We start from the raw sequence: 72,089 nt of genomic DNA, 5'->3' as shown, positions 1-72,089 counted from the left end.
GAGCCATGCACAGAACTGAATAGTGATGCTTTTTGATCCTGTATAACGTGACTCATCTGCTCACCCTAGCAGTCATCTTGTGAACTAGTTCACTTGCAAAATTAATAATAACATTGTTGTCATGCCAGCAGTACTTCCGTACCTGAGGCAAAGGGTGTGGCAAGACTCTTGTTGTGTCAGCTTTCGTGGAAGACGGAGAAACATGGTATTAGAGAACAAGCACGGACAAGAATTGCAACAATGACTACCAACGTTCGACGTGCGCGGGAAGGCTAGAAAACGTCACTGTTCATTGCAAACAAAGTGGGGACAAAGGTATCATGAGGAGAGCAGCATGTGGTATGTCCCCACTGTTCAAGAACAAGATAGAGAACTGAATCGTCTTGTTCTTTTGTCCTGTTCTTTTGTAAAAAAGTATGTGCTCCTCTAGAATTTACTATGTGAAGCAAAATTAATTGCAGAATTATTAAGAACTTTGTCGTCATGCCAGTGCTACTCTCTTCCTGAAGTCAAGGGTGTGGCATGCTGTGTGGAAGACAAAAAAACATACTAGTGGTGGTCATCCACAGACAAGAATTGCAATGATAATAACCAATGTCCCACCTACACGGGCAGGCTAGGCAAAACGTCATTGCTAACAGCAAACAAACTGAGGTCATAAATCCCATAAAAGACCTCTCCAGCCTGAAGTGCTATCGGATTGAGAGATCCCCTCAGTCCAAAAGTACCGCTCAGGCTGAGAGGAGCTTTCTGGCTAAGAGGACCCTTCATATTGACAGGACCTCTCAGGACATCTGAAAAGCTGATGCACTGATGCAACATTGGAACATCATTGTCCAGCATCATCTTCTACACCACACCTGTTGTCGGAGTGGTAGAACCGTACTTTGGACTTATACACCAGAGATAGAAACAGACATCTGCATGTCACAAAACTCCATATATATGTGACATATGAAAGAAGAGGAGGCACTGGGCTTGCGCGCGCATGGACACTAATTGGAAGCAACTCCATCGGGAACGGACGTTGTCTGTTCGTCGTCACACTAGTCGACAGGATAGTTACCTATTATGCCTCCAAAAGCTCAGCCACCTCTGCCGCATTTGGCTATGATCAAGTATACTGGAGCACATGAAGACGTTCCAGTCGGAAAATGGCTGCGACTTTTCGAAACTAAGGCTGGTGCCTTGGACTGGACGGACAAGCTGAAGTCCCTCTGCGATTATCTGGCAGGGGAAGCTTTCCGCTGGTACCTCAGTGAGATATTCGAAGTTTGTGAAACATGGGAGGAAGTCAAGCAGTCTATGACTATTCATTTCGGCATTGCTGTCTTGGACCCGTTCCGGTCATTTATCCACTGCAGACAGAGGCGGGAGCAATCTGTCAGGGAATATTACGAGGAAAAGAGACGATTCGGAGAGTCAGCCGGGTTAAAAACTCCTCACATGATCGCCGGCCTCACTGACGGTTTGCTCCCCGAACTCGAGCGTCGTCTCATTGGGACGGAGCCTAAGTCACCGTTGGAATGGTTGGATAACGTCCAGAAACTTGAACGTGCTTCAACAAGGCCGTCGCCTCCGACGTTTAGTGGATCTCGGGACGGTAATCGCGGTAATGGTCGCCCACAAGCCCACCCCATCGCTGGCGATGCGCTTCCTAACCGAGCGGCGACTTCGCGACGCGTTCTTCCCAGGGCCGGCTGCCGACACTGTGTGAACATCGGTCTGAATGGGCAGCTCCATTGGCAAAATGTGTGCCCATACCGACCCAATGTTTCCACCATTACTGGGGACCAGGGAAACGAGGAAGGCGACCTAAGGTCATTTACTTCGACGCATTCGTAAATGACCATCGAGTACGTGCGTTTCTTGATACGGGGGCAACGATCACCTGCATCAACGAACCGCATATGTTTAAAATGAACGCTTTCAATCAACCTCCTTCGGTACTTGCGCCATCGGATCACCCTGACTATTCTGATTTGACATTTAACTCAGCACAAGGCTCTGGAGCAGCTCATTGGAAAACATTTGCCAATGTTTTCCCAGTCACAAACGGACATAGGCACCATTACCATTGAGCAGCACAGTGTCTCGCTGTCTAACCATCTGCCGATCCGTAGGACCCCATATAGGACATCACAAGCGGATAAAGCGGAGATTGAAAAGCAAGTCGAGTCGCTACTGCGGCACGGCCTTATCAGACCGTCATTCTCACCCTATGCATCCCCAGTTATAATGGCTGAGAAGAAGGGCGAAGGGAGAACGAGGATGTGTAAAGATTATAGAAAGCTCAACGCCGTCCCAGTGCCCGATTATCAACCCATTCCCCACATCGACGATGTCCTGGATTCCTTGGGTACTTCACTACACTTGACATCACTTCAGGCTATTGGCACGTGCCGATGAACCCTGCTGACATCCCCAAAACTGCGTTTGTCACCCATGACGGCCATTATGAATGGTTGGTAGTACCGTTTGGTCTTAAAAACGCGCCAGCCACTTTTCAGAGAGCCATCAAGTCCATAATTGACAAGCATAACCTCCACAACGTCGTTAACTACTTCAATGATATCGTGGTCCATACCGCGACCTTTGAAGAACATCTTCAGCGTCTTCACGCCTTGTTAACTGCATTGGCCACGGAAAATGTCAAGCTTAAACTGAAGAAGTGTCGATTTGCTCGCACCACTATTGACTATCTCGGTCACACGATTTCACACCGGAAGATGTCCCCCAAAGAAGGCAACATGGAAGCTATCAAAAATTTTCCAGTTCCCCAAACTGCGAAGGATTTACAGCACTTCCTTAGGACAATCAATGTCTACCGGCAGTACGTCCCACACTTCAGCAACATCTCCGCACCTCTCACTGCCCTTCTGCAAGAGGACGTCAAGTGGGAATGGTCCGAAGAGTGTGAGCAAGCTTTCACTACACTTAAAGGCTGTCTGCTTAGTGCTCCCGTCCTTCAGATATTTAACCCAGACCGCACATGTATAGTTTACTGTGATGCTTCTTCCACTGGTCTTGGCGCGGTTCTTAAGCAACCAGACGACAACGGCACAGAAAACCCAGTCGCATACCACTCACGTAAACTCCTCAAACATGAATGGAATGATGCAGTCACCGAATTAGAATGCCTAGCCGTTGTCGATGCCGTAGACAAATGGCACTGTTACCTCCACGGGCATCCTTTTACGGTCGTAACAGACCATTCCGCGCTTCAATGGCTCAAGACCATAAAAAACCCAACTGGGCGACTTTTCCGCTGGTCGGTTAAATTATTGATGTATGACGTCACCTTCAGGTACCAAAAAGGCACTGCCAACGTCGAGGCTGATGCCCTATCGCGGATACCGACTGTGCAGTTGTTGACTCTCGAGGAGCTGCAGGCTCCAACGGAGGATACGACGGATAGGCCTCGTGGACCATACACGCTGCTCAATGGTGTCCCCATGGTAAGGAAACGAGGCATTTGCAAGATCTACGTTGCAGCCTCTCTCCGTAGCAAGATCCTACAGAACATTCACCAACATTTCGGGCATGTCCGCGTCAACAAGACGGTATCTCTAATCTCCCCACACTATTACTGGCCGAACTTACTATCCGACGTAGTTAACCATGTGAAGCATTGTGATACTTGTCAGAGATGCAAGAAATCGAAAGCGAAGAAATTTGGTTGCCTAGAATCATTACCACCAGCGGATCAGCCGTTTGACGTCCTCGCCATGGACACAACCCAGACAAAAATCTGGACTGGTTCCAGAATGGTTCCATTTGAACCTGGACTGGTTCCATTTGAATGTGGATGGTTCCGGAATGGCTCCAGTTGAATCTTGGTGGTCCCAGCTGGATTCGCAAGTGGGGTGGCTGGTTTCACATTGGTGAAATCAGTGGTACCACTCTGGCCTCAAATGGTTCCAGAACTTACAGTGGGAGGTACCATTTTATTCCCACAATGGTCAATTGAACCACTTTAGATTCCAAACTGGGCAGCTTCCCCCTTTGAGATCCGTTAGGGGAAGAAGAGTCCGCTCTTGCCATATAGTCTTCTGTTTTTTTTGTTTTTTTTAGCCATTATTTTGATGTATTTTAGCACACGTATGATCTATATTTCTGGGGGTTTTATCCGTTTACATCTTCGATAAAATATATGCTGTAACTTCAATTCGTGCTCGTATTCTCATCTAAAGGCAATTTATGTCATAAAATGTACCAGCAAAATGCCAAAAGACACAATCCAAAGATGATACACTCCGCCAAATAATTAGAAGAACTAAATACAAAGAGGTAATTGCACGGGCTGACCCAAAGCAGATGCAATAATTATGAGGGCGCTCCGGTGCGGCGGGACGCTTTCAATCAAATTCTAACGGCGGTCCGCGAGCGCCGCGAGAGGGAGCAGAGAGAGCGCGTCAGTTGGAACTTGACGCGTCGTTGCGAGGTCGTTTTTTCTCTTCGGTTGCCGTGGCAGATATCGGGCATCTCCTGTGCACTATTTACGTGGTGTTAGTGCGTTTTCTAAGACAACGTGATGACAATGAGTCATGTGAAACATATTGGCGATATCTCGGAGAAATTTCGACGCTAGGAAGACACAGCGTCCGCAGAAGAACCGGACGATGAAACGCCAAACGGACTGCACAGAATACTTCTTCCGATTTTAAGAGGTATAAGTGCTTACCGTGGTGCTTCGATTACTACTGATTATGTGTTTTATTTCAGGAGCTAGAAGAACCTGAGAAACATGGTTAAGACGAGTATAAAGATTAGGATCGTTTGGTGAAGAGGAAAATGGCACATGCCGCGACCTACATGGACGGATGTCATCTCCTCTGAGAAAATACAGGTGTGAGGTGGTCAACAAAACGCCATGTTCCCTGTTGTCCGTGAGTGCATCGCAAATTCAACACAAGCACATGCCTCCCCAGGCAAAAATCTGGAGAGGGACCACTTCGAAGTGGATTATCGGACAGGGACCACTTGGAATGTGGAACCATTCAATGGCTGGGACCAGTTAAAAGTGGAACCAGTTTCACGGTGGTACCACTTGTAGTGGAACCAATGGAAATTATCCAGTGGTCCCCTCTGCTAAGTGGTCTCGGATCCGACCACTTAGCAGATGGGACCACTAAATGCATGACCGAAAGTAATGCGTAGAAAAGCACATACTGTTGAAGTAAATATTGTTTATTCTGCTATGAGCATACACTAAGGATAAAGAAATAATCGATACATCTCTCACGTACTAAGTCGCACACGGGTAATCACTCACTGCGTTCAGACGAGGCATGTGCTTGCGTTGAATTTGCGATGCACTCACGGACAACAGGGAACATGGCGTTTTGTTGACCACCTCACACCTGTATTTTCCCAGAGAAGATGACACCTCCGTCCATGTAGGTCGCGGCATATACCATTTTCCTCTTCACCAAACGATCCTAATCTTTATACTCGTCTTAACCATGTTTCTCAGGTTCCTCTAGCTCCTGAAATAAAACATATAATCAGTAGTAATCGAAGCACCACGGTAAGCACTTATACCTCATAAAATCGGAAGAAGCATTCTGTGCAGTCCGTTTGGCGTTTCATCGTCCGGTTCTTCTGCGGACGCTGTGTCTTCCTTGCGTCGAAACTTCTCCGAGATATCGCCAATATGTTTCACATGACTCATTGTCATCACGTTGTCTTAGAAAACGCACTAAAACCACGTAAATAGTGCACAGGAGATGCCCGATATCTGCCACGGCAACCGAAGAGAATTAAAGACCTCGCAACGACGCGTCAAGTTCCAACTGACGCGCTCTCTCTGCTCCCTCTCGCGGCCCACCGTTAGAATTTGAATTGAAAGCTTGAAAGCCTCCCGCCGCACCGGAGCGCCCTCATAATTATTGCATCCGCTTTGGGTCAGCCCGTGCAATTACCTCTTTGTTTTTAGTTCTTCTAATTATTTGGCGGAGTGTGTCATCTTTGGATTGTGTCTTTTGGCATTTTGCTGGTACATTTTATGACATTTGCCTTTAGATGAGAATATGAGCACGAATTGAAGTTACAGCATATATTTTATCGAAGACGTAAACGGATAAAAAACCCAGAAATATAGATCATACGTGTGCTAAAATACATCAAAATAATGGCTAAAAAGCAAAGAAACAAAAAAACAAAAGGGTATATGGCAAGAGTGGACTCTTCTTCCCCTAACGGATCTCAAAGGGGGAAGCTGCCCAGCTTGGAATCTACAGTGGTTCAATTGACCATTGTGGGAACAAAATGGTACCTGTGAGGCTCCCACTGTAAATTCTGGAACCATTTGAGGCCAGAGTGGTACCACTGACTTCACCAATGTGGAACCAGCCACCCCACTTGCGAATCCAGCTGGGACCACCAAGATTCAACTGGAACCATTCCGGAACCATCCACATTCAAATGGAACCAGTCCAGATTCAAATGGAACCATTCTGGAACCAGTCCAGATTTTTGCCTGGGTCGTCTGAACGCAGTGAGTGATTACCCGTGTGCGACTTAGTACGTGAGAGATGTATCGATTATTTATTTATCCTTAGTGTATGCTCATAGCAGAATAAACAATATTTACTTCAACAGTATGTGCTTTTCTACGCATTACTTTCGGTCATGCATTTAGTGGTCCCATCTGCTAAGTGGTCGGATCCGACACCACTTAGCAGAGGGGACCACTGGATAATTTCCATTGGTTCCACTACAAGTGGTACCACCGTGAAACTGGTTCCACTTTTAACTGGTCCCAGCCATTGAATGGTTCCACATTCCAAGTCAAGTGGTTCCTGTCCGATAATCCACTTCGAAGTGGTCCCACTCCAGATTTTTGCCTGGGAATAGGAGGGCTTGCTGGTTATGGTTCTCCCAAAAGATTTATTCACTTACTGGTCGAACACGCCACACGGTATGCGTGGGCATTTCCGCACAAACACGAAAATGCCGACACCTACATTTCGTGCCTACGAGAGACGTTCACAGTTGGCAAACCTCGGAAGTTCCTTTCGGACCGTGGAACGGGGTTCACTGCCAATAAGATCAAGCGTTTCCTGAAGAACAACGGCATACATCAGCTCATCGTCGCAGCACCCACAATGCAATGGGCTCAATGAACGTGCCAATCAAACAGTCATCATGCGTCTCAAGTGCAAAATCAATGAGAGATCGCGAACGCCATGGCCGGAATTGTTGACGGAGGTCATCGACGAGTACAACCGCACTCCACACGAGGTCACCGGGTTCGCCCCCAGCTATCTGCTTTTTGGATTTCCTTCATACCAGCCGCCTCTTTCTCAGCCATTGGTGCCGTTAGAAGAGGCACGACGGAAAGCCGTCTCGAATTCCTTGGCCTACCACAACAAAAACAAGGTGCTGTATGACAAGAGGTTCATTCCCACTGAGTTCAGCCCTGGTGATCATGTTCTCTACGAGGCGCCTTGGCAGGCCAACAGAGGGAGACTTGCACCAATCATGGAGGGTCCATACACAATCATACGCAAGGTTTCACCGGTGAACTACGAAATCAACCGTCCTGTGCAGCCCCTCGGAAGAGCTACGGACATTGTGAAGATTTGTAAACTGCGCCGCTACCATCCACCCATGTGTGCTAACCTTGGAGGGGGGTAGTGTGACAAATGAACGAAGAGGCACTGGGCGGGCGCGCGCATGCACACTAATTGGAAGCAACTCCATCAGGAACGGACGTTCTCTATTCGTCGTCACATATATATATATAAATACATACAGGGTACCCCAGCTAAATGCAAATATATTTTTAAATATATATATATATTACCTTTTCCTAGATGAAATCAGTTGCGATATAGCATACGCTGAAGTGCACTCCTAAGGACAGCATTAGCAAACTCCTAAGTCAGTGTAATAATTAACTTTCAATAATTAACTTTTAATTATAAAAGCTACGAAGTTCCAATGAAAACATCTGACCTCTTCAGTCACCTGATACCGGAGCTGTTTTCAGAACCAAAATCTCTTCGATAGATCGTCCACAAAAAATTTGTGAAGGAACACCATTTTAGCTTTATTTTGTTCATTGTGCATCCCTAGGAATCGTCTTTCCTTCACCCTCAGTGTGAGATGGTGAAGACGCACAGTGCCGCCTCATGCATCGAAGATTAGCTTTAACTTGCGGAAACAAAACAAAGACAAATGTATCGGTGACTCTATCGGAACTGCCCTGGGTTGCCATTTTCTGTTTTCTTTTAATCTTCTCCCAGGTTGCAAGAGGCGATAGTGTGTTCTTTCACCCTCTCATATTGGGGGTGTCGCAAAGAGGTGAAAAATGGTGTTCCTTCAGGAATATTTTGCGGACGATCTATAGGACGGGTTTTTGTTCTGAAAATACCTCCGGTATCAGGTGAGCGAAGAGATTAGATGTTCTCATTGGGGCAAGTTTGTAGCTTTTATCATTAAAAACTTAGTTAAGACATTGTCTTAGGAGTTTGCTAATGCCCTCCTAAGGAGTGCCCTTCAGCATATGTAATATTGCAATTGAATTATTCTCGGAAAAGGCTATATAAATATTTTAAAAATATGTTCGCATTTAGCTCGGACACCCTGTATATATATGTATATATATACAGAAGAAATAAGTTCGCACAGAGCACCACCAAAGGAATATTTTCAGATGACTTCATTTAATTCATTTTGAAATTACACAGACACGACGTTTCGAACGGTGGACCGTTCTTTTTCAAGTGAAAAGATATAATGAGTTGGTCAAACAGAAAACACTCACTTTCGTGTGCTTCGACAGTGGTGGGGGAAGGGAAATCATAAATTCTGTGTGCGGGGTCCTGTCGAGTGTGTTTCGCACGTGGGTGGGGGTTTTGGGGGGGGGGGGTCTTTCCCTAAGACGCATTTGTGTGGAAAGGACTCGTTTGCGTCGCGTAAACGGGTGTAGCTTCTTGTTGTGTTGTAGGCGTTATTATTTCTTCATGTTTTTCACAGTGGACAGCGATCCCGGGTGTTCGTTTAGTGCCGGATTGAATTTATGTATTAAAAATGATTCCTTCATTTCACGATCCCTATCGCTCTTGAATCCGGATTGTAATGTGGCAATAGAGAGTTTCTCAATCGCATGTTCTGGAAGGGCCATATGCCTAGACAGCGGGAGTTCCGGTTTTGTTTTGGTGTGGGACTTGTGGTTGTTGAAGCGAATTCTGAATGATGTGCAGGTTTGTCCAATGTATTGAGCTTGGCATATGGTGCAATGTAGAAGGTATATTACGTTTTGAGTCCCACAGTCAAAAGTGCCATTGATATGGAATTTGAAGTTTGTGGTGGTGCTGGTAACATCCCGTGCTGACACCATGAGGGGACAAATTTTGCAGCGGGGTTTTTTGCAAGGCCTGCAGCCAGGGAATTCTTTTTGTTCCCTCGTGACTTTTGAGTTCACCAGTACGTCCCGTAAGTTTCGCGGTCGTCTATAAACAATCTTTGGAGCCTCTGGGAAGACTTCCCGAAGATGTTCAGATTGGTGCAGAATATTGAGATGGCGTTTCAGAATGGATCCGATGCCAGCTACATTTTGATTGTAGGTTAAAGTTAAGCTCGGCGCGCAGTACTCATCGGTTTTTGAGGAAGCTGTGGGCTGGTTGGGACCTAAACGCCGAGCTTTTTCAATTGCGTCATTAACGACATCGGGAGGATAGTTGCGATCGGTGAATGCGTGCCGTAGATCACCTAGGTTTTGTTCGAGGTCGCTGTCCTCTGTGCAGATACGCCGGTATCTGCATGCTTGACTATAAGGTAGAGAGAGTTTGCAGTGACGGGGGTGTGAGCTATTAAAGTGTAAGTATTGCTGACTGTCAGTTGGTTTTCGGTACACCTTAGTTTCCAGTCATTGGTCCCTGACTGTTACTGTGACGTCCAGAAAGTTCGTAGTTGTGGTCGAATAGTTGTGGGTGAAATTGATGCTGGGGTGCGCGTTGTTGAAGTCCCGAATGAATTCCAGTAGTGAACTCTCAGTGTTGTCCCAGATTATGAATATGCCATCGATATACCTCTTATAGAGAAATGGTCTGATGTGGCACCGCGACAGAAAACATTTTTCCAATTTACCCATGAAGATGTTCGCGTAGTTTGGGGCCATTTTTGTGCCCATAGCTGTGCCATTTATCTGGACGTAGTGTTGGCCATTAAATTCGAAGTTGTTCAGCGTTAGTATAATTTCCAATAGTACCTTCAGTGTGGCGCTGTCCACGTGGTAGGGACTGTCCGACGGTGATTTCGTGTAGGCTTCCACAACCGCCTCGATGCCGTCAGAGTGGGGAATATTAGTGTAGAGGGACGCTACATCAAGGGTGACATATAATGAAAAAAAATAGCATAGGCTCTTTGGCTGCACGTTGAACATTTGTTTATATGTCCCAAACGTCGCCACACCAGCATTGGACAGCTGTTTCGGTCTTATTGGGCCTTCATCAGCAATGCGTAGGTGGGCGACGTTTGAGCGAGTGCCGTCAGAAGGTCACGTGGAACGTGATGTCCTCCCGTCAGGGTGAGAAACTCACCTCCGAAAGCCCAGTGCGAAGCCAGTAAAGTATTAAGTGAAAAAAAAATAGCATAGGCTCTTTGGCTGCACGTTGAACATATGCTTATATGTCCCAAACGTCGCCACACCAGCATTGGACAGCTGTTTCAGTCTTATTGGGCCTTCATCAGCAATGCGTAGGTGGGCGACGTTTGAGCGAGTGCCGTCGGAAGGTCACGTGGAACGTTATGTCCTCCCGTCAGGGTGAGAAACTTACCTCCGAAAGCCCAGTGCGAAGCCAGTAAAGTATTAAGTGGAAAAAAAATAGCATAGGCTCTTCGGCTGCACGTTGAACATATGTTTATATGTCCCAAACGTCGCCACACCAGCATTGGACAGCTGTTTCGGTCTTATTGGGCCTTCATCAGCAATGCGTCGGTCGGCGACGTTTGAGCGAGTGCCGTCAGAAGGTCACGTGGAACGTGATGTCCTCCCGTCAGGGTGAGAAACTCACCTCCGAAAGCCCAGTACGAAGCCAGTAAAGTATTAAGTGAAAAAAAATAGCATAGGCTCTTTGGCTGCGCGTAGAACATATGTTTATATGTCCCAAACGTCGCCACACCAGCACTGGACAGCTGTTTCGGTCTTATTGGGCCTTCATCAGCAATGCGTAGGTGGGCGACGTTGTTGTTGAACTGTTGTTTCTAATGTCTTGCAGAATTGTGAAAATATATTATGAGTTTAAGGATCGCCCACAAAGAGTACATGAAACAGTAAATAGCAGCAACAGAAAGTAGATTTAGTACTGACATATACAGGGTGTTTCAGAAACGTGTCATTCGGACTTTGTAAAAAAACTGAATTTTAATTAAAGGAAATTGAATTTGTTTAATTGAACTCCAAAATTTCTCAAGTCAACCTAACGTTTTTTTACAGAATTAGAGAGCCCGTAGCGAACTTAGTTAGATCCACCAAGAAATTGGCTCGGGTATTCAACGGCGCACAAAATCAGTCGCGAAGACGCGCGGAGAGCAGGACATGCTCCTGCTCCCAGGAAGCTAGAACAGTTTATCGCCGAACCGGCGTGCAGCACAAGACGTGCCGATAACAAGGGGGTTGACATTCCACCATACATTGATAAGCGGCAAACAAAAATGATTCCACCTCTTTTTTCCCGCCTTCTTTTTTTTCGACCTTCTATCTTTCATGGGGGCAGGAGCATGTGCTGGTCTCTGCGAACCTTTGCGTCTGATTTGGTGCGCCGTTGATTACCCGAAACTTTGAAGCCTCAATTTCGGGAATTGTTTTGGCAGTTCCATTTGCAATATCGAGCGGATTTCTTGATGGATCTGACTAAGTTCGCTACGGGCTCTCAAATTCTGTAAAAAAAAATGTTGGCTTGGGAAATTTTGGAGTTCAATTAAAGAAATTCAATTTATTTTAATTAAAATCAAATGAAAATATTTTGCAAGATGGCAAATTTAGTTGCCACACAAATGCCGTTTACCCCGTATTTTTCCGTCGCCCCGTTTTTTTATCAAGTCCGAATGACACGTTTTTTGAAACACCCTGTATATGAAAGTGTACACTAATCATTAACACATAGAATCGTATCCCACAAAGTGTAAACTCATGGTAAACTTATTTGCAGTGTCCGAACAACGAACAGCAATGAACGCTTGGTTGCAAGCGGGTGGCCAATCAAAGGTGCGTGTCTTGTTGAGCAACTGGTAGAGGGGATCAGCTAATTCCGCGAAGTGCGGAACAAAACGACGATAATAGGAGCAGAAACCCAGAAACGTTCTGAGGGCAGGCTTGTCTGTTGGCACAGGCCAGGACTGGATGCACTCAACTTTTGCTGCGTCAGCTTGCACTCCAGCTGGTGAAACACGGTGTCCCAGGTAGACGACGGAAGGCTTGAGAAACTTGCACTTTTTAGGATTGAGCTTCAAATGAGCCGTACGTAGTCTGTGAAAGACCCGCCGCAAGCGATCTATGTGCTCAGTCAATGTCCTGCTGTGTACGATGATGTCGTCAATATATACCAAGCAGACCTCAGGAGGTAGCCCAGACAAGACAGTTTCCATAAGTCGTTGGAACGTCGCAGGCGCATTGCATAAGCCGAATGGCATAACTTTAAATTGCCACAGTCCTCGGCCTGTGGTGAACGCCGTCTTCTCCTTGTCCTCCGGGGCTACTTGAACCTGCCAATAACCGCTGCGTAAGTCCAGGGTGGAGAAGCACGTCGCACCTGCCAACGTATGTAAAGTGTCGTCAATGCGGGGCAATGGATAAGAGTCCTTCTTCGTAACTTCATTTAGGCGCCGGTAGTCCACACAAAATCGTGTGGAACCGTCCTTCTTTTTGACGAGCACTATGGGCGATGCCCAGGGACTACAAGAGGGCTCGATCACGTCTTGACTCCTCATGTCTTGGATGAGCTGGTCGACTTCCCCGAGGCTACTCAGTGGTAGTCGTCGGGGCACCTGCTTGATGGGACTTGCGGTACCAGTGTCGATACGGTGCGAAGCGGCGGTGGTCTTGCCAAGGTCAGCGGCAGCAAACGAGAAAACATCGTGAAACTCTAGAAAGAGGGAGCGTATCTTCTGTTTGTGGCTCTGTGAAAGCACCGGCTCCGTACTGTTGACAAGCTCGTCGATATAGCTAGCTAGACATGAATCACCACAGGCGGAGGGATCTGCGGCACTGTCTTCTCCGGTAGCGGGGTGTATCTCCACGACCTGACTACACCTCGCTAGGCGTTGTCCTCGCTGAAGCACAATGGGTGAGGGAGTGACGTTGAGGATACGGATTGGTACCAATGGATGCGCGTGACGAACCAGGCTGCGAGCAACGATGATGCCAGCGGTTGGAGGCCCTTCCAAGCACTGCTCGACAATGGAGACCTTGCATTGTTGCTTGGACGGCGCCGTTCCAGGAACAATCACTTCGGCATACGGTGGCACCATGACAGTCCGACGACACAGGACATAGGGGTTGGGGTCAGGTGCAGTAGTGGTGCACGAAGAAAGGACTAGCTGCCGGGTCCCCAAGTGTAGAATACCTTCTCGGAGGTCAAGAATACATTGGTGGTCTTTCATAAAGTCAAATCCTAGTATGCACTGATCCACGATATCGGCGACGTAGAGGGCATGTCGAAACTCTTGTCCCGCTATAGTCAAAGAGACTGCGGCGACGCCTTCCACCGGTATAACGTCGCCGGCTACAGTTCGCAGTTCTTGCACACTGGCTGTGTAGAGCATGAGGTCGGCGTTCGGCAACGTCTCAACAAACGACGAGCTAATGAGGCTTATTGAAGCTCCCGTGTCCAGCAACATTCGGCATGACTTGCCGTTGACCCCCCCGTCGATGTAAAATCCAGAAGTTGAGGGCGCTTGACGAGAGACCCCTACAGCTGGACGACGCCCCCTGCGCCCAGCTAATACGCGTTTCCCGACCGCGGGCCACGTCTCCTGCGAAATCCCGAGTTTCCCGTAGTGTTAGGTGACCGGAAAGGTGGACTTGGGCAAGAGCGTCGTAGGTGGCCCCGACCGCCGCAGTTCCAGCACGTGAGTGGCTGCACAGCATTTACCTCGCATGTCGGCGAGTCATCGTCCGAAACTGGAGCGAGAGCTCTTGCTTCACCTAGGACAGGACGGGAGAGGCCCTGCGTTGTTCTGGCCGCACGCTTGGCCGTATCCACTTCTAGTGCTCGTGTTAGGGCGGCCCGCAGACCAGTGGGCCCCGATAACCGAACGGCTTGCTGCACATCCACATCGGCTATGGCGTCGATGAAGTAGCCTACGGCCACCGTGTCTACGACATCCTGGGCACAGTCGGCGAAAACGACTCGAACTTTCCTGTCAATGTCGAAAGCGAGCTCACTCAATGACTCCATTGGGAGCTGGACTCGGCTTCTCAGTTGCGCATGGAAGAGGCCTCGCTGGTGACGATCTCCGAAACGTTGCTCGAGGGCCGCCGTCAAGTGCGTGAAGCTCCGCCTCTCGGGGTCGGGCAGAGCCTGGAGCACCGAGAGTGCAGATCCTCGCAGAGATGAGACAAGGTGGCATGCCTTCTGGTCGTCTGACCACTCATTAGCACCTGCCACTACCTCGAACTGCGCCAAATAGCTGCTCCACGGGATATCACCATTGAATTTATCCGGCTTTGCGGTGACAGCAGACCTCGTTGGAAGACGACCCAGGCCCAGGGTTCCAGGAGTTTCTCCAACGCGTGTACTCGCACTGCCCAACGGAAACGACGGCGGTAGATGAATCTCATCACGGGCAGGCTCTTCAGGCTGACGTGCCGTGTCAGAGAACTCCGTCCGCATTCGCTCTATCAGGCTGCGCGTGTTCTCCTGAAGTAGAGTCCGTAATTGATCCAGCGTGACGAATCCCGAGTCACCGGACGAACACTCCGCTGGAGCAACGTCAGGAGGAGCCTGCCTACGTCGACGTGGAGGCATTGCGGAATTAAATCGCTGGGCGCTTCTGACTTCTAATCCCACTTCTGACACCAATTGTTACAAGCTCGCAGGGAGGGTTCGAAGTCCGTTCTGGCCAAACCCGTCAGACACAATTCTCCTTGCACCAGCGCACGTGTCCATGCCCGGCCCAATAGCCTCCTCTTTATCCACCGCAACAGTATTTTGCAACTTGCTCTGGGAGGTATTGCACGACCCATCAAAGCTACCTGAAAGCTCATCTCAAACAACTCTAGCGTGCCTGAATTGTCCTACAACGGTAAATAAAATCGCAAAAACAGTTCTAAAGACAAATAAGGACAACACCAGACAGACACACTGCAGTTTCAACAAAGGTTTAAGAAGCGACACCCAAAGCAGCTTACACAGCACACCAGTGCCACTTCACGCCAATTCATCAACATATTTTTGAGGCCGGGTTTTCAAGGAATTCATGCATCTTATCAGAGCAGAAGACCGAGCACAAACAATTATGTGCAAACAACCTGATCTGCCTTGCTTCTTGAAACAATAACGCACGCCTACCATTACATTTCCTTAAAACCTCATTTTTTTCAAGCGCAGCTGCACAATTGTTACAGGTTTTTAAATGTCATACTAAAGAACTGCTTTTTACATGTTTGCCTTCTTGTGGTCAAGCAGTCCTGTGTTGACACATCTGGCAGCCTGCCCCATGTATACTTTTCTAGAAGGTCAGAGGAATTTTGTGCACAACACTTTCTTTACAATCTGTGAACTTTTCCTTATGCCTTATGTTACATCAATTTTTTGTGTAGTTCAACCTCTTTGTAAGTGAGACTAAGCAATTGCTTTTGTGGAGCACTACCTTAACTCCAATTTTTTTCTGCATGTTATGTGATGTTATCCACACCTTATTTGTTTTAGCAGTGTTTTAGCAATTTTATTATTTGTGAACAACATGCCCAAACAGGTACTTTATCCTACAACACCTTTCATATTTTCTCTAATAGTCCTATCAGACTCTCCAGGGGTACTGAAAGGTCCTAGCAGACTTTGAAAAAAATTTAATTCAATTGGAAAATTATTAACCACCCTGCAATACTGTCGTCCGACCAATAATGTGGCAGCACCATCATTATGATGGTGACAGGTCAAGACAAGAATTATACTGCTTCAACAAGGAATGTAGATAATATTGCTGAACAAAAAAAAAAGAAACACACAGAGCCACTGCTCACGTGGCTGCTAGACGTGTCAACGAAGGAACACATGCACAGAGAAAGTACCGGTCACCAGAAGAAGCCTAAAGGAAATATGCTCTAATAAAGTGGAAAAGATACTTATGAGCATAAAAGTATCCCTCCACACAGTAGTTAGTCGAAAACGCTCCTCATCATAAACACATTCATCACAAAATCTCTCCAAGGTCACCATCCACACCACAACCGCCACGTGCTAGGAGCATGGCAGTAACATGTCTTTACCAGGCGAGAGGAGAGCAGATTCTCAGTGCCCTCTCTCTGGCCATGACATCATCCCAATTTATAAGTCTACACCTTTTCTCCAGCTAACGGTCCATGTACCACAGTTCCAATAAGTAAATAGTTCCATACAGAACCGCTTCACAAAGCTCCGTCTTTTATTCGTTCAATGCATTAACATATTTATGACATCAATCGTTATGGACAGGAAATTAAGCATTAAATCAAAATCCACAGGGGAGTGCGCTCCCAGACAACGACGAAATGTAGAATCAAAGTTGAAATTGCATTGAAAATCCGCAATAGCATTATAGAATCTGTGAGAGGATGCATGGCAGAATCTAGATAAAAATATCTGCTCAAAAACGCGTACAATCAACAAAAGTTTTTAAGCGCTATTTCTACGTTGAGGTGTGTTTTCTCTACGTTGATATAACGTGTTGTGAAATACTCTTTATTCTACAAGGGGTGTCCAAGTCAAACCGGGACTTTTAATTTTTCGCAAAAGTACACTGAACTTACAGGCGAGAAATTTGTTTTATTTTTCAACGTAATCTCCAGCTGCACTAATGCATTTGTCCCAGCGTTTCACGAGGGCTTGGATGCCAGCAGCGTAGAAATCCTTACTGGTGCGTAGCAGCCATCATCGGACCGCATTCTTGACCTCGTCGTCTCAGCTGGAGTGGCGGCCCCCAAGGAACACCTTCAGTGGCCTGAAGAGATACAAATCGCTGGGGGCGAGGTCTGGACTGTAAGGGGGATGTAGCAGCAAGTCCAAGTCAAGTTCCCGTAAGGTGCGTGTTGTGCGATGCGCGGTATGCGGGCGTGCATTGTCCAGTAGGAGGAGGACTCCTTTGGTGATGAGACCTGGCCGCTTTTGTTTCGGTGCCTTATGCACATCCCTGAGAACCTGGCAGTAATATGCACTATTGATGGTGGTACCACTGGGCAGAAAATCTACATGAACAGCGCCAGCCTTGTCCCAGAAAACAATGGCCTGAGACTGGCCATCCATTGGCCACCAACATAGGGCCAACCTTTCTGGCCAACCTGGCCAACGCTGACCCATATATGGCCTTATCACGGCCCAGAGAGAAATTTTGCATGAGAATGCTACCTCCGAGCGGCGAAAGCAATATTGGCGAAACACTGGCCGACGTCTGCTTCCAACCTAAAAGTTGTCTGGCCAAGCTTGCAAAAAAAAAGCTTAGGAGAAGGTTGGGGATTCACAATGGCCCCACTCGGGCCGACTTAGCTGGCACAAGCTCGGGCCAATGCAGAGGGCCGACCTGACAGATGTAGGGCCGATGTCTGGCCAATAAGGAAAGCAGCTTGGGTACTGACTGGGTAAAAGTGGGCCCAAGAATGGCCCATGGAACAACACCTGTGCATGAGCCAACCACGGCCCGTTCCAAAAAAATGCATGCACTCAATTGTGTCGCGGCGTAGGGTAACGGCGTAGGTGGAGAATCGTAAAAGCTCGCAATATGCCCGAGATCACTAGAATCAAACAGGTCAGTATAAAGAAAAGAAATTGCATTTCTTTTCTGAGGAAGAACAGCAGATACTGTACGTAGGTTTGTCTCGCGAGCTTCCACAAATTCGAGAGTCGCGTTCGCGTATGAGTCAAGATGAAGGGTGAGGTGTCTAAGTTTAATTCTACGCGTACGCAAACAACACTGGAATGAAGAATTGCTTGTCATATTAGGTCACCATGAACGTAACATCTTTGTTTCTTACTGCTTTTGGTTTGAGACAATCACTTGGCCAATCAAAAGTTGACTTATGCAGTGCTACACCATTCCGCGTTTCCCTCTCCCTGAGGCAACATACTGAGATTGAACCAAGCTTGGCAAGAGCTTGGCTGGCCAACCCAGCCGTGCTCGGCAAGTGCTTGGCAAACAAGCTCGGTACACGGCTTTCTTGCTGCAGATCTGTCCTGGCCGACGGCTTGCCAAACCTCGCTCTGCCTATAACAATGCAACATATAGAGGACGTTAGAGGACACTTTATCTTTTTTCATATGGCGTATATGACTCTACTGTGACATTTTCAAAGACTACAACAGAGTCTACGTAACTGTCTCAATCTTAGGTAATATGTGCACTCCCAAGAACTGATTGAAATCGTCATAAAGAGACCTCATTGGCCACTTACCTTGGTACTACGTGAAGATGAGTTCGGTAACCGACTGACAGCAAGCTACGGTGGCGTCCCGCGTACTAACCTTCCGAAACTGGAGGTGTTCATGAATGATAGTGTTCAACGTTCCCACAGAAAGGTCCGTCTTTCGAGCCAGTTCGAGACATGTTATCCGTCGGTCCTTGAGGATCAGGCGCTACACAAGTTGGATGTTCTCAGGAACTCTGACACTGGGCTCTGAGCCACCCTAGCCGGGATCGTCCTGCACTGATGTACGGCTGTCTCGGAACCATTTCGACCACTCAAACGCTGTGCTGCGGCTAAGTGTATTGTGGCCATACTGAGCCTGAAGTCTTCTGTGAATTTCAGATGATTTTATATCTTTATTCACGAGAAACTTCATGATAATTCGCTGTTCGATCCCAGCGGGAAAAACAACGTCGGCAAAATGCCGCGCCGACGTCTACTTCCAACCTAAAAGTTGTAGGGCCAAGCTTGCAGAAAAAGCTTGGGCCAAGGTTGGGGATTGACAATGGCCTCACTCGGGCCGACTTAGCCAGCACAAGCTCGGGCCAATGTAGAGGGACGACCTGACCGATGTAGAGCTGATGTCGGGCCAATAAGAAGCCAAGCTTGGGTAGTGGTTGGGTAAACGTGGGCCCTTCAATGGCCCATGGAACAACACCTATGCATGGGCCAACCACGGCCCGTTGCAAAAAAACATGCATGCCCAACTATTAAGCAGCGCACCGCACCATGCAGCTTTGGCTGCCCCCCAAGGAGAAAAACGTCAGCAAAATACCGAGCCGACGCGTGCTTCCGACCTAAAAGTCGTTGGGCCATCCTTTCAAAAAAACGTTGGGCTAAATTTGGCAATAACTAGGGTGGCCTACTCGGTCTTGGGTGGTGCATCGGCCAACAAGCTTGTTTTTTGATAGGGATCTGTACCCTGCATTGTGCCAAGTGAGGCGAAAGCAGTCCTGTGGCGTCGCTCGTATTCGTACTCAATTGTCTCGCTGCGTAGGGTAACGGCGTAGAGGTAGAATCATAAAAGCTGTCTGAGAAAAATCAATAATGCCCGAGATCACTAGAATCAAACAGGTCAGTATAAAGAAAAGAAATTGCATTTCTTTCCTGAGGAAGAACAGCAGATACTATACATAGGTTTGTCTGGCGAGCTTCCACAAATTCGAGAGTCCTGCTCGCGTGTGAGTCAAAATGAAGGGTGAGGTGTCTAAGTTCAGTTTGACGCCTACACAAACAACGCTGAAATGAGGAATTGCTTGTCATATTAGCTCACAATGAAGATATCTCTGTTTTTTACTGCTTTTGGTTTGGCCAATCGAAACTCGAACTTATGCAATGCTACACCATTCCGCGTTTACCTCTCCCCAAGGCAACATACTGAGATTGAACCAACCTTGGCAAGAGCTTGGCTGGCCAACCGAGCTATCCATGGCAAGCGCTTGGTCAATGAGCTCGTTTCTTGGTACAGATCTGCCCCCTAGCCGGAGGCTTGCCAAACTTCGCTCTGCCTATCACTATGGTACATTGCGCCAACGTTGGCTGACCGAAAGAATCGTTGGCCAACTCTCATCTGACTTTTTGTGAACCGTCAAAGTGTCTTTTCTTTCTTTTTGTTTCAAGTAGTAGCTGTATTGTTTTGGGGTTTGTCTGCCAGCGTAGGGCCGACATTAGCCTGTCTTTATTGTGCCGAACTCTCAAAAGCACGCGCGCAACACGTCGCACAACGTTCTTGGCCCAACGTCGTTCACCAACCACCACAGTGAGCGACATTAGACCTAGGTTGGTCCAAGGTGCAGTGGCCGACTTAGTCGCCTGCCGACCAAAAACCGACCACTGGCCGATGGTTGGCAGTCGGCAATTTCCACTTGGGATGTGCGTGCTCAACTCGTTGTCGGCTGTCTTATCCAGCATGTGTCTTCTGTTTTGCACAAACTTTGGACCACCACGTGGTGAACACGGAGGTCTGCCGCATGTGAAAATGACCAAAAAGAAGTAGCGCGAGCCATTTGTGCACTCAGGATACAGAAAGTCCCGGTTTGACTTGAACACCCCTCGTACATTGTCTATTGCTACCTTTCCTACTATGTTACTTCATACTCTGTTCCACCACTGCTGGCACAATAGCGTAGGTATCCTGAAACCTGAATGTGTCAAAATACAACACTACAGATGTGTAATAGTGAATATTCGAGCAGACAATGAGGACCATGTCCTTTTATGTGCACGTTTAATAGAGTCTTAAATCAATTAGTGAAACAGGCACAAAATGATAGTCCCTGATAGTAGCCCTAATAATCATATCACATGATTGCTACCCTCTTCGGAACGGCTATCCCTGAAAGATAACCAATAACATCCCCAAGAACAGTTGTGATCCTGAGGATGTTCTGAAAGTGTCATCGCGCCCATATCCGTGATGGGATGTTCGGAAGAGATTGAGAAAGTGTCATCATGGGACCTTCTAATTATGGTCTTTTGCGTATGTCCTGCGGTCGTTCACCGGAGGACATCTATTGGAGAGGGAAATTAGTTTAAAGGGACCATGAAGTGATTTTCATAAATTCCAAGTACCCTGCCGCAAACGGTTCTCATGAGCCATCACTACCATACACACATCAACTTTTAACGGGCACAAACCCTGCGGGACCATGTAGGTGCACGGTTTCATTTGGACAACAACGACGTCATGTATCTGCCGGCAAAAGCAGTAAAAATATGGCGAAACACAAATTTTCAGTGATGGAGGAAGAGATTATGTGAAGCACAAAATTTCTAAGAATCGTTCCGTAAGCAGCAGCTCCTAAAAGGTCACCGACTGAGACATTTTCTAATGAGAAAGAACCTCAGAGAGGAAAACGTGCTCCGGCAACCTTGCTGACAATCAATGGCTGCATTTCACTTCTGGTAGGATTCTGTGTCAACTATTAGATACGATGTTAGCTCCAGGTTCAATTAAAACATATTTCATGGTGAAGTTTGCAGCTGGCTTGGAAATTTGGCAATTTGCTTGCGAAAGACTGTCGGCGAATCGGTAACATCTCCTGTGATTGATGTCATGGGCATTTCACCTCGGACGCGGGTCGTAGCAGACGGCATTCACGGTCGTGGTCGATATCAAATATTTCCGCTACTTGAATGATTTTGAACTTCATATTTCACAGGATTAATGCTTTAATACAGAGGACCAAATCTTCAAAATGATAATGAGCTTGTCAAATATCTTTTCATGGTCCTTTTAATACTGTGTTCTTCATTTTAATGCCTGCACCCATCAGTTAGGATTCCGAATTGTTTGTCATAACCAAATTCAACCAAATCAGCAGATATCATCTATGGATTACAAAAATACTACAAACAGAAAATACAAATAAACACAAGGGTACAAATACCGATGGAATGATATCAATGGATGCTTCATGCACTGGGTTCAATGTGTGATAAAATATAGCTTGATAGATTCGTCATTGTGATCTTGTTGCCATGAGCATCTAAGGAAGGTGCCGTCAGGCACCTTTCTTACCCTTCGCACACGCGGAAGTTCGCAAGCTAATCTATATATTATGGTAACGCTTCCTGCACTAGAAGCCAGGTGTTTGTCGATCCCATCAAGTATCTGGGGCAGCCCTTCGTGTAATTCAACGTTACTCGCCGCAATTAACTGGTGTATTCTGTATCCCACAATCACTTTCTGCCAAGAGGGGGGTTAGGACAGATTGGATTGGATTTTGTTCTATTATACGTTTTTCATACATAGTACTGAGATAGGACCGCTAGGCAACCTTGTATTGCGGTCCAATTTTGCATTGAAAGTATACGAAAGAAAACTGACACAAAACTTCATGTAGATAGGTAGCACAATAATAACAAAAGTAAGACAAAACAAAAAAGTATAGCATACGTTTAAACATGTTAAGGCTACCTGCCCCCCTAAGTTCTAAACACAGCGAGTTCCAATTCTTTGCTGCGAAATATAGAAAGCAATAAAGACCGTAATTAGTGCGCGGCTGTGGTAATGTAACACAGAGGTCATTATTCCTGAGATATATACATATACATTCCAGTGGAAAAATTTACAGATAACAACGAAGAATGAGCCATATTATGCAAGATTTTATACACGAGATTAAGGCACATGTACCGAACAAGCGTGAAAATATGTTTGATACCAAGAGCTGAGAAAGCAAAGGTGACCGATTCAGAAGGTGAAAGACCCACAATTATCCGTAGCGTCTTTTTTGCAACATATATATCTACAAGTAGGTTGCAGATTTCACCTGTATGTGATCCCATACGCTTCCAACCAATAGGAAATGTGGCTGCGAATTAGTGCAAAATAAACATGCAGTAACACACTTGTGGGGATGAGGTGCTTTAATCTTGATAAAGCAAATAAACATTGAGAGGGTGTCTTTCTTACATGTATAACATGAGATTGATAGCCTAGACAAGAATCTAGATGCATACCCAAAGAGTTTGCTTCAACAACATGTTTGAACTTAGCACCACAACAAACAAGGTCGAGATTTTGATGAGCAATTGTCTTCTGCCATAGTTGAAAAAACATATAACAATATTTCGCTAAATTTATTAACTTATTAACTTATTTACCATGATCCACTCAGAAAGCCTTTCAAGCATATAGTTTGCCTTCCCAAATATTTCATTTATACAAGTACCATCAACGAAAACATTGATGTCATCGGCGTAGAGCACCCAAGTGGCACCTAAGAACTCGGGAATATCATTAACATACAGCAGGAACAGAACTGGGCCAAGTAAAGCGCCAATATTGCTTGGTATTGTAAGTCCGCAAATTAAACTAAACCTGTTCCGTGTGGTTTAACCGGCAGTGGATTTGTGGTCATAGGGTACTTACGACAGGGTGCAAGGCAGGGCTGGCTTTACACTCACTTGGAATTGAGGGGAAGATTGCCGCGATGCAGTAATATGCTGCAGACAGTAAGTATGATGCCCGTGGGAGCCTTGATTCAGCGTTCAACCACAGTTGATTTTGGGTTCTACGGAGCTTCAAGATACATGATCAAATAGAATATGAATGATTTCAGTCACATTCCCCATTTAGTGTTAACTATCATAGAAGTCCCCTATAGTCGTATCCTGTTTGCTACGGGTGCAGTCAGGCTACGAGACCTGAACGGGTCGTTATGGAAGCGTCATTTATCATTGAAACAATGCAATGACACTTACTTATTTTTCCGACGGAGCACATTCTCATCTGTTCAGCTTCAATCCAATACGGATAGAGTGCTGGTAGCACCACCAGCAACAAACGTACTCTCCTTTCTAGCATAGCGCGTTTGATAAGATCCCTTCCTTCTCAGCTGTGATCCAAATAACGCAACACGTGTACGTCCTAAAAGCGATCGTGCGTGCGTTTATAGGTCTGTTAGCTCAGGCGCTAGTTCAAGGCGACGCTGGGTACCATTAGTCAAACAGTCCCCATGGAAGACAACATGTTTTCCGTTAGTGAAAAATGAGCAGAGTGCCAGCAAGCGGGTTTGCGTTCGACATCGTTTCCTCGTGGTGGAAGTAAATTGGGGTTATCGCAATGTCGCGCAGTTAACAATTCACATGCTCAAAATCCATGACATTGCCACAGTTTAAATATTTAATAGGCGCAGTTTCGTGGTGGCACTGCTGACAACATGTGGTGGAACTACGGTGACGAAACTTGGACTAATCCCCAGCGCGTCCTCTCTGCCAACCTAACCGTCGCCTAACCGTCGATAAAACGTGTATTTCATTCGCTAAAACTACTTCGATGTACATCGAAAACGCTCTAAGCTGGCACATTGCCCTGTGAGATCCTACCTCCAAACGCAGTCATTGTAAGACCTCGCAGATATGAGCTTTGTTTTCGCAGATCGTAATTTTGTTATTTTGGAATATGAGATCTGGGATTTCTTATACTGGAATATCCTCGAGTCGGCATTCCTGCGCGTGGTAACGCATAGGTGAACGAGTACCCTAACCTCCTGCGAACGATGAGTTGTCTTTCTTTTTCTTTCTCTGTACAATCGTGAAGCGACTGTGGCCATGAGTGGAGGAATCGGTACAGCGTGGGACAAAAGTTCACGGAACACGGCACTGGCCCAACTCTTCATCCCCCCTTGCTAGGTATCAGGAAGAGATCGAATAAGAAACAGGTGACCGACTGTTCTATCCATCTCAGCATGTGTGTCCAATGGAGAAATGCGACACACCCGTGTTCCGCAAACTTTTGACCCAAGCTCTAGCTATCATCGCCCTGTAGTTGTGTCTGAGACTTCTCCTCGGTTTGTGACCTGAGACTTCTCCTGGCTTTTCCTCTGATGATGAGCACGAGATACGCAGTGCACACCAATGTTCCGAACCTTCATAGCAGTAGTTGTGTCGCGATGCTAATACGGAAATAAAAGGAGAGTAGTGGGCTGCACTGTTGCTATCTGCGCTGGTTATCCGACATCAGCCCCGTTTTCCTCATTTGTCCACAGGGAATTAATATAGAACTCTATCTGTCTTAGCATGCCCTCATCGTCTGTCCTTAGCATGGAGTGTATGAGTAGGAGTGACATAGAATACTACAATATTGCAGCATACCAACAATGGAGCTGGTACGGTGGATCCGTACCGTGGATGCTTAACTACGAGAGTGGGCATTTTACACGTATGTCTCCGAAATTACATAGGCGTGTACAACGTTTGAAGCGCTGTGTTGTTTACTGATACAAAAATACACGGAGAAAAAGTAGCAGCCACAATGCCGTACATCGGTTCGACACGAATGTAATTTGAGATGTACTGATTACTTCTCATGATTTATACTCCCTTAGTCTACAAGTAGATTAAACATTCCCTCAGGACACCCTTTTTAAGGCGTCAGTCTCTCAATTGCACATACTCGTATCATATGATATAATTGGTATCCCATTGTTGGAACTCAACGAGAGACAAAGAGAACCGGCTGGTTTGAACTGATTTATTTTCCGCGGCCACGCGGGCGCGAGGTGATGAACGAGGATGATGATGGCAGCGCTGGGGCTGCTACATGGCTCCTCCCTCAGCGTTGATGGGATGAAGTAGCGGAGAGGCACAGCGGACATATCGTTGAGGGGTGTGGCGGGAGAAGTACTGGGGAGGATTGGGGAATCAACAGTCTGTGGTAGAGGCAGGGGCGCGTCGACTTTGTCGTCCAGGAAAGCCGGTTTGAGCCGGTCATGCGAGACCGTTTCCGTGCGGTTGGCTATCTGGACGGTGAAGGGCTTGGGGCCACGGGACATGACCAGAAAGGGTCCGTCGTATGGGGCCTGGAGGGGCTTGAGCACCCCGTCGTGCCTGACAAAGACGTGGGTAGCCGTCTGCAGGAGAGGGTGCTGGTAAGACGGACGGGTTCTAGATCGGGGGTGGACGGGGCTGGAGGTCGGCAAGGCAGGGCCGTAGTCGCTCGATATAGGAAGTTATGTCGACTGGAGTGGTCGGGGCAGAAGGAGGGACGAAGGCGCCGGGAATACGGAGCGTGGTCCGTAGACAAGTTCAGCAGGGGTACATTGGAGGTCCTGCTTGACGGTTGTGCGTAGCGACAGCAGTATGAGAGGTAGTGCTTCTGTCCAAGGGCATGTGGTAGTGGCCTTGAGGGAAGTCTTAAGGCTTCGGTGGAGGCGCTCTACCATTCCGTTAGCTTGGGGGTGGTATGCCGTGGTACGGGTTTTGTGTCCGCCCAGCAGGGCGGCGAGCTCGGCAAAAAGACGAGATTCGAACTGCCTGCTTCGATCCGTTGTAATGGTAGCAGGCGCGCCGAATCGGGCGACCCATGTCTGGACGAAGGCAGCTGCTACCGTAGTAGCGGAGATGTCAACAATAGGCGTGGCTTCCGGCCATCGAGAGAACCTGTCGATGATCGTGAGGACATAGCGGAATCCGTTTGATGGAGGCTGAGGCCGACGAGGTCGAGATGTATGTGCGCGAAACGGATGTCCGGTTCAACGAATCGACCAGGGTTCGAAGTCGTGTGCCGGGTCACTTTGGACTTCTGGAAAGCCTGACAGGAGCGAACCCAGCACTTGACGTCGCAGCGCATACCAGGCCAGACGTAACGTAAGGAATTACCTGTTGCGTGGCACGGATACCGGGGTGCGCCACAGAATGGAGGTGATCAAACACCGAGCGGCGGGTTGGCGGGTTGCGGAAAATCTATGATCGCTCGGATTTTGGATGGTAGAGGAGAAATGCCAGCCGAGGAAATGTGATGGCCCAGGAAGTCCAATTCGGGAACGCCGAACTCGCTCTTGTTAGCGTTGATTATTATGCCGAAATCGGTGAGGCAGGAAAATAGCTGGCGCAGGTCGGCGTCGTGCTGTTCGAGTGTTGGACTGGCCACAAGAATGTCGTCGATGAAGGCATGGACATTCGGCAGGCCACGGATGACACGATCGATGAACCGTTGGAACGATTGAGCTGCATTACGAAGGCCAAATGGCATCCGTGGAAATTCGAAGAGCCCGAAAGGGGTCGTTATGGCAGTTTTTGGGATATCTGCCTCGGCAAAGGGGATCTGATGGTATGCCCGTATGAGGTCCAGCTTCGAGAATATAGAAGCGCCATGTAAGGATGCTGTGAAGTCATGGACGTACGGGATAGGGTACTGGTCGGGGATGGTAACGCGATTTAAGGCTCTGTTGTCCCCGCCAGTGGCGTAGCTACGAGGGGGCTTAGGGGGCTAGGGACGATCGCGAAAGTTCTTACAGTTCATGGCGTCTATCTAAGCGGCACACTTGAATGGTTTCCAAAGTATAAGCTTTTCAAAATCCTTCCAATCTCGTGACACCACCTCATTGGACATCACAGTATAATCGTATTGTGAATGTCAAAATCAATTATTTTCGTGTTTTTTTTTCAACCGCATGCTGCGGTGTGCACAAGTATTGTGTGTTGTCGCAACCAGGATCAGCGGGGGGAGGGAGTGGGGCGGGTTTTCGTATAGAGCCCCCCCCCCCCCTGCCTTGGAGGTCTGGCTACGCCACTGGTCCCCGCAGGGGCGCCAGTCGCCGGTCTTCTTAGGCACCATGTGCAGCGCCGACGCCCAGCTGCTGTAGGATGGGCTGATGATTCCCTTTTCCAGCATGAGGTCGAACTCCGCGCGTGCAATGGCCATCTTCTCCGGCGGAAGACGGCGGGGACGAGTGAAGACCGGGGACCTGTGGTCTCGATATGATGAACCACGCTGTGCTTCACGGGCCGGGTCCAGTCAGGAGGTCCAGTCGAGTTAGCTGCGGGAAGTCCCTCAAGATGACGATGAAGGGGTTGCTTGAGTCCTGGTAGAAGGCAATTCGAAGCGATTGCAAGGACGAACAGCCGCCACATGCCCGACACAGTGAGGCTGGTGGAGGAGTCTATGAGTTTGCGAGGGCGCATGTCGACAAGGAGATGGTGGTGGGTAAGGAAATCGGCTCCGATAATGGGTTGGGTTACGTCGGCCTCGAGAAAAATCCACCGAAAGGTGCGTCGGAGGCCGAGGTTTAGGGTGAGCGACTGCTGGGCATAGACCGGGATTCGGGAACCGTTCACTGCAGTAAGGGAATACAAGGATTGCTGTCGATGGTCTGTACTGCTTGCGGGGATTACGCTGACTTCGGCCCCAGTGTCAATGAGGTAACGTCGGGCAGAAGCTTGCTCGCGGACGTAGAAGAGGCGACTGGAGGAAGAGCCTGGGCCATTGGTCGCCATCAATGGTCCGCCGACTGGTTTCCCTGTTGTTGCCATGAGCAAGGTAGGAAACAGTGGTGTACGTCAGCACCGAAGCGGCGGTGGTACCAGCACACAGCAGGGCTGCGGTGTCGGCTGGCGGAACGGTTCGTGGAAGGGGACCGTCTTGTCCTGCGGCCACTTCGGTCGCGCCTTTGCCGTCGGAGATGGGTGTCTGGTCTTGACGCGTGGGGAGCGGCTATGAACGCGGCCAGAGAGCGGAACTCGCGACAAAGGTCGTCAATGGTGGACTGCGGGGGCTGGCGCGGTTGAAGTCGGGCAGGTTCCGAAGGGAGCAATGCCGGGAACACAGCAGCTACAGCTGGATTGGCCACCTCCATAACCGCGTCAGCAAGAGTGGCCAGCTGGTCGAGAGTCATGTCAGCCGCTGTGGCCAGGACCATTTGTACATTCTGCGGGAGTCGCCGAAGAAAGAGCTCACGCAGAAGGTCATCGTCCACGGAAGCTGATTGCTCGCCGAGCAGCTGTCGCATGCGCCGGAGTAATTGAGAGGGCCTGCGATCACCGAGCTCTTCTGTCGAGGACTTGCCAGTATGTCGTAGACTTCATCCGCAGCAGAGGGAGTAAGGGCTGAAATGACTTGGTAAAACTTGGTCTGTTGTGCGGTTATGCAAGCCAAGTTAAATTGCGCCTCAGAATTGCGCCTCAGGTCGAAATACGGGGGCAGCTTCATAGCGACGGCAGCCAGTGAAGACGTTGGGGATGGAGCAGAGCTGGCTTGCGGGTCGCCGAGAGGCATGGCGGAGCACGGGCCAAGGTTCTAGAATGTTCGGTCACGGAACGTTCGGTTCACCAGTTGTTGGAACTCAAGGAGAGACAAAGAGAATCGGCTGGTGTGACGACGAGAGCCCAACTGATTTATTTTCTGCGGCTACGCGGGCGCGAGATGATGAACGAGGGTGATGATGGCACCACTGGGGCTGCTACACCATTAAACACGTCAAAGAATTGAAATGGAAAAGTACGCTGTGTAAGGAAATGCGGCCAATGATTTTTACTCTTCAAACGCTATCGCCTCCTCATGAAGTGATGAGTCTCTTTTCTTTTAAGGTTTATCTTAATCGTTCGTTTGAAATCAGTTCCGTTATTCGGGTAATTAAGACCGCTTTTTTATGCCACCAAATATAATCCCGTGACCACTTCATTCCCTTTCGTCATAAGGCAGGTTGGTTAGCTCAGCCCAGTCAAATATAGTAGGACGGAGCGGTATAAAAAAAACACAAGATGATTACGATAGTCAGCAGAGCTACGTTCCCAAATACGGCATTTTGAGGCGCGAGAGCGTGACAATTCCACGCTTCTCGCTCACGCTCCTCGCTCGACTATTCCCAAACCAGCGAGCCACCTAGCGCGAGTGTGAAAAATCGGCAAAGCTAGCGTGAATTCACCATCTCGCTGATATCTGCGGCATCCCGATATTTCCCTCTCGCTTTCAAGATGGCGGACATTATTAAACAAACGAAAACGAAACAGACGACCATGCTGGCACATGGAAATGTAATAAATCTAGTAACTACGATAGTTCTTACCGCGCAATATCAAGCACAAAAATTACAGCTATTTTGGATGCTTCGGGCTTTTTCAACAATTGTGTGTAAATAAATTCGCTTGAGAGACCGCTAGGGGACTCAATGTCGCAGCACATAATCACGAAGCTGACCTATGCGGAACCGGTGGTAAAATACTAGGAAATTTAGACAACCTTAAAAAAAACGTCAGATGCGGTTATGAAGGCGCGCGTGGTGTGCCAGGGCCAGTGCAAAAGACGCAAAGGATATCAAACTGTCATTGCAGAGCACAGAAATCAGTGCATAAATTTGTGCGCTTCGTACAAACGCTGAAGAAAGGATCATCCACAATCATGTTTGCGCCTGTCTCTAATTGTGCACAAAGTTTAAAATATCTCGAATGGCATTATATGAGATTACTTTGTGGAACTACGCGCATTTTGGACGACATGATGAACACGGCCTTCTGTTCCAGCGTTTTTCGTGAATACCTTTAGCAACAGAGAATCTGGACGCGGTGTCGCTAAGCGATAGCCTGTGGTAGTGAGTCCTCGACCTCGCCTCGCTTTCCAGCTCTCGCTGTAAAACTCGCTCGTTTGCGAACATAGCTTTATGCAGAATGTGAGCGCAGCTGTTGAGCTTGAATGATATACAACTCTTTTTTCTCTTCCAAACATAGTACATTCCTCAGGTAGCAGTCCTATCCCAGTTCGCGAAGTCGTTGTCCACGTTGGTAAGGTACAGCCTGGGTATGTGTCTACAGCGACTCAGTGCCACGTATACGAACTTTTGCGGATGAGTCTTGGCACAAGAATATACACAACTGATTGATACGTGCCTCCATGCGATTTCTCAATGGCGATGGCACTCGCACACAACCTGGTGGCTGCACAACGGGTCCCTGGGATCTCCTCACCGATACCTTCGTATTCTTGTCGGTATCGCAGGTGAATGCGCGCCTTTCGATAGGTATCTATCTGGCAGACATCTTATGGCAGCATTCTCTCTTCAGTAGGATGTCCGCCGGGCAGTGTAACTCAACTGCAAGAACCACGCACACACAAAATTACGGTGATGAGATGGTGCTGATACCGGCCACCAGGCTGGGCGCTGCCCCAATGCCAATTATAGAGATTAAAGGATGATGATTGAGATAGCTAATCAGAGCATCAAAGCGCCGTGGAGAGGCCGGTTGATGATAGAAACTCCCAAAAGTGACAGAGACCTTAGTGCACATGAGCGGGGCTGAATCAGGGACCCAGTACCCGAGGGTAAAAGGATGGCGGTCGACTGCGTGCATCCTGTACTGCAAGATCCCGCGTTAGCACTGACAGGTGAGGCAAGTGCATAAGTAGGTTATGTAAGCCAGCGCGCGCATTACATGTGACACAAAGGCGCGACGACGCACGGCCGAGGAGCTGCCTTATAGCTGGGGTGAACGCCACGATCAGCCGCATATGTTGAAGAAGTGATACATAGCGTCGCAGAAGGCCATGAGGAAGCGACAGCGAGACACACAGATTACGGCGTGTCGTGTAGCCACTGAGTTTCATCTCCTCTGCAGGGCTATCGCGGGGAAGGCCCCGACGGTCACTCTTGTGCAATATGGTGGAGTGAGCTGGTGTAATCTGATACCACGTAAAGCAGGCTGGTCTGCCTCTTCGTTACCGGGTATGCCCAGATGACAACATACCACTGTAACAGTACGCAGTGGCCAATGCCTTCTTGTAAGATTCCAGCGCGTCACCAACAATGGACACTAGAGCATCGCGGATGCTCATTGTTGCCAGACACTGGAGGGTAGCCTTAGAGTCTGTCGAAAACCCATGGTCGAACATAACATTGCTCAATCGTCTACACCGCAAAATGGAAAGCATGCAGCTCAGCCATTGTAGACATCGGATGCGAGAGACGGGAACTTTTGTCTTCGGAGGGTATGACAGAGGCGCATGCGGAGCTGGTTTTGGTGGATAAGCCTTCCGTAAAAGCACGAGTGAAGCCCACGTACAGATCGCTCATCGTGCCCAAAGTGGGCGCTTTGGACACATTTGTAGCAACGTTGTACTTTTCCTGGAGCCGGGCACGAAAGCGAAATGGATTGTAAGGGTCGTCCAAGGTGGAGTTAAAAGTTCTTGTGGCTCAACCTGAAAGGTTGGAAGGTGGGCCTTCAGTTATTCAGCGCGGAACCCGAACTTGTTATTCTTATGGCGGGAAAGCTCCAGCAACAAGTGGTGGAGCCGACGATGGGCCAAGAAACGGGGATGGTGACATCGGAGAACATGGGATATAAAGGATAGGGACCGTTCTCATTAGTTGAGTTTACTCAAGTAGTCCGATGATTCGAAATCGTCTTATACTCGGCAAAGTCCTGGCCGTTCTCACTTTATTTAAGGGAACATCGCATCTTTTGACGACGATTACAAAACAATTGTGGCATTCTATACTTCGAAGACAACTGACAGCGGTACCGTGTGTCGCACGCGTAATAGTAGTTCGACGTTATTCGATCGACATCAGACTCGCAGTTTAACCATGTTTTCGACCGGACTGTCACTTTAAGGGAGCGACGGTGTTCAATAAGCTTACTTCTCGCGCAACGCGTGGCAGAAGAGTAGTCTTGCGCAACAGCGTAGGTGGTATTGCCGAAAGTTGCGCTATTAGCAAGAATCTTGTCTTTAGTTTTTGAAGATATAAACTTAACAATGATGGGGCGATTTTTACCCTGTACAAATTTACCAAGACGATAGGCCCGCTCAATCTCTCCGGGGCAATTTTTATTTTGAGATAAGATTCACAAGCAGATAGAATCATCCTTTCAGACTCAGCCCATGTCTCGGTATGGGAATCATTGCAACCGAAGAACGCAAGATTATTCCGTTGCAAGCGGTTAGGTTTAGGTTAGGTTTAGGATCAGGTTAGGGTTACGGATTGGGCTCGGGCTGTGCTGGGTTGGGTTCGGTTAGTTTAGGTTGTGTTTCTTTTGTGTTGTCTAAAAAGTAAGTTCGCAACCAGCTTGCTGTTCTAGTCCTCAGGATGTGTTAGTTCAGGTTGGGTTGGGTTGGGTTAGGTTAGCTTAAGTGTTGTTTTGGGGTATCTATAATGCGCGTCTGAGTAACATGCTTAATCAAGCCAATCAGCTAGGTTGTGTTCCTGCTTAATAAATCATGCACGTAGTCCCATACCCACATAGCACATACAGAAGTGATAGTCACAAAAACGTCAGTTCATAGCCATGAACAAGGAAATAGTCATAACAGGTCATAAATCATGCAGGTAGTCCCATCCCAGAGTAGTGCACTGAGCACTGACAGTTACAAAAAGTAAATTTATGGCCTTAAGCGAGGAAATAGTCAAAAGAGGTCATAAATCATGCAGGTAGTTCCATACCATCTTATAGTATCACATAAAGTAGGCATAACCATAAACAAGGAAAGGCATATCAGGTTATAAATCATGCATGTAGTTCCATGCTATCCCATAGCAGTGCCTTAAGCAGTGATAGTTACAAAAAGTCAATATATAGCCATAAACAAGAAAACAGTCATATCAGGTCATAAATCATGCAGGTAGTTCCATGCCTTCCCGCAGTAGTGCATTCAGCAGTAATTTCATTTCATTTCATTTCATTTTAATACCCTAAAGGGCCCTAAGGCATTACATAAGGGGGAGACAATATATACAAACACTATATACCTCAAAATAGGTACAACTCAATGCACAACCTTTCAAAAGCACTTACATTGATTGGCAATAGAAAATCAGGTGGCAAAGAGTTCCAGTCGCGCAAAGATAATATCAAAGGAGAATTTCTATAATACTCACTACGGCAGATGGGAAGAGCTAACCTGTAATGGTGGTGTATGCGGTCAGAGAAGAAGGGGGCAGGGGTGACAAAGGAAGACGATGCGTTATAAAGCTTATACATTGTTATTAGTCTGTGGACCTTGCGCCTATTTTCTAAAAGTGGAATTTCTTTGTCTCTCTTGAACTGTGTCATGCTGGTTTCCCTATCATAAAGGTTAAAAATAAAACGAGTGGCTTTCGTTTGGACGGACTCTAGTTTTTGAATTAGGTATTTTTGCCACGGGTTCCAAATGATAGACGCATACTCCAGTTTGGGCCGGATCAAGGAATAATACGCGATTAGCTTGACATCAGGTGAAGCGAGACAAAGTGTGCGACGCAAGAAACCCAGTGTCCTTAGTGAGTTACTACAGACGTACTCGATATGTGCCCTCCAAGAAAGGTCACAGGAAATCAGAACTCCAAGATACCTAAACATGGTCACTTTGTCAAGAATTTCATCATTAAGAGTATAATCGCTGGGTATGTTAATATTTCGTCTGGAAAAACTCATACATTTTGTCTTAGAGACATTAATTTCCATTAACCATTGATTGCGCCATTCAGAAAGGGAGACCAAGTCGTTCTGTAAAGCAACGCAGTCCTCTACACCACTGATTTCTCTGTACACAACAACATCATCAGCATAAAGGCGTACAGAACAATCTACACGTAAGTGAAGATCATTTGTGTAGATAAGGAAGAGAAGTGGACCGATCACAGACCCTTGAGGCACGCCTGACACTACCTGTGAATAAGAAGACAGTGCACTACCCCACCTAACACACTGTGTTCTCGCAGACAAGAAAGCACGTATCCAGTTTACTATGTTATTTTTAATGCGTAATGATTCGAGCTTACAAAGAAGGCGTGCGGCAATTTGTCGAAGGCTTTCCGAAAGTCGATAAAAACTGCATCGACTTGCCTACCAGAATTCATGCTTTCATAGACGTCAGAAACAAATTCAAAAAGTTGCGTCTCACATGAATACTTTTTTCGGAAACCATGTTGGTTCTTAAAAAGCATGTTGTTATTATCCAAAAAGTTCATAATATGGGAATAAATAATATGTTCCATAACCTTACAACAGATACAAGTTAAGTATATCGGCCTGAAGTCAGAAGGAGCGGAAGGTTTTTCGGTTTTAGGAATTGGTGTAACTATTGCATGCTTCCAATCGGAAGGCAACTGGGAGCAGTTCAAAGACTGTTGAAAAATTATTTGTAGGACTTTACATGAGTACTCTTTTGTTATCAGCAGAAGCTTCGCAGAAATAAGGTCACAACCTGGGGACGACGATAAAGACAAAGATTCAATAATTTTGAGGATCCCCTCACAAGTGATAGAAAGTTCGTTGCATTCATATTGAACGTTTAGGTTAGGAACGTCACAAGCTTGCACCGAGAGATCAGTGTCAGCTTCATCAGAAAATACTGAAGAAAAATAATTATTAAGGGCTTTAGAACACTCGTCATCTGACATAGCATCGCCATCTACACGGAGAAGGTTCTTATTCGTGGCAGCCCCGAACTGGCCGCCAATGACCCTCCAAAACCTCTTAGGATTTGTTTTTAAGATCGTAGATAGATAATCATCGTAAAACTTCTGTTTGGCATCCACAAGCGCCTTCTTATATTCCGACGCAATAACAAAGTAACTTTCCCAAAGCTGTGGGCTGTTGTTAGTATGTGCTCGGCGATACAACCTTTTTTTTTCTCCGTAACAAGCGCTTTAGGTCGCAAGTATACCAAGGGCTGCTCTCACGAGTTTTAATTTGGATTCGAGGAATATACGTGTTCATACAGTACAAAACGGCGTTCTTAAATTGAAGCCAGTTATAGTTCACCGGACGGTTATACCAGGTTGCCAGAAAACTGGACATGAAGTTCTGCATGTACGACTGAATACCAGCAACATCCGCGTTTTTGTAGTCAAAAATGTATTTTTTTAGTACCCTCTTTTGTTCGAAGTACAGGTTCAGTGTAACAGAGACTGCTCTGTGATCGCTAATCTCGTCTAAATATTGGACGTCTGTCACGTGGTCAGGCTGGTTCGAGAAAAACAAGTCCAAGGTGGGAAGGAGTTGCCTCAGGACAGAAGCCGCCGATATTTCAAACAGAGACTGTTCTTCTTCTGGGCACCGTCCTCATCATTGGCATGGTATTTAAAGGGTTAGGTGTGACGTGTTTAAAGGTTCATGCGAATTGTGGGTCAACTGCCCGGAGGGAAGAAAGGTTCCGTACGGGGTTTTACGGCCGGAGTGAATGGCTGCTTTGTTAGAGTGTGGTAGCTGTTAGCTGTTAGAGTGTGATAGCTGTTACAAGTACATACACGAACACATCCCACACGGAGAACATGGACCTCACATACACTTTTCAAGCGGCGCAAGAATACGAGACATCATGACACATGTAACCGCCGCCCCACCGAACATCACGCACTTCATACTCCACGTAGGGACCAACGACATCGCACGGTCGACAGCACAACATGTCATCCAGGAATTCGAAGCACTAGTTTCCTTCATCACAAACAACAGACCAGGCGCTGAAATAGTACTGACAACGATACTTCCCCGAAGACAAAACAAACACCGAGCATACATATACCAGGACACATGGCTACACGAGTTCGACAGGAAGGCGCACGCTGTCAACAACCACCTCATCCACATGCGTCAGGTACACACCAACGTTATGGTTATCACACACGCAGCTTTCGAATACCACGCTGAAGCACATCTCGCTCGGGACGGCATCCACCCAAACCACGCAGGCGTACGAGCTATGGCACACAACATCAAACACCTAATGGTCCATAGATGCCGTCCTGCACTGACAAACGCTCAAACACAACATCCTCAACCAGCTTACACTTTAAGTGCCAGCACCGCAAACACGCCAGAACACACGATGGCATCAAAGGGGACCACAACGACCACTGCACCCACGCATACACACGCGGCAAACGACAACACTCCGACCGCAACCCGCACACACACAAAGTTCACGCAAACTGTGACACGGAAAACCACAAGCACGCAAACACAGACAGATGACATCAAGGAACACAGCGAGTCTCCACAGCCACTGACCCCACAGCCACCGACCCCACAGACACGACGCACGCGCACATCACGCAGAAAACGCCGTTGACTATCTAATCACCAGCCTACCATGCAGTCAACGAACTTTCTACGAATGCGAAAACTCATGGAGAAACGTAGCCGATACCTACATCATCTACGGATCTACACCCACCACCTGGCTCACAACACAGTACCTAAAGGCCTCACCCCTAAAACAGTTCCTGCATTAGGAAAACTGACACCTGAACTAGAGCTAGAGTGGGCATCAGCCTTTAACAACACAGCCCGTACGTTTCTAGAAATATTAAAGAAACAGTGCCACGCGCAACTCGCTACGATCCAGGCCCATATGAACAATATCAGTCTCACCGACGCGGAGACAAACACTCTCGAATTACACATTCAACAACTCAACCGCGAGCTAGCTAACAAGGAACACTCAAAACTCGGAAAACCTAATTCCAACAACGACACGGATACCGGACCCACTAACACGACACACGCAGCAGCCGAACAAATAATTTCCAGCACCACAACCACAACTCCCCGTAACATCGCTGAGTCACCCCGAGAAAACGCTGACGCAAGCACCGTAATAGATATATCACGCTCACTAACCAGCGACGAACTACAAGTCCTCTCTAGGGGGTTAACATTCTGCCCTACACTCAATTCTGTTAACGAATACGAAATCCACAAAGACATATCAGACTTTGCGAGACGGCTACGCCTTAGAGAATTCTTCGCTCATACAACACAAGAAAACAACAACGACCTCCGACTACCATCAACCTGGACACCAAATCACGGCCGAGAACCCGCATTAGACCTGTACATTAAACAAGTAAGCAACGACATCCTTCGCGGTATTTCCCAAAGCTCGCGTGGTCACAACCTCACTAAAACACAGCGTGACATCATCAAAGCGCTAGCTGACAGAGATGATATCATTATCAAGCCCGCAGATAAGGGTGGGAGTATCGTCATCTGGCCCACAGATAAATATATTTCTGAAGCTCATAGGCAACTCAACAATACGCAACACTACCTCAAACTGGACCATGACCCAACAAAGGAGTACACGGCGCTAATAACCCATACCATACAGGACCTCCACGAACGAAAGCTCATCACACGTGATGACCTCAGATATCTCACCCCATCAAACACAGGCGCAGGTCGTTTCTATTTACTGCCCAAAATCCACAAGGTACACGCCAACGAGCTCTATACGGCTGACATCCCCGGCAGGCCAATTGTATCTAATAACAACACACCAACAGAAAGACTCTCGAAATTCCTGGACCACTATTTAAACCATATTCCGACAACACTGCCATCGCATGTACAAGACACACCCCACCTCCTCAGAATAATCAGAGATATAAACAACACTCGTACATTTGGTAGGGACACAATACTAGCCACGCTGGATGTGACATCACTGTATACTAACATCCCACACAACGACGGAATCACAGCCCTCTGCAATACCCTTTCTACAACAAACACCAGAAAAGACACGGAAACCATACTCGCTCTAATGGACTTGGTCCTTCAACTGAACTACTTCGAGTTCAATGGTGAACACTACCTACAAGTACACGGTACAAGTATGGGCACACCTGTTGCACCCACATACGCAAATATCTTCATGGGGTTCTTAGAAAACAAAGTTCTCAGCGCCCTCTCATTGAAACCCACGGTGTACCTTCGATACATCGATGATATACTGATAATATGGGAACACGGGGAACATGAATTTCAAAAGTTCATAGATCTACTGAACACCGCGCATAGCAACATAAAGTTCACATCACAACAGTCAACTCACTTAATTAACTTCCTCGACACCACAATATCACTAGACAACGGCAACCTCATCACAACCCTGTACAAAAAGCCAACTGACAAACAACAATACCTTCACTTCAAGAGTCACCACCCGCGTCACTGTAAGGTTGGAATTCCTAATGGGCAGAGTGTAAGACTACGCAGAATTTGTTCAAACGACACAGATTACGCTGAGAAGCTTGACGAACTCTGCAGTACACTTGCCCAAAGGGACTATCCAGACTCCCTCCTAACCGAATTCCGTCGCAAGGCACTCACACTCGATCGAGACGAGGTTCTGGAAAACCGAAAAAATCCTGACGCGTGCCAAATAAGCTTCATCACAAGATATTCCAACGCACTTCCAAACAACAAAGCCATTCTACAGAAGCACGAGCCCCTCCTTCAAAGCAGTGACCGACTTAGCAATATATTCACAAATCCCATACAGGTGACATACCGACGCGCAAAAAACCTGGCAGACTCTTTGGTCAATGCCAAAATCAGCAAAACAAGCACCCCGTACACGGGAACACGACCCTGCAACCTCACGCGCTGCAATACATGCAAGCACGTTCAACACGCTAACTACATCAAAAGCACTGCGAGCAATTACACCCACCCCGTTAACCACGCATTCACATGCACAAGCTCCAATGTCATATACTGCATTGAATGCGGCGACTGCTCTATGCAATACATTGGTGAAACCGGCCAACAAATGAACAACCGCCTTACCGGACACAGAACCGACACGTCCAACAAACTCCCCAAAGCAGTCGTTAACGTTCCTGGTCACAATTTTGACAACATTAAACTATATATTCTAGAAACCGGGTTTAGATCCACACGTGACAGACGTGATAGGGAGTCTTATCTCATATACAAGTTCAACGCTCTTCACCCGTCCGGTATCAACAAATCACAAGGCACCCTAGAAACACTTCACAAATAAAATATGCTTTTCCCTTCTACCTCCATTATCATCTGTTATGTTCTGCATGGCCACTGCTTTCTACTTTCTTTATTGCATGCCACAACTTTGCATTAAAAAAAAAACACGTTGCTGGTTCTGGAATTTTCCCCACGTAATCACTGACCTCCTTATCTTTCGGTATGCTTGCCAATTCTTGCCTGTTGTCCCGTTTCGTCCACGTGTTCGTGAACCTTCCATTTTTCTGTAACCGGTCTGTAGCCTACGTTCACATAATCCCCTCCACACTCTAACAAAGCAGCCATTCACTCCGGCCGTAAAACCCCGTACGGAACCTTTCTTCCCTCCGGGCAGTTGACCCACAATTCGCATGAACCTTTAAACACGTCACACCTAACCCTTTAAATACCATGCCAATGATGAGGACGGTGCCCAGAAGAAGAACAGTCTCTGTTTGAAATATCGGCGGCTTCTGTCCTGAGGCAACTCCTTCCTACATTCTACCGGTTCGCTGGATTTCTACCCATCTCAGTCCAAGGTGGAGTCTCCACGTGTAGGGGAAGTCACGAACTGCTTTAATGAGAATTCCTCACAGACTTCAAGGAATTCAGTACATTCAATCCTGTTGCGGCATTCAGGTGATACCTCGACGGACTTCCAGTTGATACCAGGAAAATTAAAATCTCCTGCCAGCAGCAGCATTTTGCTCGGATGCTTTCTAGACACTTCGGAAATGCATGTGTGCAACTTAACGTTAAAGTCGGAGCAAGCGTCGGGTGGGCGATAACAGACTCCTACAATGAAACTGAACACGTCAGTATCAATTTTGACAAACAAGGCTTCAATGTCAGTCTGAACAGGAATCAGTGTTGATCTTAGCATGCTACGAACAGCAATCATTACTCCGCCGCCACGTTTATGTGTTCTGTCCTTTCTGTAAACATCAAACAATTGATTTATCGCTAAGTGATTATCATTTATTTCACCTGTGAGCCATGTTTCGGTGCCAAGCAGTGTCACAAACAACCAATTGTCACAAACAACCAATTTATAACAGTTAACAACGAAACGAGGGAAAGGGTAAATTGCAGGTTATTTCCCTCATAAATTATGAACGACGCCACCGGTGAATATCGCTCCATTTGTGTTGGCCTCAAGGCAAAGTCATATAACATTCCGCGAGGAGGAATTTTCGCACCTTAGTGACGCTTTGGCTGACTGAAATTTTGCAGCTGCTTTCACCAAGATTGGCTACAATGAGCACAGTTGCAAGTTACATTTCTAAAAATGTGTCTTTCTAGTGTGACAACTGCCTGCAGAAATAGGAAGCTACAGTTGGAAGTTACTCGTGACACAGTTGTGACCGAATATTGCTGTAAGCACTACCAGAACAAAGCGAAGAGCTGAAGGATAACAACTGGTCGTTGTGTTTCGTACATACTTTATTCTGCAACTTATCCCTGCATAAAGTCACGCATGTAACGCACTGCTTGCAGCACGTAGTTCGCTTCCATCGGGATGTGCTTATAGGCGCAATTCTGCAAAGACAAAAATTTTTACGCTGCCGTGTAGATACAAGTGTAACTAAATTGATTTCAGTTCCCTTCATCGCAGCATCACGTGTAATACAGAAACTGATTCGGTCTCTCTCTTGACGATACGCGTGCAACCAGTCAGTATGATGTTCAACACTTTTACTTTGCCTGCTAAGATTTCAGCACACTGACGACCTACAGCGGGAATGTCGTTGATGTTGTTCACGAACACACACATGCAGAAAACCTACGGCAGGAATCGCTGTGCAGATTGTCGTTGAAACGGGATAGCATTTATGAGCATTCTCCAACGATCGACGGTAGAGGCCTGTGGAGACTGGAGCAGATGACGTACTTGGCAACCACTAGCTTGTCTAATCAGCTCAGGAAGACACAATCTATAACACTGATACTTGTACCGTCACTGGCTAGACACAAATCGTAGACTTCCTTCATCAAGTCTGCAAACCAGTTGTTCTGGGGCTTCTTTCTTCTTCTCCAATAACAGTCACGGACATGTTGTCTTACTTGAAGTTTTCTACCAAGGTGATGCTTGCAGAGTAGTTGTAGAGCTTGGCTAGAAAGAACCTGGCTCGTAGGCTTTGTTGCCGTGCTTCGACACGTGATCTCCAAGCAGCAGCTAATGAGTGCCGGGCTTACGCAGGGCGGGTCGGGTCTGCTTAGGTTAGGTTAGGTTACGGTTTGTTTAGTTAAGTCAGGTCAAGTTAAGTCAGGTCAGGTCAAGGTTACGTTCAGGTTAGTTTAGGTTCAGCCAATAGCGGTGGAGAAGCAATATTTTTGAATGCGTTGGTTAATCGACACGGACCCACCATCGGCAGTAAAAGCGGATGTGCATATAAGTAGCACGACAGACTTGGGTCATGGGGCTCTGCATATTTGCAGCTAACGTCACACTTAACGAACCTCTGAATCCGAGAAATTTAACTTCACTTTCTCAACGAAGTGGGGAATATTTTCGACAGAGTGCACGAAATTTCACTCGAGTGCTTGTAATTGCGAGAATAATCATGCGTTTCTATTGTGTCATACCAACTGATGATGACTTACCCTGATGCTCTGCATTACCCGGGTGATATTAATGTTGTACAAAGCCGCCGTACCCTTGAAATTGAAGATAATGCAACATGTGTTAAAATGCCAAGGGTCTCACGAATCAATTTAAATAAAACACCTAGTGAATACGGACATCACATCTGCCGAAATTGTGCACTTGGTGTTTACAAGTACACTACTCTACCACTGGTGTAAAATCACCCACCTCTATGGGGAACATCATTGTTATTATACTCCCATAATATAGCCCATTCTGTGCCAATATTGCCAATATTTCTGTGATAACGCCAACGGGGAGTCCGTGTAATAATAAAGCATTATCCGGTTTACTATCCACCACTGATATTAGTTGTCTCTCCTTTTTGCATTTTCATTTCTGCAGTTCGCATTGATCCACGTTACATGCAATTAAAAAAAAGAAAAACACTGCATCGCCGCAGAAACGGAGAACGGGTGTGACACAAGCAGTCCCGCGGAACTGCCAATACCAAATATCTCTCAGAAGCCTTCAAAAGGATCGCAATAGTCTATTAACCAAAAATTTCCAACCCGCTCCGACAGTACAAACGAGCGAAACACTTTCGTGAGGTGACGTACATACGCCAGAGCAACTCGCACTGCTTACAGCAACTTCAAAGCACCTAAATTTACAGAAGCGCCATCCCTTCCTATCAAGCATTGTGTTTTTTACTTGACCCACCACAATTCACTTATCATTACAGGAACCAGCGACATTTTAGCCCGTATGAAACGTCCGATCCGACTCTCCCGCATGCGCATTAGTTGTAGGATGCGTGATTTCGCTCAAACGACCACGCTCACTCTCAGTCGGCTCGATCGATTGGCATTGGCATCGCGAAGCACATGGCGGCTGCTTCCAGATCTTGAAAAGTTGAGTTGTCGAGTTCTAGTGAACGTTACAGTGGGATTGCCACGTACGTTGACTGTTTCGAACAATGTGTATCATCTGCGGGAAGTTGTTGGATGTAACGACGTACGGAATGGGGCGTTTCACACGTATCAACGTCCAATCTTGCTGTGCTGCTTGGGCTGTTGTGCTGTCTCGCACCTTGAGATTTGTGCTATGTTCGCCTCTTTGTGTACTTCAGCCTCCGATCTGTTACTCTAGATCATATTCACCAGGTGCGGCTGCCTCATACTGTGCTGTACGTATGTGTTTCTGTATGACAATAAATATGTGAGAGGATAGGAAGAAGTGAGTGCGGAATATCCCAGTTGTTGAATGAGACACCCTGGTAAGTCGTCGGAAAGCAGATGTCAACGCAATGTAGTGGTTAGATTACTCCATCGGCAATCGAAAGGTGTGTGGTTCGATTCCCACCGCTGTGTGATTGTCATACAGTCGAACCTCGATATAACAAAACCCACGGGGACTGCAATTTCTTTCGTTGTATCGAACATTTTGTTGTACCGAATTGAAGGTCACGGATCGCGACCTTTGCGACAGCGCGCGGTGTACATAAGCGTCGATCACTCCCGCGACGATACGAAAAGTTTTTCGTGAAAAATGACAACAATTACAAATACAGCGCCAAAGTGCACATACGGTATTTTATTCTTGCGTGAAATAGCCGGTTATACGCGTCTGCGTCGTGCCTAGAAGACGCGGTGTCACGCATTGTCCGTACGCCGCCGAAGCCTCCGCAGCTTTCTCGATATCGTGTTGCGATCTCCCGCAAACCTTCTACGTCTATGACAGTGCGTTTTCCGTAAGGCTCTCCGTTGCTACGGCATGCTTGTCCCCGTCAAGAAAATCATCTAGGCTGACTTCGTCACTTACGCCGCCACGCGAACGAAGCGTTTCCCACGCGCGCGATGCCGCCTTGCGTGTCGTGCTCTTTTTACTTGGCTGCAACCGGACAGTTCAAAACAAGCCCGAAAAGGAGAAGCTTTCAGTGCTTCGTCTGTGTCGTCGCTTTGTGTCCCCTGCACTGGGGTTTTATCGCTTTTAAATGTACCACCAAACAGCCCGGTTTTTATCGCTTTTTAAGGAGAAGCCTCGGATGAAAATCCCTAACCTTCCAATGACTCAGACTTCCTTTTGTAGGCTCCAGATTCCTCCCGACCCCAATCGCGCGTGCCATCTTTCGCCGCGGGAACAGGACTCTGCTCGCGCCCTTTGTTTTCATGACCCTAGAATCGGCTTTGGGGACCTTATCTCGCTCTTTTCCTGTATCGAGGCGGCGGCTAAAAAGTATTTCGTTGTAGCGGGAATTAAAATACAGTGATCTCTATGGCCCTCTGCCGGGCAATCCAAATTATTTCGCTCTATCGCGAATTTCGTTACATCGCGTTTCGTTGTAATGAGGTTTGACTGCATTTGATTCCGTTCTTAAGCACCTTGAGTTTCGTGTGTTTAAGCGTCAGAACTGTTACTGACCTTCATGTTTATTGAGAGTTTGCACGACACTGGGGCATCAAATTATAATTTTTAATGCGAACCCTTGGGTGTCACTCGAACCCCTGGCAGTCTAACACTGCTCTGAACATTCAGCTTTATCCCGGCATTCGCGCCGACGTAACTTTAACATAGAAGCAAGATGTAGCATTACGGTAAGAGTTTCACATCTCGTGAAGCTACAAGACCCCTTAATCGAACTAGCATGTCGTAAAAGTGGCGCCCCTTACAGTCTTACGCCTTTTGATTCAATTGACACACACAAAAAAGAAAATGCAGGGCTTCTCGCATCGCGTTGCACCGTGGACTGAGTCTTGGCAAAGGAAACATGTGGAACCTTTCTGTTTCGTTTTCACCAGTTGCCTTCCGCCGACCTCGGTGCTCACACTGCCTTCGTCAGCAAGACGCTTACTGGGTTATTCCTACGTTCGGTTTCTCCTGATTCCAGAATCTCATTTTGAGGAACGTCGTTATGAACGCAGCAGCTCTGAAACAGCTTTAAATAGACGAACTTGACGTCTTTGTCATTCTATACGCCTCACCCCATTTTAGCCACCTAATAGATTATGTTTCAAGTCGTAGGCAACTACGCCCCCGCCGCCATTTAAGATTTTCCTAGACCAGGAGAAACGCTGCCCAAAAACTTCCACAGAGTGGCGTTACATTGTTAAGAGACTAACTTTAAACTTTCCATTTCAATATTTCTCTGTGTCGTCCTTGTTATGCTTAGAATGACGTTCAGCTTCGCACCCCAAAACAGCGTGAAGAAGACATGGCTGCAGTGATATAGGTAAGGAAGGGAATTGAAAAGTTCACGGTTGATATGTTGAAGGCGAATAACATCAACTGGGTTCAGCTAAACATCCGGATTGCGCCCGCCCGTATCGTTGCATGGTGAACGCGATCACGGTGATAATGTGCTGGTAATACATAAACAAAGAATTGCGCTGTTTGCTGCAGAAGTTGCCAAAAAGCCACGAGCACTTACTGGGGACAAGGTCTCCTGATTACGCATCCCTTTCTCCAGGCAGGTCAGCAGTGTGTCTTTGAAGGCTGCAGTGTTCTGAGCAATACACAATATAGCACGTCGCTCAAGTGAGGTTTACGACATGCGTTATCGACGAAACAAAACCATTAACACTCAGAAAAGTCATGCCTACAAGGGTATGCTACAAATGCATACTTACGTTTCGAAATGGTTCAGCAATGACATAGCATATGCGAACTCCGACGCAAAGCTTCTCGAATTCCTTTATGTAATTACAACAAAAAATTCACATATTCAACACATATTCAACCACAAAGGATAGCATTTCCTAACCAGGCAAGTGAGGCAAAATATTACATCGGCAGTGATATGATGCTGTTGAATGTTTACCAAGATAGTATTGCAGTCACGTAAATCGAGTCAAAAACGCAGCACCTTTCTTTAAGGGCATGGAAGCATGCAGAACAGACCACGTGGGACCCATTGTGCGATAGCTGCACAGGTAACAGGTACTGCCCAGTAAACCACAAACGTCTAATGGACATCCAGTGGATGGAACACCTTGGATATTTTGGATGCCTAGTAGACATCCGGGTATGTCCACCTAACCTGGACTGGATGTACTATGGATTGTCGGAAGCTCATTCATAACTGTATAAATGGATGTCCTCTGGATGTAACGGCTGGACATTTGTCACATCCAGTGGACCTGCTTGTGTGACACTGCGACGTCAAATATATGTCCTATCGATGTTCCTGCTGGATTACCATACGACAATATATAGACCAGATTGCAAATCTACTTCTTCAGCTATTTTGTGTGCATGAACAGCGCAAATGCCGTAGCCGTGGCCGGACCCCACCCGACACGGCTAGGGCATTTCTCAGTTTCTATTGGCGAACTGGATGGAACACATACTAAAATACCAATAGTTGTGGGATGTTTGGTAAGTCTAGTGGGGGCCGAAAACGTTTGTAACGGTGACGAGGATGTGTTTCTGCAATTAATATGTACGTCTGCAATGAGTCAAACTGCCCGCTAACATTTATGATATTCCTTCCTGGCAAATATTGTGCTTGTAATTCAGGCTATTGTCTATGATGAGGTTACCTACTGAGTGGAGCTGTCAAACTGACAGATTTCCTGTGCTAGTGGAAGAGTCCTACGTAGATACTTTGCAGAGAGCAGAACGCGAACAAATGGAAAAACTTGCTTTTACTTTTTCTCCATTTTCTCACATTCTCACAAGATAGAGTCACTTTCTTTTAGTGCTATACGTAAAAATTACTATTGAATTGATAGTCGAAACTACGTTTAGTAAATGTACGTCTATATTATGTTAATCCGGTAGGAACTTTACGTGGCACTGTCTGGAGACCCTCGTGCTGGACTTTTTCTACATGAATATGTCGCAACAACCTGAACTGAAGACTGTTATAACTGTGCTATCAGCTTTCAGGGACATGGCAGTAGGTTGATGGAAGTGGTAGCTGAAACGTAATGGCAAGGTCTCTCTTTTCCTGGTGGTACAGCTCCACAAGTTTTCTCGCTAATTCATTATATTACAGGCGTGTTCATCAGGAATAAGTCGAACTTCAGCCAAGTCAGATAATAATCGACCTATCAGCCATCTTAATAACCCCAGGTAGACGTTGGCTCAGTACAGTGTGCTCACATACCTTGACAACCGAAGAACTGATGTTGTTAGCTATAACTTCTGCCTTGCAGTCGATTATTGCCCCTGTGACGAAGCGACTCATGCGTGCCATTTGCATTACATCTTCGGTGAAAAGAAAGAGAACAAACTTTAATTAGTTGCACACTAAACTGTAGAAAATTAACATGAGCATTGAAGAGCAGTTCCCACACCTCTCGTATTTACACAAGCTTGAAGGAGTAAATACATCATATGCTGATTTTCGTTGTTGCCACCACGAATTAACTGTCATTATGAACAAGGTAGGGAAATGATCAGACGGATGGGGACACCAAGAAGAAGTGGACAAGGGGATATTAACCATTCTATAATGACTGTAGGGGACTTCTAGGGGGATAGCGTGGCCATCCATCTCACAAGACTCGTGGTGACGTAGGTGACGGATAACTGCACGGATTATATGGGTTCACATAATCTGATATTATCAGCAGTAATGATAAATGATGACCAAAATGCGGCAAACCAACTGCCTTATTCGTTCAAATTAGATGACATCTCATGGCTGATCTTGAATTGTTTCGTGTTAGCTATGTTTCATGTTGGCTATGACGGGCATACAGACGTGGACAGACGTAGAGAGGACAGGAGGAGGGAGTGGAAGACAAAGGTATTATTATGAGTCCTGGGCCGGTTTCAAGGGAAATTGTACCAAGGTTCATCTGCAGAATCTGCCAGAAAACCTAGAGTAAACCTCAGACAGTGCAGTCTATGGTATGATTTGAATGCACCACCAAACAAAGGTAAACAGAGTAGGTTCATAAATAAGGTGTGTCAGCCTATTTGTGTGGCAACATCCTGCACGTGCCGTATGGCAGAACTGCGCGATAATTTCGGCAACTTTACCACCTCCGTGACCCCGAAGGCAAAGAGGCGCCTCTTCAGCCTCCTCCTCAAGATCTGGACAGGATCATATTCTTTCCAGCAACTGCAGTTTGCGTCCCCGCAGGCGACACACGTATCCGTCACTATCCCATTCACTAAATCCTAGTGTTCTTTCGTAGTTAATTTTTCTTAGTGTGATTTCTGCTTTGCAGTCTTGAGCCATAACCTTCTGTGGGAGAGCCTTTTCAGGTTCTCACAGTCAGAAATTGCTTTCTCACCATGATCCCCTATTCTTTCCCGCAGTTGCCATGCCTCCCCGTGGGAAGTACTGCAGCAAGAGGGTTCCTCCTCCTCCGGAGCTGGTGGGCCCTCACGCCAGTCCCGTTCTCCGCTCAAGGACACTCCGGTGACGTCCACAAAGTGATCAGCAGCCACTTGGACTGTGGTCTTGCATGGAAAACCGTGGGTATCACATTCGAAATCTAGCCTCCAGCCCCACCATGTCTCTGGAGAAGATACATCAAAGGTACAGCGCCACTTCCGAGGACTGACCTTGGTGGAGAGACCCCCTTGTGATCCCGCGATTCCGCTGTCCGAAGACGAAGCTCGACAACTCTGTCGCCTGTGCGATGTACCAGAGCTACATCGGCATGTACGTCGTCAGGGCCAGCTCCACCAGTTCAAACTTGAAGCCTCCCGATTAACCACTCGTGCAACCACTGATGTCTCAGCTGCCCTCGCCACCCTATGATGTCACCGACCTGACCTTCTGAGGCAACTGGTACCTCTCCCCTCATGCGCCCGCAGGTGCCTACCACTTTCTCAGCACCCGGCTCCTCCGTACTTCGAGGCCCGGCTGACGACCACATGGACGAGGAACACATACATGATCCAGGTGGCACGCTCACGTGGCAGGTGCTGCTTCTTTCTCACAGTGAGTGATCTCCCTGTCCACTCTTATTGTATTCTTTTACTTGTCATGACTAGTACTTGTCGGCTAATTTCAGAGTGGCCTGGAGATATGTATTTACTCACTGGATGGACCCAATTACTAAGGGGCCCCTAATTCCTAACCAGTTGCAATTAAAGAATGTCAGAGCCCTCTGTATCTTGGTGGCAAGTGGTGGTCAACAAGTACTACTAACTTCCTTATCGACAATTCGAAAAGAGTGGCCTGGAATCCTTTCCCGTCAAGTCGCTTATTTTCCTGAGATACATCGACAACATATTTCTGTTTTGGTCTTGTGACATATATGCCTTGAAGTCGTTCTTCGAACACTTAACTCCTTTATAGCACAATCTAATTCACCTACAACCACTCCAATGCTGCAAAAATGCTCCAAAAGCCGGGAGACGTCAGAACTGGACGAAAAAGTAGAGAAGCTGTGACTTAACATAACCTCGTTATTTTGTTATGTTAAGTCGGAGTTTCTCTACTTTTTTGTCCACTCCAATGCTTCAATCAAATTTCTTCATGTCACTGGCTTCTATGCCATTTTTCTTCTAGCCATTTTTTCACTGGCTTCTAGTTGCTGACTTTTACAGGAACCCCAAGAACATAATGACCTCCTGTGTACGTCCGAGGAAAGTCATCAGCGAACAGGGATAACATCCCCAGGACTTCCCTACTAGGTCCTCAATTTGTTAGAAATGTGACAACGTGACACTCCCCGTCATATCCTCAGGACCTCCAATGGGACCTACCAAATGACGCAGCTAGTACAATTCTGGGAGCAGATACCTTAACTTAGTGAATTATTCATTTTAGGAAGCGAGGGCACATATGCAGCACCCAGTCAGCGTGTGTGTGTTTTATATATTTTTTCAACCTTGGTCACCAGCTATCATTCGTGGTTTCTCATCTGTATTTTTTCAGCGTATTTCTCATCACAAACAATGAGTGTCACAGTTTAAAAAGCAAAAAGAGAGATATATAAAAGCCCTGTAGGCCACTAAGACCAGCGAAACCACTTAGAAAGGCATATGACATGGCAGCATTTCCTCTCCAAGACAGAACAAATACAACTTATTGCTTGTCTTCCAAACTTCAGCAGATCCAAGGGTCCTCTTCGCATCTCAGTCAAAAAACAAAGGGTGAGGTATCTAAGTTTCACTTGATTTCACACATAACCAACAATGAAGTAGGAAATTTCTTGGAGTATTAAATCGCTATCAATGTAGTAGCTTTGGTTTAAGGCATGCATCGTAAGTGAAGCTTGGGCAGTGAAACGCTATTTTTTGTCTCTTCGGAAATAAAATGCTCCATGCAATCTCCTGCCAGGGACCCTTTGCGGATACTCATACAATAAGACTGCAGTGAAAGTCTGCAAACTGTATTTTACCGCACGTCAAACGCAGCACATGGGTGGATTCCTTTAAAATCCGTCGATCAGTATTTGCACCCCTATATCTGTTTGTATTTGACATTTTCGTTCGTATTTTTTAAATTTATGCATGAGCACTCCTTCTTTGATTGTATTGGGTATAATGAGCAATAAATTGCGAACTTGATCACTGCTAGCAGGTATTAAAATGCACAACGCAGTATTAAAATAATTTACTTCTCCTGTGCTTGTCCACCGGCTGACGATCGCAGGATGTACGCAAATGACAATCACTGGAAGCTCCTATGATGACAGCCTGTTGACCTCCTCCGTTCATCCCATCACGGACGAGGACGTGATGACACTTTGAGGACGTCCTGAGGACCGCGTGTGATCTTGGGGAAACCAACAAAAAGATGCCAGTAACGTTTCAATAGTTACCGCCCTCATGTCCAGACGAAAAAGATTTCATTTCACCAATTCACATGACCCAAATGCATATCTTCCAATACAGATGATTTCCACAAAGGTGCTCATGAAATGTCTGATGATTTCTCAAAGCTTAATTATCCCTGCAATCACATTCAAAATATCTGCGCGAAACCGTGCTTTTTGGACAGGACAACGCTAATTTCTTATAAACAGAAGGAGGAATTCAAAGCATGGCTTTTGCGACCACTTATTCATCAGTGCCATCTTAACATACTACACAGTGACAAAACAATGCATGAAATATTTCCTTCTGCCGGCATTGTTACATTCCACAAGTCACGAACCATCCCAAATATCCTTACTTCTCGTTTGTATCATAAGATAACACCCGGTTTTGGTCCCTGCTATAATCTTATTTTCATTGGTACCTGAGTCACTTGCACGACAAATAACTTCGCCTTGCAAATGGACAAGCTTTGTCATGTAACTCCTTTAACATATGTTATTAATAAAGTCTATGAAATGCAGTGCTGGAGGGGAAACCTCCAACACCATGCGTAAGACGTTTTATGGTAATCAATCTTATATTCACAATATTCACTGTACTCTCCTTATATGGTGATAAACGTGAAAAAAAAGTGAATTGAAGGAGGACGGCGTTTCTGTTCGTCCGTGTTTTCTTTGCGTTTATCGCCGTGTTACTTAATCAACGCACTCTCTACATCTTCTCATATTCCCATTGGGCAATTTTAATCTTCCCGTGCATGACATGAGTAGTATGGGATCAGCTCAAGAAGCCGGCAAGTCACACAGTCGCCTGGACGCCATTAATTAGCAATTAGAGCAATTTGGAACCCCCCACAGTAATTAGAATCATTCAGGGAGTCATTACACTAATTGGGGACCATCTAAGACGTGTCCAGACCACTGTGTGAGTTGCCGGCTACTTGAGCTGATAAAAAATAAAAAATAAATAGAAAATAAAATGAAAAGATAGAAATAGAGTGGAGAGAAACAATTTATTCGAAAATCAACGATGCCGCGGCGAAGAAGCCGCTCCGCAACACCCGAATGACCAGCGCCCGCCATGTTGGTAGTTGGCACCCAGCAGTTGCAGAGATCGACGACAGGTGGCCATTTAGTTGCAAGGCATCACACCAGATGGCGCCACCATCATAGCTCTAGACGAGAAAGACAGAGAACAAGATACTAGCGGCAGGTAAAAATTGCAGCACTGCTAAACAAGTCTAGGCATGCGAGAGAAAAGGTCTAACCGCTACTGCTAAAACAGCACGGAGAAAACAGTACACATCGGGGAAAAAGGCTTACGGGGTCGATCGCTTAGGCCCAACCTCAACGTCACAACACTATGCAGCTAACACAAGGCGGGAACCACTGGGCACACATCGCTAAACATGCGTCAACAGGCTTGCTCACCGCAAAACAAGTCTAAACATGCGAGAAAAGGCTTAACACGAGCGCGGACAAATCACTCGTTGGTCACCGCTAAACACGGCAAACATACGAGAAAAGGAGCGCGTCAAATCACTCACCTTTTCCCCCGCGGCGACTTCCAGGCATAAACTGAGCGAGCGCGGGGAACACACGTCTGCTCTGTACGACAGCCAGCCAGAAACTGAGCGAGCGCGCGGAGCGCACGTCTGCTTTCCACGTCAGCCAGAGAGAAACTGACTGAGGCGATGCGCAGCGGCAGCTGTGGGTGCGCGCGCGCCCTCTGCTCCACCCGTCCGCGCATGCGCGCGCGCTCTCCTAGCGCCCTTTGCGCCGCCCGCGGGTGTTTTCGGTTTCGGCTCTCCACAGCACGCGCGCTCCTAGCGGCGACGGGTGGCTTCTGAGTTTCGGTTTCACTCTCGTTTCTTTGCGCGCGCGTTTATCTGTATCAAGGCAGCACGCACCGCGCTCGCGTCATCAGTCTGACCGATACGTGGAAAACGCCATGTGTGGTTTATTCTCCTGCGTTTCTCGTCGTCGCAAGGAAAAGACAAAAAACGAAGAACTTCGCGAATTTATTCGCGGCATCGTGGAGGAAGCCTTTCAAGTCCACCGCCTGGAATGGTTGCAAGCGCGTCAAGAAATGTGTCAGGACAAGATGAAGACGCTCGACCGCATCTTAGCGGCGGACAGACTGGCGAAAAAGAAGCCCAACTTTAGCCTGGATAATCTGTATTGGGAACGCAGTTCAGATGTAGAGGACGACGACGACGTGTAAATAAAAGCGATGCATTTCTCTTCGAGTCTCAGTCTCTTCTTTCTCTTCGTGCAACGTGTACGCTCGCAACATGTCTTCCCCCGAACCTTTTCGTTTCCGTCATCCCTTTCGATGTATCTTAAGCGGCCCCTCCATGTGCGGCAAATCTACTTTCGTTGCTAACGTGCTGAGGAACCTGAACGACGTGGCGGACAAGCCTCCGTCACAAATATTCTACGTACAGAAATATGCTTCGCCGAGCATGCAGGACGAATTCGGGGACTTCGTAAAATTTACCAAGGAGCTACCGCGAGAGTGGGACACGTCGTGCGCTACGCTGATCGTCGTCGACTATCAGATGACCGACGCCGGTTCCTTGAAGGAGGTGACCGACCTTTTCATTCGGGGTTCTCACCACGCCAACGCGTCGATCTTCTTACTCGTTCAAAACATCTTTTTCGACAGTAGCCATTTTAGAACAATATCCTACAACGCCAGTTACATCGTACTGTGGCGCACCGTGCGCAGCGTGCACCAGATGGAACATTTCGGCCAACAGCTATTTGGCAGAAAATGATTGGAGTATTTTTTGGACGCATATAAACAAGCAATGTCGTCGCCCCACGCATATTTACTCGTGGATCTTCACAACTATACGCACGAGGATCACAGGTTGCATAGCAATATCTTTCCGGGCGAATGTCAATATATCTACGCTCCGAAATGAATCTCCGCCCTCACCTCACTTGACTCAAAGTAATCTCCACTCTACCCCCTCCACGCCGTCGCGACGTCTTGAGACGTTCGTCCTCGTCCGACATGAAACACCTCCGAAATTTGCCTCAATGTATTGAACGGAAAGGTGGCTCTAGCTCCAGATACGTTCGCGCGTTTGAAGAAGCACAAACGCTTTTTACGACGGCTCGCCTACAAAAAGATTCACAAGAATCCGCAACGTTTGAAGCGCTATCTGTCTCAGCAGCGAGGACAGGGCGTTCTTTCGTCGGTGGTTCCTCTCCTGCTTTCCGCCGTGTTGAACCTTTTCGCCAATGGCCAAGAGAATTAAAGTGACCACCTCCTCCATCGGAAACATTCTTTCCTCGAAAGAGAGTGACGACGTCAAAGTGAAACTCATACTGCAAGCACTCTATCGCATACCCAAGCAGTACGGATTTGACCCCTACGACAATAAAAACAAGGCGTCCGACGCTACAAATGACTTTGACTATTCGCTCCTCTCTCCAGAGGTGCACGAAGAGGAAGCGGAAAGGGTCGTCTCGGAATTAAAGAAGGTTCTTTCCTGGGATCGCGAGGGTTGTGTCTCCGTGTCGGGCAAGCCCATCAGACACTCCTCCGTTTACGAACTCGTCAATTATTTGTTGCAACGTAAGACGGGAAAGAAACCTTCCTGGTTCCCCAAAGTCTCGAAACTATTGCGCCTGATTTCTCTGCCCAAATCTCGCGAGCCTCAACAGCAGCAGCAGCAAGCCTCCATTGCGTGGACGACTTATGGAGGGATATGAGAAACCAGAGGGTGGTTTGGGGGGTGTGGAACGCTATAGAAAAGCGCATCACTTGAGCAAAAAGAAGGCTCTCGCCATTCTCAGAAAGCTGGATGCCTACACGCTCCACCATCCGGTCAGAAGAAAGTTTAATAGGAGACGCATCAACGCGCTCAAGATCAACGACGTGTGGCAAATGGACCTCGCCGACTTTTCAAAATACAAGAGATTCAACGGTGGCTACCGCTACATTCTCGTGGCAATCGATTCCCTCTCCCGCTTTCTGCGCACCCTCCCGCTAAAGACGAAGCGCCCAGCCGAAATGAAAAGGGCCATGATAAGACTTTTTCGGGGAGGTAACGTACCTACACGCATCTTTTGCGACAGAGGAGGGGAATTCCACAACAAGACTGTCAAGGAGTATCTCTCACGAAAGAAGGTACACATGTATTCTACCTTCTCTCCAGTAATCAAAGCATCGCAGGCAGAACGCGTCATACACACTTTACGCAACAGAATATTCCGTTATTTTAGAGTAACGGGAAAATACCACTTCGTTTCCGCGCTTCCCAAGATCGTGCGCGACTACAACACCACCAAACACAGGACTTTGGGCATCAGCCCGTCCGAAGTCACACCCGAAAACGGATTGGAGCTGTTCAATAAGATAAATGGGAAGCCCGTCGTACCCTCTGTGAAAAAGAAGCTCAAAGTGGGGGATAAAGTGAGGGTCCTACTACACAGAAAAGGTTGTCATAAGAGCTCGGAAGGGAGTTGATCGCCTCAGATTTTCACCGTCTCCCGCCTGAGAGACACCTCTCCTCCCGTCGTACACCTGGAAGATTACCGGGGTAAGGAAGTGGACGGATCTTTCTACCCGGAGGAGGTACTCGTCGTAACCCGAGACGCCAATCAGCCTTGGCCAGTAACGAAAGTGCTGAGAAAGAAGCAAGTGAACGGTCAGAGCTTCTCCTTGGTTCGCTGGTTCGGTTACGACAAAGAACACGACAGTTGGGTTCCGAGCAGCGACGTGGTCAAGATTGGGAAATGACGTCAGACATCTACGTCCACCTGGTCTTGAACGCCAGCATGGATAAGTTTCCCTCGAATAAACTCAACACCTTCACGGTAGCTTTCGATAGTCCGCTTCAGCTCTCGAATCGGTATAAAGTCGGTCTGATGGATCTCAGCATAAGTAACGATTTTTTAAATATGGGTACGAAAGGCAAGATGCGAAAATCAAGGTTTCTTTCGAGGACACGGTGGAAGCCGGCAGAACTTTTCGTGTCACCTCGGATCTCGAGAGGGATTTGGGAAAAGCCCTTTCGGAATTTAACGTTTCTTTCGCGCACAATAAATCGCGATACGACTTCGTCTTACCGGTGGACGTGAAAGCCGTGGAATTGGACCCTCGGCTCGCACAGGCGCTCGACGCCTCGCTAGCGTCCCACGAAGCAGGTCGTGCGGTGAAACCTCCCAAATTGAGCGAACGCGAAGCCACCTCCATCTTATTGGAACACGCAACACCCGTCGGTTTCGGCGACGTCACTTTTAATTCGGAAACCACGTCCCTACGGACCACACTCAACAAGTATTTCCAGACGCACAAGCTGAACGCCTCGCTAGAATTCGCGGATAACGTCTACTCTCTGAAAACGCCGAAAGGGTTGTACGTACCGGAACCCTTTGTCAAGCTGCTACATCTCACAGCCGTCGAGGGACACGGAGAAACGCTACGCGTCTTTCTCCCCGTAGCGCGCCAATTTTCTTTCACGATCAAGACGAAAATTCCTCGATCTTTGCAAGTACATCTGCCTCCCGGCTATTATGCGACGCCGCGAGCACTTCTGGATGCGATTAACCAGCGCGTAGGCGAACGCGCCCGCTTCAGCTTCGACGGAACCGAACAGAAATGTAAAATTCGGCTTTCCGAGGGCACCTCCACCCTAAGACTTTACGAGTACCTGGCCATGCTTTTGGGCTTCGAATCGCGTACAGTGTTCACGGGGGAGGAGGAGGATGCCACGAGCTCCGTCGAGGTACTCCTGAAACCCCCGTTTCACAACATAATCGTCTACACGAATATCGTGGAACCAACGTACGTCGGGAGCGGGAAAAAAACGATATTAAAAATACTACCCTTTTATTACGAGAGAGACAAGCACATCGTCACCTACACGTTAGATAACATCCAGTATTTTAACCTGTCTCAATTCGAAATTCCCTCAGTGAAGATCGTTTTCGCGGACGAAACGGGAAGACGTTTGCTGTTGCGGTCCAAAGGCAGAACCAATCTAACGTTGCATTTCAAATATGTACCGTAATTCCCCTAAAATAATTCCCGCGTACACGGGACCCCATTTCCAACGAGGGGGTGGTGTGTTGAGCAACATATAGCAACCTATTGAGCAACCTATTCAAAATTTGCAAAGGGCACACTTGGATCTCTACGGCAGTTTCGTGTCTTTGACCGTGCGCGTTGTTCGTGACGACGGGGAAGAAATGGACGAGAAAGATGTCGTTTTCCCAATAAACCACCTGTTGAGCGGCATGTTTAAGACGGTCACCGTTTATGCGAACAACATGCTCGTCAGTTCCAACGAGTTGTACGCCTACAGGAGTATTTTGGACGTCGTGCTTCATTCCACGCCCATGGCTCAAGAAACAGTGCACGCGGCTGGACTTTATGTCGAGGACGACGAACATTTAAAGGACGATTACTACGTCTCGTGTCGCGGTCCGAAACAACGTTACGAAGCGACGAAGGGTGGAAAATACTTTAACCTGGTCGGTCAGATCAATACCGACCTGTTTCAACAGCCGCGCCTGATGGTACCTGACGTCGAAATTCGAGTCGTTTTCCTATTAAACAACGACGAATTTAAACTCGTATCGGTCCCCAAAGACAAGAAAACGTACAATTACGAGGTGGACATAAAAGAAATGACGTTACACTTGAAAAAGGTGACGCTGGCACCTTCCCTATTTTTGGAATATGAGCGGCGGCTTCAGACCACGCCGGCCATCTACGTGTTACACGGATTGGAAACCAAGGTGCGGAGCTTGAGTGCCGGGAGCTTGGACGCTCACTTTGAAAACGTTTACCCCGAAAGGGTGCCTTCCAAATTATGCGTCGCCCTGCTTGCCACATCCGACTTTCTCTGCGGCATCCAATCGAACCCCTACAAATTCCGTCATTACGACCTGTCTCATTCGATGCTCTCCGTGGACGGCCAGCAAGTGCGAGCCGAGTACGACTTTCTAAACGACCTCGTCAAAATTCCCTACTTTAACTTCTTGCAAGAACTGGGAGAGAAACATTTCAAGTATAGCTACGAACGATTTAAAACGAACGGGCAATCCTTCGCATTTGAACGAGTGGCGAAAAGGAAACGTTCGCCTGCAATTACGCTTCGCTAAAGCCCTTCCACACGCGGTCACCGTCCTCTTGATTTCCGAGTGTCCCAAGCTCATGTGCGTCGACAAGGACCGTACGGTCACCTTCCCATAAGAAAAGATGTACGAGAGCGACGTCTTGGAACTCGTGTCCCTGAACCCCCTCACTTCCTCCATGCTGAGAGTCATTTGCGCTTCCGACGAAGCCTTCGTTTTACGCAAGCCCGGCTATTTAATCATCAATACGGAAGAGCGAAGAAGGCGCGGGCAGCACTGGGTGCTCTACCTGAAAAACTACGACGGGTCTGCCGTGTTTTTCGACAGCTACGGACTTCCCCCCATCGAAGCAAACCTTCGAAGGACTTTACCTGTAGTGGACGAGTATAACGACAAGTGTATTCAATCACCTTTTTCGCCTTACTGCGGGCTTTTTTGTATCTACGCAGCCACGAGCATGTCGAAACGCTACAGCTTGAAAAATTGTGTACCCATGTTTTCCTGTAACCTCGAAGAGAATGACGAAACAATAAAACGTCTCCTCGTGAGCGAACTCGTTTCGTAAAAATAGTCTATTTATTCACGACATACACAAGACGCTTGCGAGACGATCTTCCAACGTGCTGACCCGACGCTCACCGTCGTCGCCGGTCTGCACCGTGACGTCGAGGGATGTGTGGAGAAGCCAGTAGCGACGGACGATAGGTCGGTTGAAACCCGCGTTGATGAGACACGGGTCGACTGTCTCTCCTCGTCTATACTTTTCCAACAGCTCGAGCTTGTAATCTACGAAACGCTTCATTTTCTTTGCAATCTTCCCACCGACGGTGAACAGACGTAAGGGTATCGTCTTGAGAATCGAGCGAAAGTCTCCCTCGCAGCTATCGCCGTGAATATAATCGCGTAATCGCAGCAAGTCCCGATACATTCGCGTTTGCACAAACGTTGCAAACCTCTGCTCGGGCGTCATCATGACTGAGACGGAATGAGAGTAGACAACCTTTTATTTCTCGTTACACATGAATTAGGCTCCAGCTTTGGTTTCGTAGCCGGGAAGGCAGCCCAAATACGGACGAAGGCTCGAGTCTAACCAATGGCTGGGGTTTCTCGACCAGAGTCCACCGCAACGACAGCTAGTCAGTTGATCGCCGATTCGCAAAAAGAAGGTCTTTGGAGGAGGCTTGAAGGTTAGGACCAGGGGTAGATCTCCCGTCAGTAGCCATTCGTAATCTGCAATGAAAGGAGTGTGAGAAACGCGTGTTTTTTTTTTTAACTCAAACACACACACACGTACAATCTTCTTCAGTCACAGAGTGACACTGATGGTCCATCTTCTCCATCTTCCTTCAATAGTCGAAGTCCTTCGCAACGTACGTCGAACGGTACCGTCCGACAGCCGAGAAACGGGCGAATCAATCGGTCCGTCCAATGCTTTTGCTCTGAAAAAATGTGAACGATTATAGAACGTATTTAAAAAAAATAATAACGAGGAAGCGTACCTTTGGACCACAATCCACTGCAATTGGTGCAGAAGAAGCGGGCGCTGTCAATCTCCCGAAATATGTGAGGCGGGAAAAAACCGACTTCACGCACAGCAAAAGTGTTGTACACTGGAAACAAAACTCTTCAAACATTTCGACGATGATGACGTCATGGGTATTACTTACGAGGATCTACCAAGCTGATCATGATGGCACGAGAATGACGATCGAACGTTCGCTTCGTCATTTATAGTAAAGTTTTTCCTCTCCCTCTCTATGACGTCATTGAACGTGTTTGGACATGTTAAGACGTGTTTGAACATGTTCGGACACAGGCAGTGAAGTTGCCCCTGGACACACTCGTTCCTCTCTCTTCCTCTTTATGACGTCATTGAACGTGTCTGAACATGTTTGGACGTGTTTGAACATGTTGTGACGTGTGTAGACACGAACCCCACAATACGAAAAACGTCAAGCAGTACGAATTAGACTAGTGGTTAGTGTGTCGCGCCCAGTGTAGAAGGATCCTGGGTTCGAATCCCACACTGGGTCTTCTCGTCGTCGTATACGAGTCGCCCCAGAGTGTTAGCTAGAAATTAGTGTAATGTTTTATTCAACGTCGATGGTATCATTGTCATATGCGACATCGCAAAAAGGCGCGAAAGACGGAAGGCGGGGTGGTCAAAGTACAGACGACACCGTCGCAATGCGAGGAGGAGGAGAGCGGTGTAGCGACTATAAAAGGTGCGCTGGTTCTACATCGATTGATCCAAAGCCCACGAGGGGCATCCATCCATCCACGACGTGAGTCGTTTCGTGGACCAAAATGTAAGTTGACCGTCTCTGCTGTGAGAGTGTATTCTATGTATGACATTGTTTTTCAGGAACCAATAGCTGCTGTCACCGCATGACACTGAACACAGGGACTCATCCCATCCTCTCTCTCATCATCAATCTCAAGCATTCCACAACTGAAGAGAAAAGTGAGCATTGTTTCGTGAGGGGAAATCTCGTACTGATTTTGTTTGACCGCAGTGCCGCGCTGTCTCGTATGTCAGTACGACCCCATCGATGCCATGCTCGTGGCCGTAGAAAGGGAGCACGAAGCTAGAATGGAGAATCTCGGTAACAGCCCAGTCGTCCTTTCAGATGACGACGACAGAGTCAGTAGTCCGCCTTTCGTAATATCTGAAACGGACAACGACGAACCCCTAGATGGACATGACAATGCAGACGAATTGCTCATGTGGGAAGGGGATCAGTCGTATGCAGATTTCATTCCTCTGTCTTGTAGGGTTCGAGATGAATCACCAGATGCAAGCCCAGAATTTCGAAACGAAGCTGAGCCTGTCCAGGGTCGTAGAATCGTTGAATTACGAGAACACGTCGTAGAGAATCATCCCTTCGTCACGGAGAGACGATTCCTTCCTTTCTTTGTCACAGATGAGGCATTTGACGGAACGGCTACTAGGTACACGCTTCTCTGTTCCCCGCACGACGACAACGTCGACGATTTGCGACTCTATCTACCGAGCATAGCTCCAGTAATCACGCGCGTCCTCGAAGCTTATCCCATGCTTTCAAATTTTGTCTGTGCTCGAAGGCGCTCATGGTTCAGGACGGAGCCGACGGGTTGACTTCTCATCTCCTTCACGTGAACCTTCACATGAGAGTGGTTCATAACCGCCAAGAAATCGAAGGCGCGATAAATGCTGCTATCGCAGAATCCTCGCAACGTGTAGAAAACTATGTGAGAGAAGGGTCTGGTTTCACCTCGAACGACGTCCAATGTGTCGACTTAAAACTAATGCGTTTTAAACCGAAGCGGATTGGGTGCACGATCGAGCTTCCCGAAATGTTGAAGAAAAAAACAAAGACTCTCACAAACGTCAAACTTCCACCGAATCACGAAAACGAGTGTTTCAAGTACAGCGTGCTGGCACTCTTGCATCCGTTGAGAAACAAACCAAACGATTATGTCAGATACCACAAATACATGAATCCTTCGAATCCGGAGACGTGCGTAACGTACTGGACACCCTGTTTCCCAGTCACTTACGAAGACATTTCCCTGTGGGAGAGAAAAAACAAAATCTCCGTGTACATCTACGTGTTCGACGAGCACACGAGTTCGATATCTACCGGGCGGATTCCCTGCACGCTCTATCAGGATAAAGTCCACCTGCTCGAGGTTAGGGAGCATTTCTATGGAATCAGAAAATTTAGCACTTTCATGGGACGAGGTGACTATTTTTATTGTGAGAAATGCACGAGCGGTTATAGGACGAGAGGGGCGTTGGAGCAGCACGAACGTTTGTGTCGAGACGTAAACGAAGTAATTCTCGAAATGCCAAAAGTGGGGGAGAGCGTCTCCTTCACCAAGATACAGTACATGCATCCCTACCCCTATTTTGCGGTGTTGGACACGGAAAGCATAGTGGAAAAGGACGCGCTCGTGAAGGACGCCTCGAGTGTGCACAGGATGAGCTCGTATAGCATTGTGCTAGTGAGAAGTTGTGATGGGAAAATAATGGACGTAGATGGCTATTTGGGACCCAACGCAGCAGAAAAATGCTTGCTCGCACTAAAGGGATTTAGCGAACAAATCGATAGGCTGAACCGTCTTCCCTCACCGTTGGTCAGGAGTATGGAAGACCACTTTCAGCACGCGAGCGCTACGCACTGCGAATTTTCCGGGTACGAATTTAACCGGCATACGCGGAAGGTGTCACATCACGATCACACCCGTTTCGTAGACCTCGGTTCCTCGAATTTTGTTGCGACGCTGTGTGATACGTGTAACCTTACGTGTCGTAACACCAAAGAACTCGTCGTGTCCGTGCACAACCTGCAGTACGATTTGAGCTCCCTTCTCCGCCACATGCACGTTCTAAATATGGGAGAACCGTGGATCTTAGCGTCTACCACAGAAAATATACGAGGCTTCAATATTGGCGAGCTCCATTTCCGCGATACCACGCAGTTTTTCAACCTGTCCTTGTCGAACCTGGTGGAAACCCTCCTCGCCAACGGTGGCGAGGGCTCGTTTCATTGTACCCGTCAAATGTTTGGTGACCGCTTCCGACGGCTTCTCAAGAAGGGAATTTACCCGTACACCTTCGTCGACAGTTTCGAAGCGTACAATTTGCCCGCACTACCACCAAAGGAAGCTTTCAAAAGTGACTTGAACGATGAAGAGATCACGGACGAGGACTATCAGTACGCCCTCGAGATTTTCGAATTGTTCAAATGCAAGGACCTAGGAGATTACACGCGTCTCTACGTCACGCTCGACACCTGTCAGCTGTGCGACGTCGTGCTGTATTTCAGAAAGATTGCGCTAGAGACGGATGGGATAGATATCTTACGCACCGTGTCCCTCGCCAGTTACGCGTGGAGTAGCGCTTTGAAGCTCACCAATGTCAAACTCGAGCTCATAAGCGACAAAGCGATGTACAAAACGATCGAGAAGGGAATCAGGGGAGGCATTTGTAACAGCTTCCACAGACACTGTCGGGCTAATCACGAGGGGTGCGACGATTACGATCCCCAGCAAGAAAACACTTTTATCCAGTACCTCGACGTGAACAGTTTGTACCCCTACGCGATGACTTTCCATCTCCCAACAGGGGGCTTTGAGTGGGTCGATCCTTCGAGGTGGAGCGAGATCGATTTTCTCAACATTCCTCACGATTCGGAAGTGGGTTACGTCTACGTAGTAGACTTGTCGTATCCAGAAGAACTGCACGCGCTCACCAGTGATTTTCCCCTGGCACCCGAACACAGGTGCGTGCACGAGAACGAACTCTCCCCCTACCAACGCCACCTGAAAGATGCGTTGTCACTGAACGCCCCTCCCACCAAGAAACTCTTGCTGACGTGCTACGACAAAGAACGCAATGTCGTTCATTATGCGCTGCTCGCTATGTACGTGAGGTTGGGCATGAAAATAAAACGTGTTCACAGCATCCTCTCGTTCCGCCAAGACAACTTTTTGCGAACCTTCGTGCAGAGGAACGTCGCGTTGAGGAATGCCGCGTCCATGAAATTCGAGCGACTTCTGTATAAAACCATGTCGAATAGTACGTTCGGTAAGACGATACAAAATGTGAGACGGATGAAAAGGTACGCTATAGCCTACGACAAAGAAACCGCGCTCAGAAAAGCTAGCTCCGTCGACTGTCAGCATTTTCTCATTCTGAGTGACAAGTGCATCTTGTACGAGATGAAACAGCGCCGCATCAAATGCACGCACCCCCTTTACGTGGGCTTCGCCATTCTAGAAATATCCAAAGTCCGAATGTACAGCTTCATCTACGAGTCGCTCTTTTCTCGCTTGACATGTCCAGTGCAATTGATCTATAGCGACATGGACAGCATAATTTTTTCTCTCACGTGTGAAAGCCTGGAAGAGCAGCTGATGAAGATTGAGAGTGAGTTAGATCTGTCTTCCTATCCGCCAGACCACCCGCTTTTCAACGACGAGCACGCGAACCAGATGGGGCACTTCAAAGACTAGACGGGGGGCGGAGTTATTCAGGAAGTCGTAGCCATCCGAGCGAAAATGTACAGCATTCTCTTGGCTGGGTCACACAAGCAGATCGCGAGAGCGAAAGGAGTTAAGAAGGACGTGGTGAGGAAACATTTATTGCACGATGCATTGCATTCTCTATTCAATGAAAAGGCAGTCTCTCAGAAGCAGTGCACCATCCAGAGTATACAGCAAACGATGTACACCATTTCGAGACTCAAGAAGAGCTTGGTCCCCTACGACGACTAGCGCTATCTCGTGGATGCCGTACACTCCTTCCCTTACGGAAGCTGCGAATACGGTAAGCTTTGTTATGTTTTGACGCGTATAGGATTACGATAGTACTCTCTCTTTGTGCAGCAACGGAAAACCAGGAAGAGAGCCCGAGAGCGTCGTCGTCAGGCATCGAGTAACCGCGTAACAAAGAGCTGCACGCGCATGTAATCGAGAATAAAAGTTCTAGTCGAGACATGCTTCTCTCTCTCTCTCTCTCGCAGACAGAAGTACGGGTCATCGTGGCAGTGTGGTAGCGGAATGGGTGTACGAAAAGAATGACCATTCCATCATCGTGCTGGTGCAGTGACCCGCGCAATGACGACGCTGCGATGAAGATTCCCCATACCCTTTCTGTTGAGGCAAGTCAGGGAGGGTGCAGGCATCTATCGACCAAGTCCTTTGTATGTATTCAATAAACATGTTTCAGTGAAAGAAAACACGCTCTCAAAGTTATTCGGACTGTTTAATGCATTGCATGTCAATAACTAAGCGGTATTTCAATAAATCAATGACAAAATTGGCGATGTAGACTGCCTGCAAATGTCGCTGCTTCCGCAGAGCGTGCTTAATATGAGCGATGGCACGAGCGAGAAGGTCCACGATGTCTGCAGCAATGTAGTTGAATTCTGCGTTGGCCAGACTCACAAATTCACTCATCAGTCCCAGGGGTCCGTCCGGAACCGTTATGCAGACGTTCTTGTAACAGGCGTAGATCCGACGCACCATCTCCTGCAGTGGCCCCGGCGAGATCTCTCCTATATTGTCAAAGCCTACCATGTCTATCACGTAGCGAAAAGCAGTGATGACGAGCTCGTTGCGGGGACTTTTGCTGCTGAAACATTCCTTCTCCATTTCTTCCCAAGAAGCGTGGGTGCGGGAACAATTTTGTAACAAGTGGTAGCTGAACATCTTCACGTAGTGATGACGCGAGCGCGGTGCGCGCTGCCTTTATACAGATAAACGCGTGCGCAAAGAAACAAGAGTGAAACCGAAACTCAGAAGCCACCCGTCGCTGCTAGGAGCGCGCGCGCTGCGGAGAGCCGAAATCGAAAACACCCGCGGGCGGCGCAAAGGGCGCTAGGAGCGTGAGCGCGCATGCGCGGACGGGTGGAGCAGAAGGCGCGCGCGCACCCACAGCTGCCGCTGTGCGTCGCTTCAGTCAGTTTCTCTCTGGCTGACGTGGAAAGCAGACGTGCGCTCCCCGCGCTCGCTCAGTTTCTGGCTGGCTGTCGTACAGAGCAGACGTGTGTTCCCCGCGCTCGCTCAGTTTATGCCTGGAAGTCGCCGCGGGGGAAAAGGTGAGTGATTTGACGCGCTCCTTTTCTCGTATGTTTGCCATGTTTAGCGGTGACCAACGAGTGATTTGACCGCGCTCGTGTTAAGCCTTTTCTCGCATGTTTAGACTTGTTTTGCGGTGAGCAAGCCTGTTGACGCATGTTTAGCGATGTGTGCCCGGTGGTTCCCACCTTGTGTTAGCTGCGAAGTGTTGTGACGTTGAGGTTAGGCCTAAGCGATCGCCCCCGTAAGCCGTTTTCCTCGTATGTTTGCCGTGTTTAGCGGTGACCAACGAGTGATTTGACCGCGCGCGTGTTAAGCCTTTTCTCGCATGTTTAGACTTGTTTTGCGGTGAGCAAGCCTGTTGATGCATGTTTAGCGATGTGTGCCCAGTGGTTCCCGCCTTGTGTTAGCTGCATAGTGTTGTGACGTTGAGGTTAGGCCTAAGCGATTGACCCCGTAAGCCTTTTTCCCCGATGTGTACTGTTTTCTCCGTGCTGTTTTAGCAGTAGCGGTTAGACCTTTTCTCTCGCATGCCTAGACTTGTTTAGCAGTGCTGCAATTTTTACCTGCCGCTAGTATCTTGTTCTCTGTCTTTCTCGTCTAGAGCTATGATGGTGGTGCCATCTGGTGTGATGCCTTGCAACTAAATGGCCACCTGTTGTCGATCTCTGCAACTGCTGGGTGCCAACTACCAACATGGCGGGCGCTGGTCATTCGGGTGTTGCGGAGCGGCTTCTTCGCCGCGGCATCGTTGATTTTCGAATAAATTGTTTCTCTCCACTCTATTTCTGGACACGGTGGTCTGGCGACTGTGTGACTTGCCGGCTTCTTGAGCTGATCCCATACTACTGACATGAACACCCACCTTTCTATTGCAGTCCTAGAATCCGGCTACAGTACTAATTCCAAATGTAAAAATCATGAGCCTTTTCTCATTTCAAAATTGTATCCTTGAAATCACAGGGATTAAACGTGCGCAGCGGTTCCCTGCAGTTGTTCAGCCCATAATATAGCTAGGAGCCACCACAATTGATGCTCCCCACGCCTGCCATTACTTGTCTACCACAGTACATTCTTCGTACTATCTCCTTTTTTTTAGCTCCTAACGTCACTTGTCTTTCCATGCAATTCAACAAGTTCTGTGCTCCACGTACATGGGTAGCCACTTATCGTACGACGTCCCACAACTGTACCCTCATTTTCAGCACCCAACTTTTCTAAGCCTAATTCCTGGAATATCTAATTTTCCCACACCGTTTGGCCTTCCTGTGACGGTTGCTCATGTGGTTCTTTGTATTCCTATCTGCTTTCTCTGTTTGCTAGCTTGTGGAAACCTGTCATTGTACCTTTGTTTGGTTGGTTATAGACATTTGTATCGCAAATGTATTTGTCGGACCTAAAAAAAGTGCAGCCTCTTGCACGAAAGTACTCGTTCCAATAAACCTTAGTTGCTACCAACCGTTTTAACATTACATAACACATATATGTTAATCGTTACAGATCACTTGATGAGGTGGGTTGAGCTCTATCCTCTCCGGAAGCTGGTGTCAGGTCGACCTGGGACCAAGTGTTCGACGTCTCTTCCCGGTTTGGATTGTCATGTACCTCATTACGGGTAATACTTCCTGCTCTAGAAGCGAGGTGCTTGTCGATCCCATCAAGAACATGCGGCAGCCCTTCCTGCAATTCAACGTTACTCGCCACAATTAACTTGTACATTCCGTATCCCATAATCACTTCCTGCCGTGAGAGGGGAGCACTGCCCGTTAGGACAAATTGGATAGGATTGGATCGGATTTCTTTTTATTATACGTTTTTCATAGAGATAGGACTGCTAGGAAACCCTGTATTGCAGTCCTACTTTGCATTCAAAGTATACAAAAGAAAACTGACACAAAACTCCATGTACATAGATAGCACAATAATAACAAAAGTGAGACAATACAAAGAAAGTCACATCACACCTGATAGCATACGTTTAAACATGTAAAGCCTACGTGCCCCCTAACTTCTAAAGACAGCGAGTTCCAAGTATTTGCTGCGAAATATAGAACGCAATAAAGACCGTAATTAGTGCGCGGCTGTGGTAATTTAAGACAGAGGTCATTATTCCTTAGAGTAGACATTCCAGTGGGAATATTTACAGATAACAACGAAGAATGAACCATATTATGCAAGAGTTTATACATCGGGATAAGTCACACCCATTACTACTACCGAACAAGCGTGAAAATATATTTCATACCAAGAGCTGAGAAAGCAAAGCTGGCCGATTTAGAAGGTGGAAGGCCCATAATTATCCGTAGCACCTTTTTTGCAACATATATATACCTCAAAGAACACATCCGGTCCTCAGGACGTCCCCATAGTCTCATCGTGTCCTCGTCCTTCGAGGTTATCCTCAGGACGCCTGAGGATAGCACTCTCGGACTGTCCGTGAAGAGTCATTCAGGTACGTCCTGTGCCCGTACCTGTGGGTAGCTAGCGGGACTAGAAATATTACTTTGTTCAGTTTACCTGTTCAGACTTTCTAAACACATTTGTTTTCTTTTTGGGCCGACCCTGGAACCTGATTGACATTTTTCTTAAATAAAGGGTGGTTCAGGGTAAAATTCTCTGCATCTAAAAAGGATGACTGTCTATGATAAATGGAGCGCATTATTCGTGGAATGGAGAGAAACGCGCGATTCTGTCGCACTGCTTTTGGCTTTCAAAGCTCCTACCTGAACGTCTCAAACCAAAAGGAGAAAGAAACATAGACTTTGCATTGATGTGGATCTAATACTTCAATCAATTCCTCACTTTGAGTATTCTTTCTTTGCGTAATCGAAAGAAACATGGATTGGTCACTCTTCGTTTTGTGTCACAGGCGAGCAGGACTCTCGAATGTACGGAGGATCGCGTTATAAGCAATAAACAGTGTCTGTTTTGGCTTCGGAATAGAATTCTAGTACCTTTCGGAGTGGGTTTCTCTGACATTTTACCCCTGACAAGATTTTTTTGTGTCTTTTATATTTATATCTGCTTTCTCTTTAAACCGCTGCGCTCTTTGTTCGTTATGAATTGTACCAGAAACGAACAGCTAGATTGTATTGCGGGAGTTAATCAAGATGTATGGAAAAGGAGAAGTTATCAGGACTGCATCTGGTTTCGTATCAATTATACGCAGAAAAATGAGGTACAGGCTGGTGCAGGTGAAGTCGTCCTAGCAAGGTCCTGCAAGGCTCAGTATGGCCACGATACACTTAGCCGCAGCGAAGCAATTGAGTGGTGCAAACGGTTCCGAGACGGCCGTACATCAGTGCAGGACGATCCCGGCCGGGGCGGCTCAGAGTCCAGTGTCAGAGTTCCAGAGAACATCCAACTTGACGACCGACGGATAACATGTCTCGGACTGGCCCGAAAGACGGACCTTTCTGTGGGAACGTTGAACAGTACCATTCATGATTTCAGTATTCTCAGTCCGACACTGTGGTGATGGCCGGCCTACAATCAGTAATTCCTCGCAAAGTGTCGTTTTCCGTGTATGCAGATGACGTCGTGCTTTGGACAGTAGGAAAATCACGCCCAGCCATACAGCGCCGCTTGCAGCTCGCTTTAAATGATGTCCATACGTACCTCACGCACCTTGGAATGGACCTTTATGCTAGCTAGGCCAATTTCCCTGTTTGGGTTGGGGCCAAGAAGCTTGAGCCGGCCCGTTCCACCGCTTCCTTGACGTGGTAATCGACTCGGACTTGCGCTGGGCTCGCCACATTAAACACCTTGAAACTAAAGTGCAGCGATGGCTCCCCGCAATTCACCATCTTTCTGGCTCAGGATGGGGCTGAGATCAGCGTTCCCTGCTCGCAGTTCACGCGGCGTTGGTGAGGGCGACTGTGCTTTACAGCCTTCCTATTCTGCACATGATATCAACAACATCATTAAATACCCTTCGGTCCCTGTTTGCTCGAAGCCTTCGTCGCTGCCTCGGCGTTCCAAGAATGGCTGAAACACGGCAAGTTCTGACTGAAGCTGGTGAACTCCCGATTGAGGTTCTGCGTGAACGTGAAACGGCTCGGCACTTCCTACGTTTGCGTGCTCACATTCCCCGTCACCCGCTCCTCAGGAAAATGCGCTACCGCCCTGAAAGCGACTTCTATCAAGTAGCGCAGAGGACACGCCAGGCTCTCACTGGCTTTATAGCTAAGGACATTATACTGCCGGAAGCCCCCTGGTCTTTGCCGGTACCGCCGACTTTTGTAAGCCTTCCAAACCTTCTGGAAAGAAAAGATGAGGTCCCCCCTCAAGTCATCCGAGCCCATTTTCATGCTGTGGTAGACGAAAAGTTTTCTACGTTTACGGTAGCATATACCGATGGCGCATCCCGAAACAACAAGTCCGCCTCAGCATTCGTCATACCATCCGAAGGCGTAGTGCACGGACGACGCCTTTCACATCTAACCTCCTCCACTACTGCGGAATCCTTTTCTTTCTACAACACATCGCTGATTTTACACCGCGGGAATGGGCAGTCTTCACAGACTCCAAATCTGCACTTCAAGCTATTGAAATTTCCGGCATACGAGGCCCATCCGCACCTCTAGTCACAGATGTGTTAATGGCTTACCACACTGTCTACGCAGCAGGCCACAGACTAGTTCTCCAGTGGGTTCCTGCTCATTATGGTGTCGTGAGGAACGAGCAGGCAGACAGCGCCGCAGAAGCAGCACTCTCGTATCGGAAACGGACCAGTATTGTTCTGCTCTGAGGAGACCACCGTTCCATTCTGCGACGCCTCGCGACACCATTGGCTTCCCGCCAATGGACAACCGACATTCTCCCCCAATCTATGTTGAGCAGAGTTGATCCAACGCTCGCTTTCCGCATGCCATGAAACGCCTCTCGTCAAGATGCTGCATTAATCCACCGAATGCGCCTCGATGTGGCCTTTACAGCTCAGTGGCTTTACCACTTGAGACTAGTTGACTCTTCCACCTGCTGCCACAGTGGTGCTCTTGAGGATCTGGAGCACATTCTTCTTCATTGCAACCACTACCAGCCTTCCCGAACCGCACTCTCCGAGTCTCTTCGTCAGCTGGACTCTCGCCCCTTCTCCCTATCGAAATTGCTTGGTCCCTGGCCCCATCCAGCCCAGCAACGATCTACGCTCAAAGCTCTTTTGACATTTCTCGACATCATCGGACTTCGATCGTTATCGTGAAGGGGCTCGTTATTTTATTCCCCACATCCCCACCAGCAATGGGGTAGAGTATCGCCTCTGGCGATGAACCTCCCCACTCTCCAAAGTCAAAATAAAGTTGTTGTTGTACCATTCATGAACACCTCCAGTTTTGGAAAGTTAGTACCTGTTGGGTTCCGAGGCAGCTCTCCGTATTTGACCGGCAGAGAAGACTGGAAACCTCCCAAGAGCTAAGGTACCGTTTCGACACTGAAGGTCAGCCATTTCTTGATCGGATCATCACGTGCGATGAAACGTGGGTGTACCATTTCACTCCTGAGTCTAAACGCGCATCAAAACAGTGGAAGCATCCCGGCTCGTCAGCTCCCAAGAAGTTCCGAAGCACCACGTTTACGGGTAAGGTCATGGCCACGGTTTTCTGGGACAAGGCTGGCGTTGTTCGTTTTCTGCCCAATGGTACAACCATCTATAGTGCATATTACTACCAGGTTCTCAGGGATGTGCATACGGCGCTGAAGCAAAAGCGGCCGGGCCTCATCACCGTAGGAGGACAATGCACGCCCGCATACCGCACATCTCACAACATGCACCGTACAGGAACTTGGGTGGGAGTTGCTGCCACATCCCCCTTACAGTCCAGAACTCGCCCCCAGCGATTTCCATTTCTTCGGACCACTGAAGGCGTTCCTTGGGGCCCGCCACTTCAGCTGCGACGACGAGGTCAAGAATGCGGTCCTTTCATGACTGCTACGCGCCGGTGAGGATTTCTACGCTGCTGCCATCCAAGCCCTCGTGAAACGCTGGGACAGCATTACTGCAGCTGGAGGTTACGTTGAAAAATAAAACTAATTTCTCGCCTGTAAGTTCATTTTACTTTTGCGAAAAATGAAAACTCCAGGTTTGACTTGAACTCCCCTCGGGGATTGCAGATTTGACCTGTATGTGATCCCATACGCTTCCAAACAATAGGAAATGTGGCTGTGAATTAGTGCAAAATAAACATGCAGTAACACACTTTTGGGGACGAGGTGCTTTAACCTTGATAAAGCAAATAAACCTTGAGAGACACTAATTTCTTACGTGTATAATATGAGATTGATAACCTAGACAAGAATCTAGATGCATACCCAAAAACTTTACTTCATCAACTTGTTTGAACTTAGCACCACAACAAACAAGGTCGAGATTATGATGAGCATTTGTCCTCTGCCATGGATGAAAAACCATATAACAAGATTTCGTTATATTTATTTTTAACTTATTTGCCATGATCCACTCCGAAAGCCTTTCAAGTAGATAGTTTGCCTTCCCAAATATTTCATTTATACCAGTACCATCAACGAAAACATT

General features: G+C 47.5%; 1 protein-coding gene across 1 annotated transcript; it reads right to left on the bottom strand.

The window, feature by feature from the left end:
- Nucleotides 1-28,329: 28,329 nt before the first annotated feature.
- On the bottom strand, nucleotides 28,330-29,108 carry LOC135394222 (uncharacterized). Its single transcript, XM_064624842.1, has 2 exons — nucleotides 28,899-29,108; nucleotides 28,330-28,833 (listed from the first exon to the last, which is right to left on the bottom strand). Exons 1-2 carry the CDS (start codon nucleotides 29,106-29,108, stop codon nucleotides 28,330-28,332), a joined length of 714 nt encoding a protein of 237 aa, XP_064480912.1.
- Nucleotides 29,109-72,089: the final 42,981 nt, after the last annotated feature.

This window comes from Ornithodoros turicata, chromosome 1 (genome assembly GCF_037126465.1).
Source record: "Ornithodoros turicata isolate Travis chromosome 1, ASM3712646v1, whole genome shotgun sequence".
Lineage (NCBI taxonomy): Eukaryota > Metazoa > Arthropoda > Arachnida > Ixodida > Argasidae > Ornithodoros > Ornithodoros turicata.
Note: the sequence above shows the minus strand (reverse complement) of the source record. Positions and strands in the feature narration are given on the sequence as shown.

Bases quoted from the DNA above. Each gene is read 5' to 3' on its own strand.
- LOC135394222 (XM_064624842.1), bottom strand. From the start codon at position 29,108: ATGCCTCTCGGCGACCCGCAAGCCAGCTCTGCTCCATCCCCAACGTCT. The intron at 28,834-28,898 runs GCAAGTCCTCGA...CGCATGCGACAG, and splicing joins ATGAAGTCTACGACATACTG to CTGCTCGGCGAGCAATCAGC.